General features: G+C 43.8%; 2 protein-coding genes and 2 pseudogenes across 2 annotated transcripts; 2 read left to right on the plus strand and 2 right to left on the minus strand.

The window, feature by feature from the left end:
• Positions 1-6619: 6619 nt before the first annotated feature.
• Positions 6620-7855, plus strand: LOC139645900 (trace amine-associated receptor 13c-like). Its single transcript, XM_071521772.1, has 2 exons — positions 6620-6795; positions 7036-7855. Exons 1-2 carry the CDS (start codon positions 6620-6622, stop codon positions 7853-7855), a joined length of 996 nt encoding a protein of 331 aa, XP_071377873.1.
• A 27574-nt stretch (positions 7856-35429) lies between these two features.
• On the minus strand, positions 35430-36270 carry LOC139645905 (trace amine-associated receptor 13c-like; annotated as a pseudogene).
• A 13125-nt stretch (positions 36271-49395) lies between these two features.
• Positions 49396-51634, minus strand: LOC139645904 (uncharacterized; annotated as a pseudogene).
• A 1249-nt stretch (positions 51635-52883) lies between these two features.
• Positions 52884-57606, plus strand: LOC139645903 (trace amine-associated receptor 13c-like; the record flags this gene model as incomplete). The annotated part of the gene is made up of 3 exons (XM_071521774.1): positions 52884-53059; positions 53295-54091; positions 57596-57606. Coding segments are annotated over exons 1-3 (984 nt in total), but the record flags the coding sequence as incomplete, so codon positions are not given.
• Positions 57607-58091: the final 485 nt, after the last annotated feature.

The following is a 58091-nucleotide window of genomic DNA, read 5'->3' on the forward strand; positions in this document are numbered from 1 at the left end:
TGACCTACTGATCGCACCAGATGTTCAAACTAGCTCTGTTTCTGTTAAGAAAAGGTATATAAACGAGAGCACTAGTGTTCAGTTTATGGATACAATAACTATGTTACCAACTATGACTGCAGAGACAGTTGATGTACTTCTGGATAACTTTAACTTGAAAATTTTGCATGTCATGGATGTTGTTGCACCGGTAAGGATCAAGAGCAAACAGAAGGCACCATGGAGAAATACCATGATGGTAAAAGCCCTGAAAAGAGAATGCAGGAAAGCCGAAAGTAAGTGGAGAAAAACCAAACTTCAAATCCACTACGACCTACGTATATAAACAAAGCCTTTGTAGTTTTAACTATGAGTTACGCAGGGCTAGACAGCTACATCTTTCTAAGATGATTAACAGGAACATCAATAATAGTCACACTCTATTTGCCATGGTTGACAAGCTCACAAACCCCCCTAAACAGATAGCCCCAGAACTCCTTTCCACAGAGAAATGTAATGAATTTGCTTGCTTTTTTAATGACAAAATCAAAACTGACTATCAACGCCACACAGTCAGACAATAAAACTATGCCATCTCTACGACCACACAGAAATAATATGACTATTATGTCACAATTTAATACTATTGACCAAAAAACCCTGGAAGAAACAGTTCAGCATCTTAAATCATCGACATGTTGTCTCGACACACTGCCGTCTGACTTCTTTAAAACTATTTTTAACTCAGTAAAAATTCATTTGCAGCAAATAGTTAATGGCTCACTGCTATCAGGCACCTTCCCAAGCTCACTAAAAATAGCTGCCATTAAGCCACTCTTAAAAAAGAGAATTCTGGATACCTCTGTGTTAAACAACTATAGACCTGTCTCAAATCTTCCGTTTATAGCTAAGATCATTGAGAAAGTAGTTTTTAACCAACTCAGCAATTTTTTAAACTCAAATGGTCTTTTTGACAAATTCCAATCAGGCTTCCGACGTCACCACAGTACTGAAACAGCTGTCATAAAAGTGTTAAATGACATACGGCTGAATACTGATTCAGGTAAAGTTCTGGTTCTGGTTTACTGAATACTGATTCAGGTAAAGTTCTAGTTCTGGTTTTATTAGATCTCAGTGCGGCATTTGATACTGTAGATCACAGAATATTGCTGGACAGGTTGGAAAATTGGGTTGGACTTTCCGGAGCAGTCCTTAACTGGTTCAGGTCCTATTTAGAAGGCCGGAGTGGCTATGACATGTGGAATCCCCCAGGGATCAGTTCTCGGACCTCTTTTGTTTAATCTTTGCATGCTACCTTTGGGTCAAATTTTACAGAACAACAACACTGATTACCATAATTACTCTGATGATACCCAGATATATCTGGCTCTCTCACCAGATGACATCAGCCCAATAGACTCTCTGTGTCATTGTTTAGATGAGATAAATAATTGGATGAGCCAAAATTTTCTTCAATTAAATAAGGACAAAACAGAGATTATTGTGTTTGGTAACAAAGAGAAGAGAATCAATATTAGTAAACAGCACAACTCTCTGGCTCTAAAAAACAAAGAGCAAGTCAGAAATCTTGGTGTTCTAATAGACTCAGATCTCACTTTTACCAGCCATATCAAAGCAATCACTAAAACAGCCTTCTATCATCTTAAAAATATAGCCAGAATCAAGGGTTTGGTGTTCCAAAAAGACCAAGAGAAGCTCATCCATGCTTTTATTTCCAGTAGGGTAGACTATTGTAATGGCCTCTTAACTGGTCTCCCTAAAAAGTCCATTAAACAGCTGCAGCTCATTCAGAATGCTGCTGCTAGAGTTTTATCCAGGACCAGGAGAACAGAGCACATTACTCCAGTTCTAAAATCTTTACACTGGCTTCCACTTTGTTACAGAATAGATTTTAAAGTGCTGCTACTAGTCTACAAATCACTGAATGGTCTGGGCCCAGAATACATCTCTGATATGCTTAAGGAATATAAACCGAGTAGGGCTCTTAGATCCATGGACTCAGGTCAGCTAGTACAGCCCAGAGCCCAAACTAAACATGGTGAAGCAGCATTTAGCTGTTATGCTGCATGTAAGTGGAACAAGCTGCCAGAAGATCTTAGATGTGCCCCAAATGTAGCAATTTTTAAATCCAGGTTAAAAACACTTCTGTTTTCATGTGCCTACGACTGAGGGATAGTATGTACTTCGTATTTTCTTTTTATTACTTATCTTTTAATTATTACTCTCTTTTTAACTGCTATTTTATGTACTTTGAAGGGATAGTATGTACTTTGTATTTTCTTTTTATTTCTTATTTTTTAATTATATTACTCTCTTTTAACTACTATTTTATGTACTTTGTACTTTCTTTTTATTATATATGGATGTTCCTTTTGCTTTTTATGTATGTAAAGCACACTGAATTGCCCCTGTGTACGAAATGTGCTATATAAATAAATTTGCTTGCTTGCTTCCCCTGGGCCACATTATTCGCGGCTTGTAAATTAGCCATATTTCCTACCATTGTTACGCTGACCACACAGTTGTACATGACCACAACAATTTAATTTCACTGCAAGATTGCCTAACTGCTATAAAGGTCTGGATGGCTCACAACTTCCTCCAGCTGAAATGATACAACTGATAAAACAGAGGTACTTATCGACCCTGACCACAAATCCAGCTCAATCAGGCAGCTGCTTGGTCCTTTAGCCAGCAATGTCAGGCCATCTTCTAGAAACATGGGAGTAATGTTCGATTCTCATTTGAAATTTGACAAACATCTCAACTGCTGCAAGAGTTTTCACCAGACACCATGTCGCTCTCACATCACTCCTCTATCGGTCTCTCTGCATTGGCTACCTGTTAAATATCAAATTGATTTTAATATTCTTTTAATTACCTACAAGTCTCTGCATGGTCTGGCTCCTAGTTATATCAGTGACCTGCTGATCTCACTAACACCAACAAGTCCTCTTAGATCTTCCAACCAAGGTCTCCTTGCTATCCCAAGGACCAAATTCAAATCCAGAGGTGACTGTGCATTTTCTGTCGTGGCCCCTAAACTCTGGAACAACCTCCCCATTTCAGTAAGAAATGCTACCTCAGTTGAAAGTTTCAAACAATGTCTTAAAACTCATTTTTTGCTGAGGCCTTTGCTGAGGACTGTCGTATGATTTTACTGATGATTTTTATTTATTGCGGCGTCCCTGTGTTAAGTGACTCAGCATTTGCCAGTTTGTGTTGGCCATTGACAATTCAGTCATTCAGACTTCTTTGTAAGTCAGTGTTCTCAGGTAGTTAAGCTGTTGCCCCTCCACTGCCTACCTGACTGCTGATGCATGTCTTCCATTGCTGAACTCCTGTAATTGTGACTGCTTAATAGGGCTGGGCGATATATCGATATTATATCGATATCGTGATATGAGACTAGATATCGTCTTAGATTTTCTTCTTAGATCTTAGATTTTGGATATCGTAATATCGTGATATGGCATAAGTGTTGTCTTTTTTTTTAAAGGCTGCATTACAGTAAAGTGATGTCATTTTCTGAACTTACCAGACTGTTCTAGGTGTTCTATTATTTGCCTTTACCCACTTAGTCATTATATCCACATTACTGATGATTATTTATCAAAAATCTCATTGTGTAAATATTTTGTGAAAGCACCAATAGTCATCCCTACAATATTGTCGCAATATCGATATTGAGGTATTTGGTAAAAAATATTGTGATATTTGATTTTGTCCATATCGCCCAGCCCTACTTACAACTGAACATTTAGCCCACTTCGTAGAAAATACCGAGATATATATTGTATATCGCCATTCAGCCTAAAAATACCAAGATATGATTTTTGGTCCATATCGCCCAGCCCTACTACTTAATACTGGTCTACTCACAATTCTTGTGAGCCCATATAGTATATCTCAAATTCAAGCAAGCTTGGGATTCTGTCCTAGCCTGATATTCAGACTGAATGGCCATTTCGTTCCCACTCCATTATTCAGCCTGAGATTGCCTCCATGTTAGCCTTTTCTGTGTGTGGGGGGGTCGATTTTCCCCCAACCAATCACTAGTGACTGATGCATCCAACTTTACCAAGAAAGTTGGTCGTTTTTGACATAGAGTCTTTGCAAAGACAATATGTTGGTGATAAGGGGTGATTTCAACAAACATTATTCTGCCGAAACGGCAATGAAAAACCGTTGCCCACAAAGGCGCTGATTAGCCTGATCGTTTTCCGAGGTAGAACACGCCATTGAATAGAGCAACACTAGATTCTCTGAATCGCTTGACCAAATCTGAAGAGCGGGCGGGTCGCAATTCAGGAGTCTGGAACCAGGCTAATTCTGTCCATCAGATGAGATTGATACTCTCTGACAGCACCATTCTTTAATTCTCAGTGACTGCGTTTACATGGACTTGAGTATCCCGGTTATGAACGGGTTTTTGAAGTATCCCGTTTCTGTGTTTGCGTATGTAAACATCATATCGCGATTTCAGAAACCTGGATAAGCCCTTATCCTGGTTTTGAGAAACCCGATTATGCTAGCTGGAGTACCCCGAAAGAAACCGCAATACTGTTGCATGTATACATCTTATCCCAGTTTCTGACCGCTGCCGACTACCTGCGCAGGCGCGGCTTCAGCCAAGTGACGTAACAGAAAAACACAAGCAATGGCGGCAACGAGAGCATCTCACTTCTGGAGCGATGAGGAAACGGAGTTTTGTCTTTCGGTGATGAAAGAATTAAATATACTTGGCAGTTTAGATGTGAGAAAGCATGGAAAGGCTGACCTATTCAAGTCTGTAGTATACAGACTACAGGACGCCGGTTTCCCAACACATACAGTGGAGCAAGTCAGGTCATGGTGGAAAATACTAAAGAAACATTACTAAGTGGCCAAACATCAAAACAAAAGAAGCGGCTCTGATCCAGCAACTTTCAAATGTTACAAAATTTTGGACGAGATGCTTGGTCACCGTCAGTAATCTGTAGGGCTGCCCCCTAATAGTTGACCAAATGTTAGTCGATGAGAAGAGTCTTCGACCAAGTTTTCATTGGTCAGTTAGTCACAGGAAAAAAAAAAAAAAGAAGGAAATATCCGACCGCGAGGTCCGACAGACAAATTAGGTTAACTATAATTTAAACAAACATTCCAAATAATATTTATAATGAAATGAATCTACTCTGAGGCAAATTTATCTTTCTTTATCTGTCCATTGTTCACACTAAATCTTCCAACGTTTCTCAAACAAACAGAAGCACGTGGCTAATTATTATGCAGAATGACATCATCTGCATAATAATTAGCCACGTGCTTCTCTGGGTGCAAAGGAGGAAGATGGCTGTCGGACCTCGCAGTCGGATATTTACTCTAACAATCCTTTTTCCCTGGTTGGAATTATGCAGCGTTCCATGCAGCAGTGATATTACGATGGTAGTGAGGGCTTAATCCCCTAAGAAGAACAAGCTGCTCACGTTTTCTTCATGGACGCACATGGTCTGATGTTTGGAGCAGCCGAGTGGTGTAGTTGGTAAGTTACCGAACATCAGTTCCGACACAGTATACACAGATGCTCCTAATCAACCAGGGGAAAGAGGGTGTGAAACATTAGGAGGCAGGGCCAACTGATTGCAGGCCATGAATCTTTCTAACTGCAGGGAGAGTGTGTATTTTCGGAGCAATGGCCGTTTGTTTTCGGGATAACGGATAAATGGGCTTTCGGTCCAGTGGGACATTTTTCGGACTATTGGGGTTTCGGTTTAATGGGCCGTCGGAACAATGGCATATAGCCTAACGTTAGTCACCTAGCATGGCCACTCTATGTTCAGTCTCCTTGCTGGTTGTTCCGACATGTTCAGAATCATTACCGCTTTTGCTGTTAGCATTGTCGTTAACAGGCGGCTCGCTGTGTGTGTGCTTGTAAAATGTATATTTTAAAGGCTCATTATTACGGTTTTGTATTTCTCTGTAATGTAGCACAGGGTTAACAATGTTAATTATAATTCTTTCTCAGCCCTGGAACTCAAAGCATTTTCTGATGCCCCCAAAAATATATATTTAAATAATTAAATTAATATCATAAACGTGCAACGACTAGTCGACTAATGGCTTGAACTAACGACTACTATTAGGAAAATCTTTGGTCGGGGCAGCCCTAGTAATCAGTAGCTGGGATACTAGTATTTATCATGTATACGGGGATATGAATAACCAGATTTCTCTGTGTTCCATGTAAACGCCATATCCCGAATATGATCAAAAATGAGCCTCATAACTGGGATACTCAAGTCCATGTAAACGTCAGTGTTCTCCTCCTTCCACACAAACCTTAACTGGCCCTGGCATATCAATGTTGAACGTACTGTAACAGACACACCTAAGCTACATTACCACCATGAATGCTGAAATTGCAGAAGGGAAAGCAGAGAGGTGATGAAGTGATGTGAAAAAGAGAGAGAGAGAAGAGAGTGATGAAAATGGAGATGAGAGGATGATGCAGAAAGTGAGAGCAAGAGGAGGGAAGGGAGGGGAGGGGAGGAAGAAAAGAGATAAATCAGCTGTGTGATAGAGAGCTTTGGTCAGAAAGCTGCCAGACCATAGCAGCTTCTCCTCTCCTCATCTCTCTCTGATGATGGAGAACCTGGAAGGAGGTGAACTCTGCTTTCCACAGCTCCTCAACACTTCCTGCAGGAAGCCAATACGTCCTCGCTTCGAAGTCATGCTCCTCTACATTCTGCTGTCCTCCATCTCTCTCCTCGCTATGACTCTCAATCTACTGGCCATCATCTCCATTTCCCACTTCAGGTAACGATATACTTCTCATCATAGACTCAATATTTTTATATTACTAAATATTAACACTTATACTTCTAAGAAGAGATGATTTTGGGCTAATTCATAGATGTGATGTCACACTTAGGCCTTTGATGAATACATTCAGGAAATAATAACGCTTTACATCTGTTACATCCTGCATTGGTAACTAATGGTAACACTATTTTTGAGACTGCCATTACTACTTTCAATGAAATTCTCCCACTCCAGGCAGCTCCACACCCCCACCAACCTCCTCCTCCTCTCCTTGGCTGTCTCAGACCTCCATGTGGGCCTCCTGTTGATGCCGGTTGAAATCCTCCTCATAGGGGCCTGCTGGTTTCTGGGGGACTTCATGTGTGCTCTCTTTCACTATGCTTCCTTTATTGTTACCTCTGCCTCAGTTGGAAACATGGTGCTCATATCAGTCGACCGCTATGTGGCTATTTGTGACCCTCTGCGTTACCCCACCAAAATCACTAAGACAAGAGTTAAAATCTGTGTTTGTCTGTGTTGGGTCTTTTCTGCTCTCTACAACTGTTTGATACTCAGGGATTTCCTGAGACAACCAAACAGGTATAATTCCTGCTATGGAGAGTGTGTGGTTGTCATGAACTACATCACAGGAGCTATTGACTTTCTTTTTACCTTTACTGCTCCCATTACTGTCATCATAGTTCTGTATATGAGAGTATTTGTGGTGGCTGTGTCTCAGGCTCGTGCCATGCGATCACACACTGTGGCTGTCACACTCCAGCGTTCAGTGACTGTAACAGCTAAGAAATCTGAGAGGAAAGCAGCCAGGACTCTTGGTATTGTCATTGTTGTGTTTCTAATATGTTTCTGTCCATATTACTATCCCTCTCTTGCGGGCCAGGACAACTCAAGCAGTGCTTCATATTCAACCTTTGGGGCCTGGCTGCTTTATTGTAATTCCTGTCTAAACCCTGTGATCTATGCCTTTTTCTACCCCTGGTTTCGAAAAGCTATTAAACTCATTGTTACACTTCAGATACTGCAGCCTGACTCCTGTGAGGCTAACATACTGTAGAGAGGCTGTGGAGAGACTGAAACCAGACTTGTTCTATGAAGAGATTAATGTAGTTTTTGTGTTTTTGTGGTTTGTTTGTTTTATTCAAAAGGCCAAAAGCATGGACACATTAAAAACATGGTTCTGTTCTATTATTGTATCTTGTGTTTGTGATTGAAAACTTTAGAAATCATGTCTATAGACAACTATGTTTCTCTCTGTTATTAGTAACTAGAATATAACCTGTCATCCTTCCATAATAATAATAATAATGATAATAATAATAGTAATAATAAATTACTATTATCATTATCATTATCATTATTATTATTAAAGCAGAACAAGCTCGGATCTAGGACAGGAAACAGCAGTCGGTCAGTAAGAGTTTAGAATCTTTGTTTCTGTGTTAGATTTGGACTTAGGCTGTTGTCAGGCTTTGTTGTGGCTGAGCACTTCCTGGTTTCACTCTCTGGGTGCATTCCATTTGGTAACCATTTCTCCTCGTCTCCTCGCCTCGCGTCTCTTCCTCGACTCCTCGGTCAAAGGTCACGGAGGAAACGAGGAGAAGATGCGAGGAGGCGAGTGAACCTGGCTTGTCAATTGGAACATCCTCACACCGCCATATTGAACTGACGTGTCAAGCGTTGCGTTGAGGCTCCTCCCACACAGGATGACAGCTGTCTAAATTATTCTAAGGCTCGTGTTTTATCCACATAAAAACGTTTAACAAAGTTCAGATTAATGTTTAATTCATCTAAATTATGCCAGCCTCTAGTGAGCCTTGTCTACCTCATGAAGGTAGAACACTTCAAAAAAAATCCCTAATGCCTAAAAAGCGTTTCTGTTTCTGTTTTTATTCAGTTTTTTTGTTATTCTGTCTGCTGTATGCTACATTTGAATTTTGTGAAGCACTTTGCAGCACTGATAAGAAAGGTGCTATACAAATTGTCCAACTTTTATCCTTTATGCGACTTGGATTAGACAACGATCATGTGGGCTGTTTGACACTCACTGACAATGAACCAAAGTGCTTTCTTTTTATTCCTAAATAAATAAATACAATTCCCAAATAACCATAGATCTAGCTGTAAGAGCAAAATATGCGATTTAAAACAAGGAAATGCTGTTAATGTTTAGTAAGAATTTATTCTCCAGAAAATAAATTCCATGGCAACACACACAAACACAATTCATAAGCATGATGAACACTGAATGAGAGACACATCAAACAAACGCAGCAAACCAGCTGGTGATCCAGAGAAGACACAGAAGTGATTCCAGCAGTGATTCCGGCCTTTATGATGAAAATATGTCCTGTCATGGCAACGGTCATTGCCAAGGTTATGAATATGGTGAGAATGGAAACAGAGGTAGGCTACGCCTAAAAGGCAGAGAAATTTTTATTTATTTTTTTTACATTAAAAAAAATAAATTAAATTGTCTCTAATATAAATCGCTCCGTCTGCTGCTCAGCCCGTGCGTCCTCGGTCACTTCCCGGAGAAACCCCAGCAGCGCTCCCTCTCCTCTTCGCCTCTTGGCTGCCGGGGGAACCGAGGAAGCCGCGGAGGTCACACATGGGAGCGGGCAGCAGCATCTGATGGCCCCGGTTGCTCATCAGGGGGACTGGGATCGGGGCTGGATGGGGAGCGCACAGCGGCTGACTCCGGCTGCTGGTCCACACGAGTCTATTAAAGCGGGAGGGAGCGCCGATGGCCTCCCGCCGGTAGTCTCATGCATGAGGGAGAACCGGGGCCAGGCCGCAGCCGTTTGCTCCCCGTCCTCAGACCCAGAGCCCAGTGCTGCTGACTTGAGGTCCTATTAGAAAGAGATGTGCATGGTAAAAGAGTCGCATGTGTGCATTTATAGGCTATTTCTATATGTCCTAATGAACGGATTTCATTCAGGCTTATTAGATCATGGAATGTCATTCATATTAATGATAAATAACTATAAAATAAAATTCACGTTACTTGCCCCCACTCACCCTCTCTATGCGCTGGAGGATCAGCTGGCGCGTCTCCTCTGTCCCTATAATCACATTCAAGCCTTAAGATCATTTCCTGATGCCTATTTGGGAGAAGTTTGACATCCTACAACTACAACAGATCTGTCAGTATATGAACCTTTAACGTATAACCCTTCATTAACAAATGTTCGTCTAACATTTAAAACCTCTGCTATTTCTGTTTGAAGAATATATAACAAGTTGGGGCTACTTACACCTGTGGATTTTTTTTTCTGCCAATGTCCGCACGTTTTCGGATGGTATGGAGGCGGGCTTATATCCGCACGTGCCAATGGTTAATTGCCTTCACTCATTATTTCCGCATCGAGGATACACCTGAGTATCCTCCGACCACGCCTTATTGGAGGACGGAGGCGAGGATACTTGAAGGATCCTTCATGCATCTTTTAACCAATTGGAACATCCTTAATGATGGCGGCTCATTTTTGGATGCCGGGTCACCGAGGAGACGAGGCCGCGAGGACGGAGGAGAGGATGCATTTTGGCCAAATGGAATGCACCCTCTGAGTTTCAATAGGTGGGTCAGCTGACGCGGGTCACGCCCTCTATCTGTTGCTTTGTAGTGGAAATCTGAATGGGGCGGGTTCAGCCCTGCTAACGAGCTGTGATTGGGCACAGCCGTGGCATTTCCTGGTATTTAAACTAGTAAGCTGCGCTGTAGCATCAGCGGAAGCGTCAGCCCTTGTATGTCAGTCCTTCTTGTGTGAAGACCTAATTGGGTAAAGACCTTCGAGTCTACCTGTGCGAGTCCACTGAGCAAGGACACAGATAATCTACTCTTATTTTACTCTCTTGGCCTCCCTTCGCACTCACCATGTGCTATCAATATATCCCTGTCATCCACGGCAACCGCAAAAAACGCATTGGTCATAAAAGACAGCGCAATCCTGAGAATCACTACTCTCTCAGAAAAGCCTCAGCTACTTCCTCTGCTTTTTCCTTTGGCTTATGGAATTGTCAGTCTGCTGTAAATAAAACAGAATTTATCCAAGCACTTGCAAACCTATCCGACATTCAGGTCCTAGCCCTGACCGAAACCTGGATCCGTCCAGAGAACACAGCCACACCAGCTGCGCTTTCAGCTGACTCCACTTTCTCCCACACACCCCATTCCGTTGGGCGTGGAGGTGGCACAGGGGCCCTTATTTCCAAAGACTGGAAATTCACTAAACTTTCTCCTCTAAGCAATAACTCATCCTTTGAATACCATGCAATCATGGTTACCGCTCCCGTAAAACTATTTGTGGTTATCATATATCGCCCACCAGGGCTACTGGGGAACTTTGTTGTTGAACTGGACATGCTACTCTCAGCTATTCCTGAAGATGGCACCCCACTGACGGCTGACTTCCTTACACTACTGTCCTCATTTGACCTCAAACTGGTCTCCACCACTCCCACACACAAAGCGGGCAATACACTCGATCTGATTTTGACTCGAAACTGTTCCACGGCAAATCTGACTGTCACTCCCCTACATCTGTCAGACCACTTCTTTGTTCAATTCATGGTTTCCTTGCCGGAACATCCTCACGTTCTGCCGCAAATGGTCTCCTTCAGACGGAACCTCCGGTCCCTCACACCGGCTCGGCTCTCCGATGAGGTCACGGCTACCATGCCCCCTCATAATGAGTTCTCCTCACTCCATGTCAATGAGGCTACAGACACACTCTGCTCCTCACTAGCTGTCTCTCTAGACAATCTCTGCCCACTCTCATCTAAACCTGCTCGTAAAACCCCCACTAGCCCATGGCTCACCGGTGTCATCAAAGAGCAACGGGCGGGGCTCAGAGCAGCGGAGAGAAAATGGCGCAAATCCAGTGATCCCACTGACCTCACTGACTATCAAACTCTCTTATCGGCATTCTCCTCCCATCTAAAAAATGCCAAGACCACTTACTATCAGGATAAAATCAGCAGCGCCAAGGACGCTCGCAAATTATTTTCAGCTTTTAACTCACTCCTCAAACCTCCACCACCTCCACCCTCAAGTTTGCTCACGGCTGACCTCTCTGCATCCTTCTTTACTGATAAGGTTTCTACCATCAGTAATCAGTTCTCTGAGCCTGACCAACTCAGTCTGCTGCCACCAGCTAACAGGGCCTCACTCCTGTCCTTTTCCCATCTCACTGAAGAGCAAGTCTCCAAACTACTACTTGACTCTCGCCCCACTACCTGTCCGTTGGACCCCATACCCTCCAACCTCCTGCAGGCCATCTCTCCCACACTTATTCCTGCAGTCACGCACATCATCAACTCCTCACTCTCAGCGGGTGTGTTCCCCACTGCTTTTAAGCAAGCCCGGGTTACCCCGCTACTAAAGAAACCTACACTCAACCCATCTCAGGTTGATAATTACAGGCCGGTTTCACTACTCACCTTTCTTTCCAAAACACTTGAGCGGGCGGTCTTTAATCAAGTCTCTGAATTCCTTTCTGAGAACCGCCTGTATGATCCCAACCAGTCTGGCTTCAAACACGGACACTCTACCGAGACTGCGCTCTTGTCTGTAGTAGAAACACTGCGATCAGCTAGAGCTGCCGGTCAGTCCTCTGTCCTACTGCTACTTGACCTATCGGCCGCCTTTGACACGGTGAACCACCAAATCCTCCTCTCCACACTCGCTGAGCTCGACTTCTCAGGATCTACCCTCTGCTGGTTTGAGTCCTACCTCTCAGGGAGATCCTTCAGAGTGTCTTGGAGAGGGGAAGTGTCTAAATCCCACTACTTGTCCACAGCGGTACCTCAAGGGTCAGTGCTTGGACCCCTTCTCTTTTCATTATACACCACCTCATTGGGTGCAGTGATCCGCTCACATGGCTTCTCTTATCATTCATATGCTGACGATACCCAGCGCCTCCTGTCGTTCCCGCCAGACGACCCCACAGTCTCGGCGCGGATATCGGCATGCCTCGCCGACATCTCGGCTTGGATGAAGGAACGCCACCTTCAGCTTAACTTGTCAAAGACTGAGCTCCTTGTCATCCCAGCCAGTCCCTCTATACAACAACAAATCAGTATCCAGCTCGAATCAACTGAGCTCATACCCACAAAGTCTGCCAGAAACTTGGGTGTCATGATTGATGACCAGCTAACCTTCAAGGAGCATGTGACTTCTGTTGCTCGGTCATGCCGATTTGCTCTATACAATATCAGGAAGATCAGACCCTACCTGTCTGAGCATGCAGCACAACTCCTGGTACAGGCTCTTGTAATATCACGCCTTGACTACTGCAACTCCTTACTGGCAGGGCTCCCGGCCTGTACTTTCAAACCTCTGCAGATGATCCAGAACGCGGCGGTGCGTCTGGTCTTCAACCAGCCCAAAAGAGCACATGTCACTCCGCTATTCATATCCCTCCACTGGCTCCCAGTTGCTGCCCGCATCAAGTTCAAGTCCTTGATGCTCGCCTACAAAACAATAACCAAAACGGCTCCGACCTACCTGAACTCCCTCATTCAGGTCTACGCTCCCTCCCGCTCACTACGCTCTGCCATGGAGCGGCGCCTGGTGCTGCCACCTCAGCAAGGCCCTAAGTCTCTAGCCAGACTCTTCTCTTCTGTGGTTCCCCGGTGGTGGAACGAGTTGCCAAACTCCATTCGATCCGCAGAATCCCTCTCTATCCTTAAGAAAAGGCTAAAGACCCAGCTCTTTAGCGAATACCTCCTTTCATAAAAAAAAAAAAAAAATTGATGCACTCTATGCATTACCTCATAGCACTGCCTTGTAGCACTCCCTCGTAGCACCTATGTCCTGTTGGACCAGAACTTAGCTTGTTGCACTGTCTCGTAGCACCTTTGTCCTGTTGGACCAGAACTTAGCTCTATAGCACTTACTCTCGTTGTTCTCTCCTATCTAGAAACTTGCTTGTGTTGTATGCAAATCTCATGTGTAAGTCGCTTTGGATAAAAGCGTCTGCCAAATGTGAAATTGTAATTGTAATTGTATTATTATTATACTTAATTTGTGTAGCACTTTTCAAAACAAAGTTACAAAGTACTTTAAAGAAACAAGGTAAAATCAACATCAACTCAAGCAGAGAAACAGGGAAAAAGAAATACAACATCATAAAAGAGTTGAAAGGAGGCCGAGAGGAGAGATGAAACAAAATAAAACGGGAGTTAGAAACTGGACAAATAAGACAGGAGGAATAAAAGAGATAAAATATATAAGAGATAAAACATGAAAAACAGGAGAAATAAAAGATAGAACAGGGTAAAACGGGATGATGTGGCATTTAGCTGATGCTCTCATCAGTGTGTTGCTCAAGGACATTTGGACACGTGGCTGTTGATGGACACACAATGGCTGTTTCCAGGATTGAACCTTTGACTTGTTGATGACAAGATGGGCCCTCTAACCCTTCATGTATATAATAATCAGCTCTGACACACACACACACACACACACACAGGGAAGTAAATCTGTAGTAGTGATTAGTAGCTATTAAAGTAGCTATTAAACTGATTGTTACACTTCAGATACTGCAGCCTAACTCCTGTAAGACCAACATACTTTAGAGAGAGGCTGTAGAGTGATTTAAATTTGTTGACTCAATAAAGGCAGCAAAAGAAATTTAGACACCTGTGCATTTGGTGTCAATACAACAATCCCTCTACAACCACCATCAGTCCAAAGTTCAAAAGATAAACAAATCATTCATTCTTTCATCCTAGGCTGGTTAAAACACTTGAATCATTTTACCAAGAACGGGAATGTTTCTATTACCAGATTTCTTGATTTTAGTCAGACAAAAAGTGAAGGTATTTATTTGGTAAAATAATCACTGAAAGTCAATTTGATTTGACAAAAGTCCTCAATGTACCTGCGTGCAATGTACTCTGCTTGATGCGCTAGTGGACATGTTTAATTGTTTTCTCTCCCTCTCTCTCTCTCTCTCTCTTTCTCTCTCTGAGGGCAGACCCAATTAGAGGTCTTCACGGGTCACCCGGACCCTAGGATGTTTTATTATGGTCAATCGGGTCCAGGTCAGGTCCCATTCTATTACCGAGGGTCCCGGGTCTGTTTATCATTATGTGTAATACCCGAGTGGATCCGAGAAGACCCGTAATCAGCGCTGATCACTTGACGAGACGAGAAACGCATGGAAGCGCTGTGTAACTTGCATGATGATTAGGCTGACCATTAGGATCAGATTAGCGAAAATAAGGTGTAAAAAATGGTGAGCAGTGCCAGCGATTTGGAGCAGAGGAAAGGCGCGAGATGGATACCTTCTTCACTGAGGTGAAAAATAAGCTAAAATAAAATGAATATAAAGAGGTCAAACCTAGTGGCACCTCTTCTGTTGAAGGCTATTGTAGCCTATTGTAGGCTACGTAGCTAATAAAATAGACAATAAAAAAAATAGGCAGACCTGTAATATCTTGGGCAAAAACAGGTCGGATCCAATCGGATCTCGGAACAAATTTCCCGGGTCCATTAGGGTTCGGGTCCATCATTTTGGACCCGTGAAGACCTCTAGACCCAATCAAACCAAAACCCCCCCGTAAATCATTGCCTTCCCACTCTCTCCCTCCAGTCCCTCCTCTCTCTCTGGCTCACCAAAGCTCTCCATCATACAGCTGATTTATCTCTTCCCTTCATTTCCTTCTCTCTCTCTCCCTCTCTCTTTCTCTCTCTCTCTCTGCAATAATTTTCAGACAGGAATGAGTGCTCCAGTGTCTTACTTCAGTTAGTCTATATCACATGACCAGAGGTTACCCTTAAATTGTATCTTAGATAAGACAGACGCAGGGCTAACATATACACAGATACTGAGAATAAAGGCAATGATTTTAATATGCAATGTAAATTTAAAAACAGGTTAAAAGTGACTAAAATCTGCAACACAGCATAGTTAATATGGACAAACAACCAAAGAGATCTTTCTCTTACGAGTTCCTCAAATAGAAAAAGTTCCCCTGGCGATGCTGTTCAATAGTCACCATCTCATCAGTGGTGTCCCGGTGGCCTATTATACTAAATCCGTCCTCAGGCCAGTGGTGTGGTGACTATAGCTTTCTGATCTCGTTCAGGTGGGACTACAGCTGATCTCCGTCAGCAGCTCGGTGCTAGAGCAACAGTAGCAATTACTGAATTGAAAACAGTACTCAACGTGCACACACACATACACGGAACTGAGGAAGAATTACTTACTAATGACATACTTTCGTATGTCATTAGCGTAGGTTAAGTACCTGCTGCCTCACACAGCAGTCTAGGAAGGCACCTATTTGATCACTCGTCATTCCAGCGGTTGCTTGTACAGGAGTCAGAGACAAACTAATAAGATTTTTACCATACATTAACTGATTTTTCACTTTTAAAAAATACTGAACTCTATCTGATGGCTTTGCTCTTTAATTGGCGATTTGTAGCGGCCAATACTATCTAGTGTAGCTAGTATTTCACCATTCACAGGTCATTCCTGAACAACGGTCCTTCAAGCCTGATTATGGGCTACTTCAGAGATGTCAGCAGATTGTGAGTCAGCACCTCTTCTTCCGCCTATTGATGAGGAGAGACCATTGACAGAGGAGCAGAGTGGAGCACCTGTCTACTCTGCTGAGATTGACAAACTTGTACAAGCAGGGTTTGCTACCAAGCTCCAGCCTTGTCCAGTTGTGGTACCTCCCTCATCACTTGGTGTACCACAACGGCAAACCAAGACCACTTGTTCAAATATCAAGGGATGTCTCTCAGTGAACAGCTCCTGCCAGGACCCGCACTGGGCCCATCTCTACTGGGATTCCTCTTGCGATTCAAACCTGACTCTGTGCCTTCAGTAGGCCCATCACAATTGAAGGGCATTACCTTCTGCAGCTTGGCGACAGCGGTGACAGACTGTACTATCCCTGATGCTGCTCAGTTCAATTCATGGAAGGAGTTAGTGGAAGCGACTCGACAGGGAGGTCATGGGGTGGCCGCAATTACTGTTAACCCCACTGCCATTAATCATCGGGAGGGAGATGCCCTACTGCTAAGAGAATGCCAAGTCCAGAGCTTCCCTGAAGAGGTGGCCACTCTCAAGGCACAGCAGGCTGTGTCAAACCACAGTCGGTTGTCCAGTCTCGCTCCAGAGTGGGACCCAGTTACTGATATCATCCGAATGGGTGGGAGACTGCGCAAATAGCAAAAAGCCAGCTCAGAGGAGGTCCATCCTATCCTCCTCAACCTGCGGCACCCAGCATCAAAGCTACTGATACTTGTCTTTAATCAAGTCTCTGAATTCCTTTCTGAGAACAACCTGTATGATCCTAACCAGTCTGGCTTCAAACGTGGACACTCTACCGAGACTGCACTCTTGTCTGTGGTGGAAACACTGCGATCAGGTAGAGCTGCCGGTCAGTCCTCTGTTCTAATGTTGCTTGACCTATCGGCTGCCTTTGACACGCTTAACCACCAAATCCTCCTCTCCACACTCGCTGAGCTTGGCTTCTCAGGTTCTGCCCTCCGCTGGTTTGAGTCCTACCTCTCAGGGAGATCCTTTAGAGTGTCTTGGAGAGGGGGAAGTATCTAAATCCCACTGCTTGTCCACAGGGGTACCTCAAGGGTCAGTGCTGGGACCCCTTCTCTTTTCAATATACACCACCTCACTTGGTGCAGTCATCCACTCACATGGCTTCTCATACCATTCATATACTGACAATACCCAGCTCCTCCTATCGTTCCTGCCAGACAACCCCACAGTCTCGGCACAGATATCGGCATGCCTCGCCGATATCTCGGCATGGATGAAGGAACACCACCTTCAGCTTAACCTATCAAAGACTGAGCTCCCTGTCATCCCTGCCAGTCCCTCTGTACAACAACAGATCAGTATCCAGCTCGAATCAGCTCAGCTCATTCCCACAAAGTCTGCCAGAAACTTGGGTGTCATGATTGATGACCAACTAACCTTTAAGGAGCATGTGGCTTCTGTTGCTCGGCCATGCCGATTTGCCCTGTACTACATCAGGAAGATCAGACCCTACCTGTCTGAACATGCAGCACAACTCGTAGTACAGGCGCAACCCCTTACTGGCAGGGCTCCCGGGATGTACGCTCAAACCTCTGCAGTCGCTCCCAAATGGGAAATTGTAATTGTAATTGTACTGATTAAAGAGTTTGATGAACGTCTGTTACACCCTGGCAGGGCTGTTTCTAGCTTTTTGGGGGCCTTAGCAAAATCTTGTTTGCCCCCACCCCACACCCCCCACCCTCTATTTCAAGCACTCATGAATCCACATAAAATTTGCATCGACACAAATTCCATATGCATATAAATCAGACCAAATGCTGCATTTGTCACATAAAAAACTTATTTTAATTTCAGGAACTTAGTTGGATTGTTAAGACATCAAAATCAAAACAGAACAACTGAACAAATACAATGTTTTTTGTTTTTTTTCAAAAACAGAATGCTTTGAATAAATTATAAACTTATGAACAAGAATAAACATTAAGTACCATAAAATGACCCTAGCATCAGGATAAAAGTGCAAATGACAAATAACATTCCAATAATATGTTATGCAAAATTATTTCACAAATCAGACAAGAGGTACTTGCATCTGGTGTTTGTGGGTCTGCTGAGGAAGATGATGATGGACCTGGTGTCCCCTCATAGCAGAGAATTATGGCTGTGTTGAGGCTGGCCCTCCAAAGTATTTCAGAAGTGCTCCTGCAGAGACATACAGTTTCTAAAGATTTATTTTTAGGCATTTTATGCTTTATTGATAGAGACAGTGTTAGAGAGAGACAGGAAGGTATGGGAGAGAGAGAGGGGAGGACATGCAGCAAATGACCGCGGACCGGATTCAAATCCGGGTCGTTGCAGGAAGAACTGAGCCTTATGGTACACGCTCTACTTGGTGAGGCACCGGGGCACCCCGACATACAGTTTCTAGGTGAATGAACATATTTTATCATAATTATTACTCATATTGTAATACAACTGAAATCCAAAACATGTTAAGTTAGTAAAATTACATTAGTGACTAGTAACTGGAGGAATAGTGACTAGTCACTAAAGAATAAGCACTAATGCCTAATTTTAGTAACTAGTGCATTTTAAGGATTAAATGTTAAAATGGCCTGCCATGGTTACTGTAGTTTAACCCCTTAAGTTTCCCCTTAAGTAGCTTTAAAAGTAAATTTTTCCATACTGTAGGACGATGTTATACTGTATACTGTATCTGCTCATTCCAACGCATCATTGAAGTCGTTGAACTGCTTATACTGAGTAACATATTCAAACCCAAGATGCCATTTTTTTATGGCTGCGCCATTACATCAAATGGAAAAATCCAGATGTCTTGTGCATCATTTTATACATATTTCCCTGTAATTCAGCAAGACATATTTGTTATATTTGTACGGTGACCAGACGTCCTGGTTTGTCCGGGATTGTCCCCGTTTCAAGATGGGTGTCCCGAGTCCCAACAAATATCTGTAAAACACTAAAATGTCCCGGTTTTCAACATTGACTACCAAATTGTCCCCGTTTTCACCACAATTAAAATAATAATAATAATATTATGCTTGTTTTCAGTACTTACATAGACGTTTATCACGTTCTGCCCTGCTCATTATTACCTAACCCAATCAAAACCATATGCGCCACATAAACTATGTTTTGGTGGATTTTTGGAGACAAAACATCTTTTCGTTTGCTGAGGCGCTGTCCATGGTGTTGAAAGGTGCAGTCACTAGGTGTGTATAAGCAGGGTTTAAAGTGGGCCGGAACAATCTGGAACAGCGTTCCGGCACCTTCGATTAATAAGTAAATAAATCTGATTGGCAGTTTCATACATAATAATGTCAAGCGAGTTCACAGGGCTGCCAACTCTCACGCATTGACCGTGAGACTCACGCAATTGACTTTTATCACACGCTCTCATGCCACAAGTCCATTTTCTCACGCAGTGAAAAACAAATTCATAAACATCGCGGTGCGAAGACAGAGCAGCACAGCACAACAGCAGCACGTGCAGCAGAGAGTTATTCAGACCACCTGAATAGCGAGAAATATACACAAATCTGTTATATTGTAATTTATTACCATGCATGCTGCTCAGAGTAATCTCAGCCAGCGGCTCTTCTACGTCTCTCCCTCTCCTCTTGCGCCGTGCGCACCAGGCAGGAGTGAGAGTGAGTTGCTATGGTTATGGGGACACTCTGTGTCTGTTGCTCTGAAACATCAATAGTAGGTTTTTAGGTTAGTATGCCTATGCAAAATCATGAATGTAAGCACCTCAATGCTGAAATCTAGTAATATAACATGATTTTACATTTTTGGTTAATATTATACAGGGTTGCTGTTTCTTGACTTAATCCAAGAGGTTAGGTGGTGTAGAAATGCAGGGAATTTGTTTTAAAGAGTAACTAAACCTCAAAACCACTTTTTATGGTATTTGGGTATTTAGTAGTGTTGTTGATGGATTCAGGTACAAATTCTAACCCTAACCCTCTACTGGTTGAAACCCGGCTATTACAATTGAATTTCGCTATTGGCTGTTGCTATTGTCTATTTTTTTCTGACCCCCCCCCCCCCCCCCACCAATTATGTATTTTACACATAATAATCCCATGAGGGATTATCATGAGGGTAGAAATTTAAGTAAATAATCCCCCCTCCCATCAACAACCACCACCATAACTAAATTGTCAACCTGTGGGAAACACAATGCGAGCTGTTTAGATGATTATATACATGCCGAATTTACCAGAACATATTTACACATATTTTCATATGCGTTTTTTGCCGATAAGTAATGCAGAAACAAATTGCCAGATGTATGAATGGACCTTTGCCTACCGTTCTCCCCTCACAGTGCGCAGAGGCGTTAGCCGTGAGTCAATACCTGACAATAATAATTCTGACCATAAAGCTGGTATGCACATGTGGTCAGATGAGGTTCAATAATACCATGATACGTTAGCTAGCCTAGCCAGCTCTGAAAACAAAATACGTGTTAGGGTTAGCTAGATAGCTAGGTCTAGATAGCTGGCTCGCATTATAGGTAGTAAAAACATGTTATAAGTTTAATTAATGCCTTACCTCTGCTCTGTTTTCTTTATCATTTCCATAGTATCTGTGAGATATTGAATAGTAATCTGTCCAAAGGCCATCAACAACGTAGTACGTCAAAATGTGAGAATCTGGTGATGACTTTGAAATTGGTTTGCTTGTAAGGCAAAGAGCTCTCAGAAGAAAAGTTGCTTTTTGATCTATCTAGCATACAATAAATGCATTTTATTTTAGCCATTGTGAGCTTATAATGGACAGTATATGTTTTAGATCAACACATGATGACGCTTGGTTACCAAAAGTGGCCATTTATATTCGAGGAGAAAAAAAATACGGTGGCGCAACAGGGGGCCCCCTAGCAGTCGCGGGGGCCCTACACAGCTGCGTAGTCCACGTATAGCAAGAAATACCTTTGCACCCAGGTGAGTGTATGCAGATATCCGCAGGCAGTACTGGATTCTACGAGGTCACCAGGCTGTCAAGCATCACCAGTTCAACTGTCCAGCCTGTCAACAATGGAGGGCTTATGGTCCCATGGATCCCATGGATGGCAGATCTGCCGCCAGCACGCCTCAGACTTCTCTTTTCAACCTCCTGTTTGACAGGTGTTTATTGCTTTGGGCCTTATCTGGTCAAGATTGGCAGGAGGAACGAGAAGTGCTGGGGTGTGATATTTAAATGTCTCACCACTCATGCCGTCCATATCGAACTCCTCAACTCCATTCCTTCCTGCTCGCCCTTCACCGGTTTATTGCCAGAAGAGGCTGGCCAAAGGAGATATTGTCAGATTGTGGCACCAACTTTCGTGGTGTGGAGTGAGAGCTAAGAGAGGCCTTTGAGGCTCTTGGGCCATTACTGAAAGCACAGCCGATTACCAGATCCTGTTCAAGTTCAACCCACCAAACGCCCCCCACTTTGGTGGAGTCTGGGAGAGGCAGGTCTGCTCCATCAAGAATGCTCTCCGGATAGCAGCACGACGGCAAACCGTCTCCGAAGATGTCCTGCACACAGTTCAAGAAGTTTATGCCCCAGCTGTCACTGGATGGTGCAGATGGCGCCACTGCCAGAACCTTGTTGACCAGTTCTGGATCCACTTGGTTGCAACTACTTGCCTACCCTTCAGCCACGTCACCAAGACTGTGACAAGCCAAGACGGATGTGTCTGGACAGCCGAAGTCCGCATCAAGGACAAAGTCTACACTAGACCAGTTGCCCGCCTTATCCAACTCCCTGCCCTTGTAGAGGATACTAAGGACACTTGAAGAATTCTTGAGATTGCACATTTGCTGCTCAAATGTGGGGGCGGTCTGTTGAGAATTCTCCAAGTTCTACAGCCAGTATGGCAATTACTGTATATAGTTAATGGTTATGTTAGTTCTATACATCATTAGCGTAGGTTAAGTACCTGCTGTCTCATGCAGCAGTCAGATGCACCCCATCTGATCACTCGTCATTCCAGTGGTTGGTTGTACAGGAGTCAGAGACGATAAAAAAATACGATTGTTACTGTACATCAACCGATTTTTCACCAGTATCTTATCTATCTGATGACTGTGCTATTTAATTGGAGATCTATAGCAATCAATACTATCTAGTCAGTATTTCATCATTCACAGGTCATTCCAGAACAGGTTGAGAACATTATATCAAAGCAAGTGGGTGCCAAATCAGGATCTTGTGTGGAGGCTTCAGTTGGCTTCAGTTGGCTTCAGTTGCTAGTTGCTAGTTGAGAGCGTTATGTCATTCCTCTGGTCTCTGCCGTCGGTTGTAGCCTAGTTGAGTGGTGCCCCTGTTCGGTGTGGTCAGGTTCAGTCATTCGGATCTGCCAGAGCACGCCCGTACTCTGCAGGTGAGTCCGCTTTTCTTGATTAGCTCGTCGTGTCCGTGGATTGGGCACGGAGCAGCCTTGCGTGAGACCTTGTCCACACTAAGCCAGGTAAATTTGAAAACGCATCTTTATTTTGTTTATTTCGGTTTTGGCCTTCCATCCACACTAAAACAGTGTTTTCGACCACCGAAAACCAAGCTTTCTGAAAACGTTCTCCAAAGTGGATAAATTTGAAAATGCCCATTTCGTGTTGTAGTGTGGATGGGGAAGACGAAGCTTTTCCAAAACGCTGACGTGGGATCATGTGATCTCACTCAGGCGGTAGTCAAACAGTCTATATTCTCCGTGGCTTTGGTGGTCTTGTAGTTATTTGTTACTTTCAAAAGCAGCTCAACTTTGTCGTCTGTCCAGACAAAGAAGTCTAGCTTGCTTTTATCCATCTTTTGTCGTGATTTGGACATCTTGTTGGTGCTTAAGGCTCTGCTACTGCAGCCATGACAACACTTCCGTAATCAGTGGTAACCATGGTGGGAATGACATATAGGTCATGGGTCGGAGGCTTGCGCATGCCCAATAAGGTACATTTCACCGTCTTCCTATATTTTTTGCATATTAGTGTGGACGGGAAACTTTTAGAAAATGGCATGGAAATGCTAGTGTAGACGGAAACGCAAATGACACGAAAATGCTGTTTTCAAATGTACCCGGCTTAGTGTGGACAAGGCATGAGGTGCAGCTATCCTTAATTGCCAATCAGCAACTTCAGACTGTGATTAGTCTCAAAAACAAAAAGCACAACGTGCAAAAAACAAAAACAATAACCCAAGAAAACAGGAATAGCCAAAACAAGCAATAGAGTAGGGCTAAAGAGTAACCCAAAAGTACTTGAATGTGGCACAGCAATCAAAATATACACAGCAATCAAAACATGCACAGCACTAATATATCACTACAAATTATAATAGCATACCCACAGAATCAGTTCTCAAGCCTCACAGTGTCATTCTTTTTTTTTTTTTTAAACTTGCCAGGAGTGTGTCAGACATACAGTATATTTGGGACTCTCTCTCTCTCGTCTGGTTTGTTTTTCCTCTGGTTACGTTTCTTATATTGTATGTAAGGGTAATACTTTTTTGTTTGTGTGTGTCAATTGTACTTGTAATTATTTCTAATTTATATGTAGGATTGAGGGGAAAAGTAAAAAAAAAAACAGAATTAAAAAGACAGACAGAAGAATACAGAAGAAGATACAATGACACTGGTTATTGTTTGTCACACACGGATAAAATTAGATACAAGGTGTGCAATTTAATGAATAAACATTAAATTAATCTGTGGAAACCATGGTCTTTAACCTGTCAGCCTTCCAGTGTTCATGATTTGCCAATGACATCTTAACCTTTTAGCTGTTGTTCTTATCAAGGATGACTTCAGTCAGGGGTTCAGTGTCTCTGTTGCCCTGCCTTGGTATTGATGCACCTTAATGCTTTAAGAGAGAGTTCATATTAATACCACTCATGTGTTATGTGAAGACAAGTATGTTTACAAAGAAATATTTGCTAATAAATTACCTCATTAGCATAACTGGTTATGTTGAATGTATTATGGTCGCAACTCAAATGGCTCTTGTTTTTATATTATTTTTTGTAACCCAGGTGATATTGGGTAACCGCAAGTAAAAACAAATAATTTATAATTTACTTCAAAAACCCACCAACAATAAGATTAGTCACAAAGAAAATTAAAATAAACATTTTAATCTGAAAATAATCTAAATATTTTAGAGAGAAGCTAATGTCAGTCAAATTGATTCAGCCAATAACCAAATAACACTACGATCAGTCCCGCCCTCTCGCATGCTTGCCACTTGCCGGACAGTCTTTTCTCCTGTGGATGCAGACTGAACGAGACCACTGACAAACAGATATTCATATGAAGTCCATAAACCAACTTAATTCCTAAAATATCAAGACAAATCAAGCCTACAAAACTTATGCAACAAAACTCAGCTCCCTCATGCTGCTGCTGAGAGGCACACATACGTATCAATTTGTACAACTTTGTCATGTGTTTTTTTTATTCATAGATGGTGAGCTCAAACTGACGACCCTTTGACTGAGTTGATTTTATTCACTGTCAGTTCACTCCGAAGTGGTAGGACACTCTCTTCTACACACACACACCAACATTTGGTGCACTACCTGTGCCACTGGACTCTTTTACACACACACACACGCTAAATTAAACTGGACTCTCCCCCTAAACATACACACCTCAAATCATCGGTGCATTACGTATGCCACTGGACCTTCCTCCTATACACATACAGTTCAATTTGGTGTTAATGCCATTTGATGTGTATGCTGTATCAATATAAGTATTTGACTAGTTATGTGGCTCTGATACTTGATCTTGGATATTTCCCTTGCCTTTGACATATAACTCCCTTCTCTGTGAGTTTGGAAACTGTGTGTATGGACTGGGTAAGCTGCAAATGAATTGCCCTTCTTGGGATCAATAAAGTTGTCTGAATCTGAATCTGTATCTGTATCTGAATCTGAATCTGAATCTGAATCTGAATCTGAATCTAAATTACTGGTGCATGAACTGTGCCAATGGGACTCTCCCCCTAAACATACAAAACATACATATATACAAATCATCGGTGCATTACGTATGTCACTGGACTTTCCTCCTATACATATACAGTTCAATTTGGTGTTAATGCCATTTCAGTCAGGAACACTTTAGTCACAGATGAAACCATTAGCTGCAACTAATGGTAATACAATTATATTTGGCGGATATGGCCCTGCTCGAGCAGCTCCCTGCTTACCCGGCAAGCATGCTGAAGGTATAGCAGGGGCGCCATGCAAATCCCCCCATGGGAGTGGACAGAGCAGAGCCAGAGCAGCAACACTCAGTAGTGACATTTAAGAGCCACCGTGGCTCGATTGCATAACTATAACAGGTGGAGGCTGGGGAGGTGGAGGTAAAGCTTTACCAAGCAGCAGAGTGTGCAGCAGTTGTGAAGCAGGAATCAGTGTAGGAGGAGGCCATTTAAATAGACCGCCTTGTTATGAGAATGGATTATGATTGGTGTGTGGTGATCAGCTGGTAGATGACTAGCAATGCGTGACGTCCGTGCCCTGCCTGAACTAACGCGATGCTTCATTTCAGTCAGGAACACTTTAGTCACAGATGAAACCATTAGCTGCAACTAATGGTAATACAGTTATATTTGGCGGATATGGCCCTGCTCGAGCAGCTCCCTGCTTACCCGGCAAGCATGCTGAAGGTATAGCAGGGGCGCCATGCAAATCCCCCAAACCACAGAACCATATGCCAAACATAACTGGTGCAGCCGATTCTTAGTAAGTTACCAGCTGATCAATAATGAAAGATCAATGTGTAGCAACAAGCTTGTTGCAGACCTCAAGCAGTGGCACCAGACGAGCCTACATGAAAGGATGCAAGCATGCATCCTGATAGGTCATTCTACTGTTATGTGTAATATCTATGTGTAGCAGCAAGCCTGCTGCAGACCTCAGCTATCACGTATTGCTTCTTGGGAGGGATGCAAGCATGCATCCCGTGTGAGGTCATACTACCTAAATCAGAGCAGTGAAACCCAGTCAACCACCTTATGCAGCATCTCTTATGTCATATGCAATTTATTGACAGCATTAGTATCAATTAGGCTATATGCACTCATGGCTTTGAGCTGAGACAATATCAAGAGTGCAGTCGAATATAAGGGAGAGATTCTTTAAGGAGCGCAAAAAATCCCCCAAAACAAAATTGCTTCTCACTAAAATGAGCTGCATTGAACTATTGCAGACCCATGTAAAGCAACAAGCAATTGTAGTACAAGCTTACAATCCCAGCTAAGCAGCAGCATGTCAGCATTATGCTTAAATACACAGCAACACTGAATCGAAAATGGAGCTCGCCCAGCCAGCCATAATGATGCATGCTTGCACCATAATAAGAGCGAATATTCAATGCAAATACTCAGCTTAGGTGAAGTGGAGCAATGGGAACTACAACTCCCAGCATCCTTATCGGCGCCATGACGTCATTGTTTGCGGTGAAATCCCACGGGAATGCCCTGGTCCGCGGTGGGGTCTAATGGCCGCTGACGCTGGCAGGAAAAGACCGGTTTCCAAGCTTGAAGCGGACATTCACGACCGAGTGAGAGCTGATATTATGACCGGCCGTCGGCTCGAAGTAATCAGAGTTCGGACTGTCGCTCCTTTGCGAGTGTCGCGGCAGGATGAGTCGCGCAAACGCCATTCTTTCCTTGACAATACCTTCTTGAAGCGGTATTACAAGACTGTATTTTGCGAGATGGAAGCTCCGACAGCGGGTTTGGAGGCCGATGGTGCTGCCTCCTGAGATTCTTCATCTGACTAAAGTGAGACATCTTGAGCCCGAGAAATCAGCGCGACCAGCGGCAACTTGTAGCAGGTAGGAGCAGCAGCATGACCAGTAACAGCAGCAGTAGCATAAAGCTTTACCAAGCAGCAGAGTGTGCAGCAGTTGTGAAGCAGGAATCAGTGTAGGAGGAGGCCATTTAAATAGACCGCCTTGTTATGAGAATGGATTATGATTGGTGTGTGTGGTGATCAGCTGGTAGATGACTAGCAACGTGTGACATCCGTGCCCTGCCTGAACTAACGCGATGCTTCATTTGATGTTTATGCTGTATCAATATAAGTATTTGACTAGTTATGTGGCTTTGATACTTGATCTTGGATATTTCCTATTGATACCTGTGAACAAGCTATACCTAACCACAGGTCAGATTAAGGGTGCACCCACAGTTAGAATTGCAGGTTTAGGCCTAACTGAACCATTATGTGACTGAGTATGGTATTCATTCTGAAGTACCCTTTTGTGCACAACTGATATTGTCTGATATCAGTATTGCAAGACTTTTGTTTTTAAGTGTTTTTGTTTTATGTTTCAAATATTCACTACAGCCAGCAAATATTTTTCTAAACACCCTGTGTTGTGTGATTATTAAGCTCCCAGTATTTACTGCTCTATGGTCAAACCTAATCTTTCTGATACACAAGCCCATTATTTAATCATTAGACAATGCAGCTGCATGTGTTACATAATGTACCACAATACATTATTTATATATATAACATATACATTTAGTTTATTGTTAATTTCTATCAATTCTATATTATTTACATTTTTTACATTATTTTACATTACATTTTCATCTTATGTCGCACGCACGCACGCATGCACGCGCACACGCATGCATGCACACACGCACACACACACACACACACACACACACAAACTCTGCCTGACTTACCAATACCTATGAGACTGGATTTGCTTCCAAGCACTGAACAAAACAAACATCCAGTTATGCTTAATGGCTGTGTAGTGTGTCTCTCTACCAAAGGAGTCTGTTCACACCTCTGCTAATAGTGTGAGATGATGACAATCTCAGAGGTATCACTCCAATCAGAGGTGTTAAGAAAAACACACAAGTTCAAACAAACACATGATGTAGCCTCCTCGCTTCAACACATGATGCAACTATGGCTTAAGAAACCAACAATTAAACAAAGTGCCTGGTAAATTAATTTGATATAGTTACAATTAGTGACAATCACAACTTTGGACATTTTTGAGTGTCTGCTAAGAGTTCAATGTTGGTGCTTGTTTGCACTAAGCAGGGTCAAGTATCATGCCAATGTAAACCCTGTAACTTCAAGACCTTGGAATTGTAACCTCATACTTTGATGGCTGGATTGTACAGAAGAGGCATTATCTCTTTGTTGAACTTGTTCTTCAAGCTCCAATAATGTATATATAATAATGTCATATCCTTAAGAAAATACGACTAACAATGGGCACATACATCTGTGATGTAGTAAGTGTTCAATAACGAAAACAAAAAACAACAACAATGATCCATAATTTGAGGATCTACAGTCCTTCAGAAGGGGCCTGGTGATCTAAAGCCCTGTCCATACATATATGGAGATTTTTGAAAATGTAATATTTTCTCTGTGTTTTGGCCTCCCGTCCACACGAAAACAGCCAAATTAACCAAATGAAGCAAGGGCGAGTGGCTGTTCAGACGTTCCCTCGAAAATGAGGCAATTAAAGTGCTGGCTTAAAATCGAGAGTTACCCAGCAGGCACTGCGGTACCACGCTGCTCGTTCACGCTGCTCGTGCTGGAGTGTGGCTGCTGCTACCTGTTGCCTCTCTACTGGCGAAGCCTTGGTTGCTTTGGGTACCTGTAACTGTGGTTGCCTACTTGTCCCCCAGCATCTGATTAGGCCGGTTGGCTAGTCGCTGAGCACTCGGTGGATAGCGGCTCAGGGGGAAGTTTCAACTTTCCATTTGGGTTGCAGACTGTAGCTGTTGTGCTCCGTGACTTTCCGCCGGTCAGCTGGTCACTCGGTGGCTGACAACATTGAGGGTAAGCTTTCACTTGTCTTCTGTGTTGTCGACCTATAGTAGTGCTGTTTGCCATGGCTCCATAAATCGGTACCGCGATGCTACCCAGGCTGGTCCTTCGGAAGTAGGGAGCTCTTACCAGCTCTGCTTGATGCTTGTGTGTACATGTGCGTGTTGGGTTTGCTCTTATTTGCGCAGCTTTTATTTAAATAAAACATCTAATAACTACTAAAAGTGGCAGCTATTTTCTTTTTATCCATACTATACCACACTTCCCTATTTCCTGGGTTGTTTTTGTCTTTCGGTCCTCTGATTGGTCGCCGCCAGCTGTCTACACAGGCAGCACGAAACACCTGGAATGTAGTTTTGTACCTGGAACGGTAGCCTATTACTTTCCACAGAAGTATTTACTTATTGTCTTTTCTCCTGGCTCTCATTGGATTTAACATTTGGATTACTTTTGACTCAATTGGTTTCTACTGAACGAATATCTTTTTCTTTAATGTGAACGCTGTGTGATTTTGATTACTATTATTTTATATTATTTGTATTATTTTTACCGTTTTATCGATTTGTGTACCCTGGATTTGGTCAGATTGTATTCTTTTTTTTTTCTTTTTCTTTTTTTTCTAAATAAAAATGCCTCCGCTGTCTGCCGACTGTCTGAGCTGTCTCTCCCTGAGACAAAAAATTACAGAACTGGAGGGTAGGATTACCTTGCTACATCAAATTAAGGAGGATGAACAGCTTTTAGACTCCCTTGCTGCTGCTGCTGCTGAATCCCCCGATGTGGCCCAGAAGAATGGCTTGGTTGGGCAAAATGAAACTACTGTTCCCTGGCCAGGCAAGACTATTGGGGGCACTGAGGATGACCCTTGGACACATCTTGATGCTAAACCGAAACACCTGGCCTACTCCACACCCCTCATCCAGGAGTCTTGGACTCGTGTCCGGAGTAGAAATGGGAAGGGCAGGTGTTCCCTTTGGGCCCCTCCAGTGGACGACTTGCAGCTCTCCAACAGGTTCCAGGCTTTGGATGGGCTTGTGTCAGCTGAACCCCCTCAACCCTCAATTAAGCCCTCTAAGCCCACTTCCTGCCCTACATCCCCTTGCATACAATCCTCCTGCCCTCCACCTCCATCTTCCCATGCTGCAGCTCCTTCTTCCCGACCTCCCCCAGTTGCTGTGGAGCTCATTAGTAGGACTGCCTCGCCTGTTGGCTCGCCTCCACCCTGTCTGCACTCAAGGTCTCATCCCCGTGGATCCAGTAGGCCTACTCCCCCTCCCCCTAAAAGTGGCCCTCCCTCTGTTCTCATAATTGGGTCATCTATGGTCCGTCACGTCATCCTCCCCAAGGCAGAAACTTTCTGCTACCCAGGTGCTAAGGTCCGAGACATTGACGCCAAAGTACCATTGGTACTCTGTGAGCACCCCTCAGCATCGGCAGTAATTGTGCACGATGGTTCAAATGACATTAACCTCAAGCAATCTGAGCAGCTGAAAAATGACTTCAGAACTCTCATTGACACTCTGCTGGTTTCAGGGAGACAGTGCATCATCTCTGGACCAATGCCCTCCCCCCGGTATGGTGATATGAAATTCAGTCGCATCCGTCAACTCCACATATGGCTGAAGGGTTATTGCAGTTCTTTGGGAATTCCATTTGTTGACAATTTCTCCGCATTTTGGAACAGGCCGGAGTTATTCAGACAGGATGGTACTCATCCCAATAGAGCTGGCTATCGTCTTTTAGCCTTGAACATGGATCTTGCACTGCGTTCTGGTAAATCCTTCTGTACCTGACGGCGTACATGTCCGACCCATAATAGTGATGCTATAAATTCACCTGTATCTTGTATTCCTGTAGTACTTAATCATAGGCTTTTGAGACATTTTTCTGGTGCAGTAGTGAGCAGGAACCATAGGAACCTAATTGCGGTGCGGACTACATGCTTAACCCATAGTGTACAGCATAATCCCACTGTCAAACCAGTTTCCATAGATAATCTAAGTCAAGGAAAGGTCTTGGTTTGCTACATTTGAACATTAGAAGTTTGTATCAGTATCAGAAACTTGATCATGTAAACATTTTGGTATCTCAGGCTGATCCTGATATTCTTATCCTCTCGGAAACTTGGCTTAAAAAGAATGTCCTTGATTCAGATATTGCTCTAAATGGGTACAGCATATACAGAATCGATAGAGCCGGTAGAGGGGGTGGTGTAGCCATCTATGTAAAATCCAGGTACACTGTTGCTGTGCTCAAGTCTGTCTCAGTCCCCAAATATTTTGAATTAATTGCACTGAAGCTGGACCTGGGCCATAAACTTTCTATAACAGTAGTGGGGATCTATAGGCCCCCTTCTGCTGTAGCTGATTCGTTACATTTGTTGGCTGAGCTGCTTTCTCCTTTTGCCAAAATAGAGTTGTTAATCATTGGAGATTTTAATTTGGACTGGTTGACAGATATATCGAATGGTCTAAAGGATATTTGTGGTCATTTTAATTTAACACAATTTATCTCTGAGCCAACTAGACCAAACCTTAAAAATCCATCAAAATCCACCCTCTTTAATCTTATTTTGACCAATAGACCAGATAAATATACTGCCAGTGGTGTATTTCATCTCGGCATCAGTGACCACTGCCCCGTTGCCTGCATCAGATATGAGAGGCTGGAGAAATCTATGCCACAAATTTTAGTCAGGAGAAATTTTAATGAACAAGCCTTTTTACATTATCTTTATCTTAGTGATCTATCTTATATTTTTTACATACCTGAAGTTGACTTTACACTTGACTTCTTCATCAGTTCCTTTAATTCTCTGGTTGATAAACATGCTCCATTTAAAAAACTTAGAGTAAAAGACAGGTCCAATCAATGGTTTTCTGAAGAGTTATCTTCATTGTTCCAGTCAAGACACAAGGCATGGGCCCTGGCTAGACTTTCAGGTGACCCCTCCCACTGGTTGGCCTTCAGACAGCTAAGAAACAAATGCACTTCCTTAGTGAGAAAAGCCAAATCAAACTACTATGTAAATTTACTTGGTAGTGCTCACACAAACCCAAAAAAGTTCTGGAAGATTATAAACTCCTCCAGAAAACATAATTCCAGTGCCTTCCCCACTCATCTTATTTCTGGTAATTGTGTTTTAACTGATGAAAAGGAAATAAGCACAACCTTTAATAAGCATTTTGCTGCAGCAGGCCACATCTCTGATAATTTGTGCATGAAAAATGCTGCCACTGTAGTTGATGAGGGGCTCTCTCCTATGACTATAGACAGCTCTTCATCTGCCATAGATGAGTCCTCTCACTTTACCCTTCAGTGAAGTATTAGATGCTCTATTTACAATAGATACAAAGAAATCAGTTGGTGAGGACAGTCTGGATCCCTTCTTTCTGAAGGTCTCTGCCCCCCTGATTACAGAATATATTGCCCATATTTTTAATCTATCTATTTTATCTGGTATAATACCCAGAGTCTGGAAAATGGCTCATGTTTTACCTCTGCATAAAGGTCACGATAAAAGTGATCCGAATAACTATCGCCCAATCTCTAAATTGTCCTGTCTTGCCAAAATCTTGGAATCCCTGGTGAACAAACAACTTAAAGCATTTCTTAACAGTCACTCTGTTCTTAGATCTTATCTTAGCTACCTCCTTAGTTTTAAATTACGTTGTATCTGCCCTGGATGAAAATCAACACTGTGCCGCACTCTTTGTTGATTTATCTAAAGCATTTGACACTGTTGACCATTTCCTGCTTTTACAAAAACTGTCTTACATCTTACATTTTTTGTTTGTTTATTTAGTTGTTTATTTATTCATTTATTCATTAATTTCCTCTTTCGTGTTATTTGTGATTTTCTGTACTTGTAATCTCGGCACCACTGGAAAAGAGGGTCTCAACCCTCAGTGTGTCTTCCGAGAACTAAATAAAGGTCGATTGATTGATTGAACTACCGCGGAGAGCATGGTGGAGACAACTTGTATAGCTCTAAATTAAATGGCTACAATTCAAATTACTGTAGGTTAATATTTAATTATAAGAAAGAGTTTAAATAAAATAGATGTGCATTTTGTTTGAAAACAATAATGTTTGACAACTATGAAATTATAAAAAGGAAAACATGGTTAAACCAATCGGAAAATATAAAAACAACATAAAAACAAAACTGTACAAAAGAGCAACTTCTCAGGTAGAAACAGACATTTTACAATTTCACCATTCATTTATGTTGATGGCTGATTATTATTTATTTTTTTCAATGATTTATTTATCCAGTCATGCCCATCGTGGCTCTGAAACAAACACTAACAATATTGAGAAAATGTGTGTTGCTCAATCTGTGTAATGCACCAATGATGCAACACATGCACAAGTCTTCTTTTTATGGTCTATGGGCAGCGTTGCATATCTCCAATAAAATTGAAAACATATGCTGCAACTATGGCAACAGCTGGCTGGTGACGTGCCATGTCAATAGGAAGCGATGATAGAGGGAAGTGCGTCCCAGAGCTGCTGCTGCAACTCCTTCACCCTCTGGCCTCGGTTCCTCCTGTGAGTGGCCCTTCTGATACAACACTAACACTTCTGAGCGTGAAGGAGTGTTTAGGGGGCGTAATGGGACAGGGGGTCAGTGTCTTGCACCCTAATGTTCTTCTGTGGTGTTTGACATAGAGTTTTATGACACATTATCGTCACCTACTGGCCTGGCATGCTTATGTGAGCGTTTTAAATCTGTTTTGCCTTCTCGTGCGGAGAGATTTTCTAAAGCACCATTGGTGTGGACGTGAATTTTTTTTTTAAACGGAGGGGGAAAAAATGCGTTCATAAATATCCATATACGTATGGACAGGGCCTAAGTGCCCTGCAAATCAATTATTTTATCTGCTTTTCTCTACATGATGTTGTTTCCAAAGGATGCTATCTCCCTTACATGTTCCTTACTTTTATCAGAAGAATCTAGACTCATAAAACTTTGTCCATCACTCCTCCCAGTATTTAACCCTCCTATTATGTTCAAATTAACGTCTTTTATGTTTGGGGTCAAATTGACCCCAGCAATTTAAGTTACCCAAGTTTAGGTCTCAGTTGTTTTGTGTCTCTCTACTGACCATCTTAATAGCCCTGGAAATAAAACATGAATCCCCTCACCCTATCCTTTTACGTCAAATATTCATATTATGCAACTATCAAAAAATACGCAAATCACCATAAAGTCTCATTGTTTTACCTAAAATGGAAAAAAATATGTTTTGGGGTTTGAAGGGCTTTATATTGCTTTTAAGTACTTATTTATGGTTTCCATAACATTTGGAAAGAAACACATTGTTTATTACCAAGGATAGTAACATTTATTATGTTCAGGGTTAGAGTTAGGTTTGGAAAAAAACACCAGTAAAAAGTAGTCACCAGAATTGTCTACTGAGAGAAAATGAACTGGACAGTCTTTTCTGACACATTCTCCTTTAGATCACATTAAATCACTACTACAGATTTACTTCCCTGTGTGTGTGTGTGTGTGTGTGTGTGTGTGTGTGTCAAAATTATCCCTTCTGATATGAAGCTGATTATTATATACATGAAGGGTCGAGGACCCGTCTTATCATCAACAAGTCAAAGGTTCGAACCTGGAAACAGCCATTGTGTGTCCAACAACAGCCACATGTCCAAATGTCCTTGAGCAACACACTGATGAGAGCATCAGCTAAATGCCACATCATCCCATTTTACCCTGTTCTATCTTTTATTTCTCCTGTTTTTCATGTGTTATCTCTTATCTATTTTATCTCTTTTATTCCTCCTGTCTTATTTGTCCTGTTTGTAACTTGTTTTATTTTGTTTCATCTCTCCTCTCGGCCTCCTTTCAACTCTTTTATGATGTTGTTGTATTTCTTTTTCCCTGTTTCTCTGCTTGAGTTGATGTTGATTTTACCTTGTTTCTTTAAAGTACTTTGTAACTTTGTTTTGAAAAGTGCTATACAAATTAAGTTTATTATTATCATTATTATTATCATTATTATTATTATTATTATTATTATCATTATTATTATTATTATCATCATGATCAATGGAAGGATGACAGGTTACTGATAACAGAGGGAAACATAGTTGTCTATAGACATGATTTCTAAAGTTTTCAATCACACGAGATACAATAATAGAACATGACCATGTTGTTAATGTGTCCATGCTTTTGGCCTTTTGAATAAAACAAACAACAAAAACACAAAAAACTACATTAATCTCTTCATAGAAAAAGTCTGGTTTCAGCACACAGCCTCTCTACAGTATGTTGGCCTCACAGGAGTCAGGCTGCAGTATCTGAAGTGTAACAATCAGTTTAATAGATTTTCTAAACCAGGGATAGAAAAAGGCATAGATCACAGGGTTTAAACAGGAGTTACAATAGAACAGAGAGATCACAAAGGCTTCAGACGTAATACTGGTCAAGGTGTCCTGACCTGCAAGAGAGAGACAGTAATATGGACAGAAACATATTAGAAACACAACTACGGCAATACCAAGAGTCCTGGCTGCTTTCCTCTCAGATTTCTTAGCAGTTACAGTCACTGAACGCTGGAGTGTGACAGCCACAGTGTGGGATCGCATGGCACGAGCCTGAGACACAGCCACCACAAATACTCTCATATACAGAACTATGATGACACTAATGGGAGCAGTAAAGTTAAAAACAAGGTCAACAACTCCTGCAATGTAGTTCATAACAATCACACACTCTCCAACACAGGAATTATACCTGCCTGGTTGTCTCAGTAAATCCTTTAGAAGGACAATGATATAGAAAGCAGGACAGACCCAACATAGAAAAACACAGATTTTAACTCTTCTCTGAGTGACTTTGGTGGGGTAACACAGAGGGTCACAAATAGCCACATAGCGGTCGACTGATATGAGCATCATGTTTCCTACTGAGGCAGAGATGATGATAAAGGACAGAAAGAACACACATGAAGTCCCCCAGAAACCAGCAGCTAACTATGAAGAGGATTTCAGCTGGTATCACGAGAAGGCCAGTGAGGAAGTCTGAGACAGCCAGGGAGAGGAGGAGGAGGTTGGTGGGGGTGTGGAGCTGACTGAAGTGAAACAGGAGCATTATATTCATTAATAGTATTCATTTGTAGCATAAGTAGTATATCTCATCACTAGACATGGCAGATATCAAGCATTATGAAAATAGAAAAGCATTATTTAGCAACTTTTTTATTCTCATCAAATCCATAAGTCATTTGTTTTTCTAAGTCTGAATGGTATTGATAAAATCTTTGGCCAAAAAGAAAAGTCTGTAGGTGTAGAATGTAGTTGATTGAGGTGCTGTGACTTTCTCTTTCCACACTCAGTGAAAGAGGTATAATGTTGTGACCCCTTGTGATTTGGGATGCAATTGAACATCATATGACTCCATGCAAGGGTTGCACAATTAATTGTGTGTAATCATACATTCTGAAGGAATTCAAGTTGCACAACTTGCTTTAATCACCAAACGTTTTCAGCTTCATGGCCTTCATCAGGGAGGATTTTGTTGTAATTATACATTGCAATTTTAGTCACCACAATCTGACCAAAGCTCTCTATCATACCGCTGATTTATTTCTCTCTTCCTTCCTTCCTCTCGCTCTCTCTCCCTCACTTCATCTTTTTTCTCTCTTCCCTTGCTCTCTCTCCCTCCCTTCATCTCTTTTTTCTCTCTTCCCTTTTTGTCCCTCCCTTCCTCCATCCCTCACTATCTGCATCATCCTCTTCATCTCCATCATCATTGTTGCACACGTTGAAGGACGACAGGATGATTCAGGTGCCACATATTTTAATGAAAAGATTCTGCAAGCAAGAAATTAAATGTTCTTTCAGATGACGTAGCCACAAGCTGTTTGGACTGCTTTCTGTGCTTTCATTCACACTGGCGCAGCTTGCTTCTATGCAAATACACTGATATTCAGTAATACATTATTATAAATCAATAAGTGATTTCTACAGTATTATATTCATCAGTTCCACTATTCCAACAATACTATCCCTGTACTCACATCATGACATAAAATAAAATAAATAAATAAAAGTGTCTTTAAAAGCAATAATAATCAAAATATGAGCATTTTGTTATATGATCCTAGTTTATTCAGCTTTGTTGCCTATCAAGTGGTCCTGTACCATTTACAGAGAGGAAAAACAGGGCATACTTTATGAGAAGAGCAGAAAGAAATTAACCTAATGTAACATTTATTATTGATTGCAATGGAAGAAAAATAAGAATTACAGCACCTAAAGCATTTATCAGAGATAACAAGAGCAGCAGTGTACATAGCATAGAGATAAGAGCAAGAACTATACAGACTAGAGAAAAAAGCCTGCCTCCAGCCACTAACCCTGCAATTGCCGCATATTGCAGATTACAGATTTCTGGAGTAGGCTACAATCAGACAGCCTCACCATTCAAATGCTAAAATATTTGCTTGCCAGTAGAGCTGGAGCAATAAAAGAATTTGTTTCTTCTAATCCACATGGTTCTTATTGATTTAATCAAAATGTTTCAATCCCATACATTTATCAGTACACAGGATATGATGTTAATATCCCTTGTGCCCAATTCAGTTTAACAGAATGATATACTACCATACCAATGAGTACCATAGAAAATCAGGCTACACCGTCAGCACCATAAAACAGGCAGCAACATTTACCAGCTACCTATACTCAAGCTTCAGAGTGAGTGAGTGTAGGCAAATCATTGGGGTTATCAAGTGGGCACCCTCCTTCACCGATGTTTTGTTGAATTCAGCCCACGACACCTCAGGACGGCTCAACAGTGTATTCCAGCGTCCCAGAAACACCCCCCTCTTTGCCCAGACTCAGCAGACCCAAGTCCACTACACTAATGTCGCTGTCACCTGCACCTTGTTATCAACAACACTACTTTACAATACACACTACCATCATTATCCCTTTCTGTTCAGAACATTGAGTTACACACTAGATCTAAACCCTACCAAATCATACACTATGAAAGTAGCAGTCCTGGATAGACACTACATCGTTCATGAACGAGAATCATGTGGAGCAACCCACTCTTCCCTCTCTCACCACGCACAATGGCCAACTGAATCAAATGAATGAAAGAGTCAGTTGAAGTCAGTCACTCATAAAAATACGACTCTTATAAAAGAGCCGAACGTTTCATCACTAATTCACACTGGCGCAGCTTGCTTCTATGCCAAGGCTTACCTTAGACCACATTTAACCAGAAGGCGGTGCTAAAGCAAACCAAAACATTAGACCAACTGCCAGGAGGGCAGAGCACTCCCCGCCTGGCGTCTGTGATGCCACTATTAAATATTTACACCATCTTACACATTAACTTAACCTTCAGTCCTCTTTAGGCAAACGAAGAATGACTTCCGAGACAGGTCTCAGCTTAGGACTTCCTTGAGCTGTGGTCTTTACTTCGACCTTGCGCACCTTTCCATCCTGGCTTGGAAAGGTGGATGTTACCAGTGCCATGGGCCACTCGTTCCTTGCAGCTTGGCTGTCTTTCAACAGCACTACATCACCTTCCTGTAGGTTGCAGCGATCCTCGACCCACTTGCAGCAACTCTGCAGTGTCGGGAGGTACTCGTGTCTCCATCGGGTCCAGAACGTGCTGGCAAGGGCTTGCACCTGTCTCCATTGGCTTCGGTGGAGGTCCTTGTCTAAGAAATCTCCAGGTGGAGGGGGAGCACCAACCTTTTGTGTAAGCAGCATTGCAGGTGTCAAGATGAAGGGGACATCTGGATCGGAAGAGACTGGAACAAGTGGTCTGGCGCTGATTATAGCAGAAACTTCGGACGTGAGTGTGCACAGGACTGGGGTTGAACTCCCAGGAACAGCCCTGCTCACTCGGGTATCTCTGGGTACTGGATCCTTGTTGCTGCTTGGTCAGTCCGAGCTCATTGCTAGCGCCAACAAAATTTGTTCCACAATCTGACCTCAGTTGCTTTGCAGGTCCACAGATTGCAAAGAACCGCCTCAGAGCATTGATGCAACTGGAGGTGTCCATGGACTCGATTACCTCAATATGCACTGCTCTAGTGGTCATGCAGGTAAACAGTATTGCCCAACGCTTGCTCTCAGCACGCCCACCTCTTGCGCGCCTTGCAGTGACTTTCCAAGGCCCAAAGACATCCAATCCCACGTAGGTGAATGGGGGAGATGTGCTGAGGCGTTCAGGTGGCAAGTCTGCCATGGTTTGTACCTCCATCTTGCCACGGAGCTTCCGACAGGTGATGCACTTGTGTACGACTGAGCTGATAAGCCTTTTGCATCTGATGATCCACAGGCCAGAAGATCTGATGGCCCCTTCGGCGAAATGGCGGCCTTGATGTTTCACCTGCATGTGGTGGTGGCATACTAGCAGAGTAGAGAAGTGGCTGTCTTTAGGTAGAACTAGGGGGTTCTTCTCAGCATGTTCCAGTGGTGCATGTTTGAGTCTGCCTCCAATTCTCATGAGGCCTTCTTCAAGCACAGGACTGAGTTTGAAGAGTGGGCTGCTCTTGGGCAGGGTTTTGCCATCAGCGAGGGCAGAGAATTCCACTGGGAAAGCTTCTTTTTGGACTGCATTTATGATGACGTCCATAGCTTGAGAAAGCTCGTCAGGAGTGCGGGGTTGTTTGCACCAATGCCACCCTATACATCCTTTGGCATAGTCTGTAGACTTGTGAGAACGAGCTACATGGATGAGGAAGGCAACAGCTCTCAATAGTGAGTCCCACGTAGAGAAGCGATTGAACCGGTCCGTGGTGAGTTTTTGCCTTTGAACTTGTGTGTGGAAGCTTGACACCTCAGGCCGCACTTCTACGTCAAATTCAGGACTGATGAGTTCAAAGGACTCAGGTTTCTCTTGCAGGACCTCATATGGTCTATGAAGGAAAGCTGGTCTGCTGAGCCATGTCGTTTTTGTAAGGTGGGATGCAGGGACAGCCCTTGACGCATGATCAGCTGGATTGTGCTCTGTTGGTACGTAGAACCACTGCTCTGGCTTGGTCGACTGACGTATCCGCTGGACTCTATTGTACACATACACATAGAATCGCTTTACCTCATTATGTATGTACCCGAGGACTACCTTTCTATCACAGTAAAACTTTACTGCATCCATCTTGAGGTCGATCTCATCAAGGATGAGCTCTGCCATTTCTACTGCAGCACACTCAGGAGCTAGCTTGGCTTTCCCTAGAATGAAGCCGACATTGCTGTTTCCATCTTTGTCGATGGCCCTGAGGTAAGCCACCGCACCAATAGCCTTGGTGGAGGCATCGTAAAACACACACAGTTTCATGTGTCTTGCCTTGGAGAGGGAATCTCGTGTGTAGGTGCGTGGGATATGCAGCCGCTTCAACTCCTGGAGTGAGTCTCGCCAGACTACCCATTCACTCCGTTTCTCCTCTGGGAGTGGAGCAACCCAATCAGATGTGTCACTGGTGAGTTCCCACAGTAGAGCTCTTCATTGTACAGTGACTGGAGAGGCCAGACCAAGGGGATCGAAGACACTGTTTACGGTGGACAGGACCCCGTGCCGTGTGAATGGCTTCTCACCCACTAACACTCCGACGGTATCTCCCAGCACAACCCAAGACTCTGCTGTATAGGTGTGGTCTCTCTGCTGAGGCCCAAATCCTTTATGCCTTGAGCATGATCCTCTGGTGGTAAAGCCTTCATTACAGCTGGGCTGTTGGTAATGATCATGTGGAGGCAGAGGTTTGACTCAGCGAGAGATGCTTGGGTCCTCTGGAGAAAACTGATAGCCTCTGTGTCAGTGGGCAGGGACACAAGCCCGTCGTCCATGTAGAAGTGTCTTTCTACAAACTGTCGTGTGTCTGTACCATGTTCATGTGAACACTCTTTGGCAGCTAGCCTAAGCCCATAGATGGCAATGGAAGACGAAGGGCTATTGCCCAAAACATGGACCTTCATCCGGTACTCGATAAGAACCATAAGAACCTCAGGAAGTTGCGGTGGTCCTCTCTGACAAGAAAGCAGTGGAACATTTTTTGGATGTCTGCCATGATTGCCACTTGCTCCTTTCGGAAATGGATAAGGACTCCCAACAGGCTGTTATTGAGATCAGGGCCCATCAACAGCACATTGTTGAGGGAGATGCCACCTTCCTGCGCACTAGAATCGAACACCACCCTGATTTGGTCAGGTTTTTGAGGGTGGTAGACACCAAATGTTGGCAGGTACCAACACTCCTCGTCTTCCATCAGAGGGGGGGCTGGCTCGGCGTGATCGTCCTCAAAAATCTTTCCCATAAAGGCTATGAACTGTTGTTTCATCACAGGTTTCCTGTCGAGGGTTCGACAGTGAGGTAAGGCGAGTGAGTGCTTGCTTGCGGTTGTTCGGGAGTCGTCTTCGTGGCACCTTGAAGGGCAGTGGAGCAACCCAGTTGTTTTTCTCATCCCTGTACACCTCTGAGTCCATAATCTTTAAAAAGGCAGTGTCTTCAATGGATAGAGCGAGCTTGCTGTCGTTTTCGGTTGTTTGGAAAACGCTGCGACCCAGGTCTCTGCAACTCTCTCCAGGTTGGATTTGTCTGTGCTGATGAGACTATCCCGTCGCTCCCCGCCGTGACACACTCTCTCTTTCAGGTCCATGAAGCTGTTGCAGGGTGTCAAGTAGGAAGGGCGTCCGTTCTCTAACACGTGGGTCTTGAAGGTGCGCACGCTAGGCTTGTGGCCGTTCCCAAGGCATACTTCCCCAACCCCAACCCAGCCCAAATCCAACCTCTGAGTGAAGGGGACATTGTGTGGTCCGTTAACCTGCTGTCTCACCTTATGTACTCTTACAATGTCTCTCCCTAACAAAAGAAGGATTTGGGCATATGGATCAAGCTCCAGGATGTGACCTGCCAAAGATTTCAGATGAGGATGGAAGAGAGCTACCCTTGGAGTTGGTATGTTGGTGGGAATTTGATTGCACTCAATCAGTGGTGGTAATGCGAGGGTAGCTCCTCCATTCACCGGCTCAATCTTCCGCCTTTCTGCCAGACATGTCGACGACTCCAGCACATGTTCTTGACATCAAATAGCTCGAAGAATTCTGGCCTTGCCAATGAGCAGTTGCTCTGGTCATCGAGTACGGCGTACGTATTGATCGCCTTGTCACGCTGCCCCTGGGGAAACACTCAAACCAGACAGAGCAGGACATTGCTGGCTGCCCTTCACCACAAATCTCAGTGCAGTGTGAGGTGACAGTAGGTGCAGACGTAAGATCTTCTCCCTCCTCGCTGTGCTCTGGTGCTGGAGTTGGAACTTTAGGTGCCTGAGGTGCTGGACCAGGATGCATAGCCGTGATATGGCGATCACTCTCACACTCGCTGCATTTCACAGAGACTTTACAGTCCTTGGCTAAATGGGAGACTGATGCACAACACCTGTAGCATATCCCATTTTCACGGAGGAAGGCCTTTCTCTCGTCCAGTGGTTTCGTTCTGAATCCACGGCACTTCCTTAATGGGTGAGGTTTGTGATGGATTGGACAGTTCTTTCCTGGATTCTCAACTTGCTTCGGAGAGATGTTTGAAATTATTACTATTAAACAACATAGAAATTAATTCCCAGCAGAAATATCTCAAATATTAAACTCAATCTCACCACGACTGAGGCTCAGTGGACTGACTTCATTTCAGGCTATAGTCTACTTTCTAACTCCGGTGCCGGTGAATGTGCGACCTGTTGAGAGTGACACCGGTGAATCTTCCTCCACGTGCTCCACGTGCACACTCCACCTGCACGTGGAGTGTGCATGCATACATAAGGTGTGCAGATAAGTTTGCTCAAGTGCATCTCCATACACAAGTGAGGCTTAACTGTGGTTGAAGTTCAAAATGTGTATGTGTGTGTGTGTGTGCGTGCTGCCATTGAAGGCGGTCCTGAGCGGCATCTTCCCAGGTGACAGGGTTGATGTTGAAGGACTTGAGGTCTTGCTTGCAGGCATCCTTATAGCGTAGCTGTAGGCAGCCAGTTGGCCTCTTGCCAGATGACAGTTCTGCATAGAGAATGTCCTTCGGGATTCATCCGTCGTCCATCCGCCGGACATGGCCCAGCCAGCGGAGATGTCGCTGCCTCAGAAGAGAGTACATACTGGGAAGCTGTGCTCTCTCCAGGACTGCTGTATGTGTGATCCTGTCCCTCCAGGTGATGCCCAGTATGCGCCTCAGGCAGCGCAGGTGGAAGCTATTTAGCCTCCGCTCTTGATGTGAGTATGGGGTCCAAGCTTCACTGCCATACAGGAGTGTGCTGATGACACAGGTTCTGTACACCTGTACCTTCGTGTGGGCTGTGAGTTTGCCATTATCCCATACTCTAGCTGCGAGCTTCCCAAAAGTAGAGGCTGCTTTTCTGATGCGGCTGCTGAGTTCAGCGTCAAGTGACAGGTTGTTGGTGGACCCAAGGTAAATGAAAATGCTTACAGCTTCCAGTGTGTAGTTGTTGATGGTGATGGAGGGGGGGTTTTCAGTGCCCTGTCCCATCGTCTTGGTTTTGTTCAGGCTGATGGTCAGGCTGAAGTCGTTCAGTTGATGTTCCGAAGGCTTGCTGCAGGAGGAGGGAAAAGAATATCCCAAACAAGGTGGGCGCCAACACACATCCCTGCTTGACACCACAACAGATTTTGAATGGGTCTGAGGTGGACCCATCAAACTGGATGGTGCCTTGCATGTCGGTGTGGAAGGACTGGAGGATGTGGAGGAGTTTTGGGGGGCAACCTATCCGTTCAACCATCTGGATGAGGCCGCTCCTGCTCACAAGGTTGAAAGCTTTCCTAAGGTCAATGAAGGCCATGTAGAGTGGTTTTCTCTGCTCTCTGCACTTCTCCTGCAGCTGTTCTCTCAGAGAGAAGATCATGTCCACAGTAGATCTTCCTGCTCTGAACCCTGCCTGTGACTCTGGGTAATGCTTCTCTGCGAGGACCTGGAGTCTGTTCAGTGCAACTCTTGCAAAGAGTTTACTGGTGATGCTGAGTAGAGAGATGCCACGGTAGTTGTTACAGTCGCTCCTGTCTCCCTTGTACAGAGTGACGATATTAGCATCTCTCATGTCCTGTGGGACAGCACTTTCCCTCCAGCACAGGCAGAGGAGCTTGTGGAGTTTGTGAAGAAGAGCAGGCTTCCCAAACTTTAGGACTTTGGCTGTGATCCCATCACTGCCTGGTGCTTTTCCGCAGGTTAAGCTGTTGATTGCTTTGCTTAGCTCCTCAGTTGTTGGTTCCATGTCAAGCTCTTCCATTACGGGTTGACGCTCTACATGACCGAGTGCTGGATCAGAGACAGTGTTGTCACTGGCATAAAGCTCAGAGTAGTGTTCTACCCAGCGGTCTAGTTGTTTGGAGCGGTCAGCGATGGTTTCTCCTGAGGCTGATTTCAGCAGAGCAGTTGTGTGAGGTGATGATCCAAGTGCCTTTTTGATGCCATCATACATCCGTTTGATGTTGCCTGTGTCAGCAGCTGATTGGATGTTGCTGCAAAGCTGTAGCCAGTACTTGTTGGCACAGCATAGTGAGGCTTGCTGGAGTTTCTTCCTTGAAGTTCTGAGGGCATGTAGGGTCTTGTCATTTGGAGTGCATTTGTAGTTGGTGAGGGCAATACGTTTTTCTTCCAGGATCGGTGCCAATTCCATTGAATTGGCTTCAAACCAGTCGTTGGACCTTCTCACCTTTTTGCCAAAAGCTGTCAAGGCCATGCTGTGGATGGTGTCCCGTAAGCCGTCCCAATACTGCTGGGCAGAGCAAGATTGGGGTAGGTGGGGGAGGGATTCCTCTAGGGCACAGAGGAAGGCTGCAGCTTTGGTTGGATCAGCTGTTTTGCTGCTGTCAATGCGAGGGGCTCCTTTTGGTTTGGCTCTGTGCTTATTTTTTGTCTGTAGCTTGACTCTACAGCACATGAAGGAGTGGTCTGTGTCACAGTCTGCGCTGTGAAAACTGTGGGTTTGGAGGATGCCTCTGAGATCAGAACGTCATGTTAGGATCAGGTCCAGCTGGTGCCAGTGACCAGACTGTGGGTGTCTCCAGGAGACTTTGTGACGGGGTTTAATCTGAAAGTATGAGTTGGTAATGCATAGGTTGTGGTATGTGCAGAACTCAAGGAGACGCTGACCATTCTCATTCATTTTACCAATGCCATGGTGTCTCAAGCAAGACAGCCAGGAGTCACGATCTGCGGCAATTGTTGAATTGAAGTCACCAAGCAAGTAAAGCTGTTCTTGTTTGGGGATGTTTCTTACAGTCGCCTCAAGCTCATCATAAAACTTGTCCTTTATTTCTTGAGAGGAGCTAAGTGTTGGGGCGTACACACTCACCAGGTGGACAGGTCCCATGGTTGTGTTCAGGCAGAGGGCTAAGATTCTCTCTGAGCCGCCTGTGGGTGGTACTATTGCTCCCAGCAGAGTGTTCCTGATAGCAAAACCCACTCCATATTCCCTGGTTTCCTCAGGGGGCTTCCCCTGCCAGAAAAAGGTGTAGTCCTTTTCCCTTAGTGAGCCTGATGAGTGGAGTCGGGTTTCCTGAAGGGTCGTGATGTAGATTTGTCGCTTCTGAAGTTCGCTGTTTATGACTGCAGTCTGGCACCCATCACTACACCATCTCTACACCAATTGAGAAAGGGCTTAAAACCGGTAACTGCTCACCTCCCGTGTTGTGCCTCCACTGCACAGTGAAGCTGGAGTTTCCTCTCCAGGGCACAAGAAGCCTGGGCAAAGTGTGTGGATGCCCTGTGTTGCCCAGGCAGCAGGGCTCCCCTCTCGGCGTCCCTGGCGTTATCCAAAGGAACGGTGAACCGATACATTTGGCGTCAGTTCAGCTTCAGGAGTTGCCAGAACAATGCTTCAGAACATTGAACTGCCTGACGGAGTCCAGGCCGTGTTTTCTGTCAGGGTTTGCTCCCTTAGACTTTTCCGTTCCAGAGGATACCCACAAGGCAGTGGGGGTGCTATTTGACCCATAGGTGGCAGTGGTTGGGGGACGCCAGGGCGTATCCACTCACCGGTGGCCTGCGCGTCCCGCCTCTGGGGCCCACTGCTGCTCCGAGATCCCCTTGCAGTTCAGCAGTTCAGGGGATCGCATGATACCCAGTTACCATGTGTTGCCACGGGGAGGCACTGCAGGAGTCTTGGTGGTGGAGAGGCTATGTACTGGCAGGGGGAGACTTACGCACTCGGCTCCCCTCTTCACTCCTCAAGGTTAAGGAGCTAGCCAGTGGCAGGCACAAAAAGCAGGTCGCTGAAAGCAGAAGTGTGAGCTACTGCAAAGCAGAAGTACAAGCTACTGCAAAGCAGAAGTGCAGGCTACTGCAAAGCTACTGTTCTAGGCAACTGCACTCTTCGCTTCACACACGCCCTGTGTCTTCCAACACCAACACACAGAACACGTATTATACTAGGGTGTGAAAGCCAAGAGGAGGCCTGGTTTGCACTAGGTCTACCTAGTCTTGTTAACATAAAATTGGAATCTATTCAGATATGAGAGTAACCTGTTGTAATGCTATGGACCACCAGAAGGGGTCATACATAAGATGTTTTGCAAGATAGCTGAAGTAAATTGCAGGTCCCTCTAATTTGCCTCCAGACTAGTTCATGTTTTCTCCTCATAGTGGGGCGGCATAGCTCAAAATATCATAACAATTGTTCAGAATCAGTAAAAACAGTTCTCGTAGTATTATTTGTCAGATGGTGGATACTAGAGAAAACATTGTTTTTTTTATTTAGAAAAGTACAAAGTGTAGAATGTTGACATCTTACAGTAGACCTAGTAGTAGTAGTAGCAGTAGTAGAGTATTAATACTAGTACAAGTACTATAGTACCAGAAGAGTAGTACTAGTTGTTCTAGTAGAATTTATTAGTTGTTCTTTCTGACTAATGTACTGAATCTGTGGTGTTTGTATTATTGCAGGTCACATAATAATCAAGATGGTGGAGGTGGTGGTGACTAATTGACTATGTCAAAAAGGTTTCTGCTAAAAGACACAGGGTGTCCAACACCCTCGACATCTTCTAAATCACAGCCTGTAAACAAGATAAACTGGGCACTGTGTGTCATCTGCCAACAAGACCGTAATGAGACGCTGATCGACCCAATGCTGACGAAGAGGAAGGATGCTGGGAGCGCATACACATCGTTAGCTGAAAGTCTCCTGAAAATGAATGAACTAAATTAACTACCCAGAAATATAGAGATAGAGAAACTAGATGAAGGTGAGGGGCTTGAAGCTGCTCTGGTTGTCAACAAAGCTCGGTGACATCAATCGTGCAGGCTGGCCTTCAACAGCTCTGAAGAACTCTAGCAGTACAGGTGATGATGACACCATTGCAGGCCCAAGTAAACGCACCAGGGGACGTACTTCTAGCACTGAGAAACCAGCACAGGAAGCACTCTGTTTTTTCTGTTGCAAGCCAGCTGGCACTGATGGTTTACATGAGGTAGCAATGTTTCAGCTAGACAACCGAGTTCGGACATGTGCAGAGCACTTAGAGGACACAGAACTGCTGGCTTAGTGCAGGAGATATGGTTGCACTTGAATCCAAATATCACAATAAATGCTTGGTGGGCCTCTACAACCGTGCCAGAAAACACAAAACTCAAGAAATGCGGGGAACCGATGAGGAAAAAGTGCTATCAGGAATCACTTTTGCTGAAGTTGTCATGTACATTGAAGAAGCACGCCTTGATGACAGCACTGCACCAGTCTTCAAGCTGGCTGATCTGGCTCAACTGTACAGGTCGAGGATGGAGAAGCTTGGCATTAAGCTCGATGCTAGAGTGAACACTACAAGATTGAAGGAAAGACTTGGCTCAGATCCCAGACCTGCAAGCTCAGACCCAGGGGTGGGATGTCCTTCTCGCATTCTCTGATGACATTGGTGCAGCCCTGACCAAGGCATGTGAATGGGACAGTGACAATGATGCCGTGCACCTGGGCCGTGCTGCGAACATTGTGCGTCGCCACATGTTTGATGAGCTGAAACCCTTCACTGGGTTCCAAGAAGGCTGCCAAAGAGACTCTGTGCCGAACCTACTGCTGGCACTGGTAAACATGGTCCTTGAAGGTCCAAGCATCAGACACCAGAGTGAATATCCAGCGACATCAGCAGCCCTAACCATCGCACAACTGCTAAAGTTTAACAGCGTCAACACAGGCAGCTTGAAGGACCCACAACATCTGCCAACGTCAGACACAGCACTGCTCAGAAAACACCGGTACCGATGTATATAGGCCTGATGGTCCATGCCCAAACCAGGAAGAGGGAACTTGTGGACCGGCTTTCACATGTGGGTGTCAGTATCACGTATGACTGTGTGCTTCGTCTGTCAGCCCAGCTAGGAGAAACTGTTATCCAGCAGTTCCACAAGGAACAGGTGGTCTGCCGTCCTAAGATGCATGGTGACATCTTCACAACTGCTGCAGTTGATAATATTGACCATAACCCTAGCTCAACTACCTCAAAGGAGTCCTTCCATGGCACAGGTATCTCACTCCTTCAACGCTCTGCCTTTGCAGGTCAAGGAGTTGACCGCAGCATTGTGATTGTTGGAGGTTCTGCAGACCAAAAGACAGTGGGCCATTTGCCAAGCTACTACACAGAAGTTCCACTGGTTGTCAGTAGCACCACGAAGGCACCTGTACCACCTAGCACCGTGGCATCTCTGAGCAGGGAAACTCTGACCAGAACATCAAGGAAGAGTACTGCTGGCTAGAAAATGTGCGGAAGATTCTTGCACTTGCATCTGATGATGAAGAGAACTCTGTGAATCAGAGTGTGGACAACATGTCCTGGGTTGCATACCATGCATGTCACCAGCCTGCTGGAAGAAAAGTCATCTGCCCAAGTGCCCTACTCACCCCTGTTCCACGAGAGTGCCCACACGGTGGCAATGATCAAACACTCGATGGACGTAGTCAGAAAGGCTGTTCAACATCTGAATGCTGGGCGGACACCATTAGTAACGTTTGATCAACCCTTGTCTGCCATTGCCAAGCAGATCCAGTGGAAGTGGCCAGAGATGTATGGGGAAGACAAGTTTGTTGTGATATTTGGTCGGTCTTACAGACACCGCCGGAGTGCCCTCTGGTGGTGGATGGTAGCTGGCCCTGAGGTTGTAGCGCTGATTGAGGACTTTGAAGATGCACACCAGCTCATGAGAAGACGAGATGAGGTGCTCCACCATGACCAGACAGCAAGTGTGCAGAAAGCATTTAGGAAAGATGTCTGCTCACTCGTCAATGTAATGGAAGAACTGGGCAACCCATTTGAAGAGGAGAGCGAAGACCTGCTTGTCATTGACAGCAAAGAGATTGTGAATCCATCGGCAGTGGAGACTGTTAAGAAGGCACAGAAGATTGGCCAACAACAGTTTCAAGCATTCACAAAGGAATGTCTTGTGAGGCTTCTCCCCTGCTCGAACAAAGGCGATGGTGCACTTTGTTGGGTGTTGCTGCTTGCTGTAGCTGATGCCAGTGCAGATGGTGTCTGCTACTGCCCGCAGAACTTTGTCATGGCGCCAACGATACCGCCCCTCTCCCAAGGCCTTTGGACAGCAGCTGAGGATGTGCTCCAAGGATCCCCTTTTCTGGCAGAGTTGGCAAGCAGGTCAGTCCACCAGGCCCCAGCTGAACAGGTTGGAAGGGCTCGTGAGGACATCATACACTGACTGGACCTAGAACTTGAATCGCTGTGGTTCCGCCTTCCAGAGTTCTGCCCAGGTGATCTTTCGGCCGGTTGTATGCTCCCACTTGGTCCAGGCCCCCTGCTTGCACATGCCCACCATTCTGCTGTAGCGAGCTTCCTCCACCTCTGCACGTACCTCCTCCTGGATTAGCTTTCACCTCTCCTTTCCTCTGGCTTTACCGTAGCAAGGTCTTGAATTGCTCCCAAGCCCGGTCCGACCAGTTGCCACAGTGCCCATCAGGATGCTGTGCCACAACCTTGCCTCAGCCCGCTCAACTGCCTCCTGCGCGCGTTACTTCCTTCCTGTTCTGACCACGATGCCCGCTGAGGAGACCTTGGTGTCAGTGGAATCTTAGTAGAGCAGGACTTCTCTGGCTCGGGTGACCTTGAACTCCTCTGCCAGACTGCTGAAAGGAAGCTGCAGCTTGGTGTTATGGCAGGCCCAGCCACCTGCGCAGGAACTGGCTGATCTTCTTTTTGAAGCCCTCCACGATGGTGATTGGGACTTCGTAGATTAGCAGTGGCCAGAGGCAGGATTCCATGTTGATATATCCAGGCCTTGAATTTTCCAGGAAGCCCTGACTTGTCCACTGTGGAGAGCCAAGTGTTGAGGTCATCCCTGGTTGCTTGGCGTGCTGCTGTGTCCTTCAGATTGCTGTCAAAGATCTTACCTAGGCTCTTGACTGGCTTTTTTGTCACAGATGGAATTAGGGTGTCTCCCAAAGAGAAGCGGAACTGGTCAGTTACTCTTCCTTTCCTGAGGACCAGAAATCTGGATTTTGCAGGCTTGAAGCTCATTCTTGCCCATGTAATGAGTCGTTCAAGTCCTTGAAGGAGCCACCTGCATCCAGGCACTGATGTTGTCGTTACCGTTAGGTCATCCATGAACGCTCTGATCGGGGGTTGTCGGGTGCCAGATTTGGACCGGGGGACCTCTGCACTCCACTTCCGCAGACTTCACAAGCATATTCATGGCCAGCGCAAACAGGGACACAGAAATTGTGCAGCCAGTGATGCCTTTTCTAGCTGATGCCACGCTGATGTCGAAGTCCCAGAGGACACCCTCAGACTAAAGTTGTTGTAATAGTCAAGGATGAGGTTTCGGATCTTCTCTGGGACGTGGTATCTGGTCAGGGCCGATTCTACCAGCTTGTGCGGGATCGATCTGTAGGCATTAGCAAGGTCCAGCCACAGCACTGCCAAGTCTCCCCTGCTTTCTCGCGCCTCTCTGATCAGTTGGGTTACCACACCTGTGTGTTCTATGCATCCTGGAACACCTGAGACTCCTCCCTTCTGCACCGAGGTGTCTATGTAGGAGTTCTTCAAGAGAAATCCCATTAGGCGATTGGCAACGATCTTGAAGAACGTCTTACATTCCACACTGAGAAGTGAGATCGTCCTGAATTGCTCGACGTTGCTTGTGTTCTCCTCCCTAGGAATCCACACACCTTCTGCATAGCTCCACTGCTAGTTAATGGCTTCGGAACCAACTTCTCTTCACTCATCACAGCATTTATTCACCAACCCACCATTCATCGCCCTGGCCGACTATTCCCGGGAGCCTGCTGCCTCGACTGAACCGGAATAACGCGACAGGAGGTAACACCGGGATTTCCCGGAGCTCACACAGCTGTCCTACTCTGACGAGAGGTATCACTCTGTTTCCAATTTGGGAGCTCAAATACTGCAGAATGGTGAAAACCAAGAAAGTCTCGACTAGAGAACTTTGGTACATTGACCCAGACCGACAGGACTGTGGAGCTGACTATGGGGTTGGGTTGCATTGTATATTGAATTGTTGTTTGGTTGAGATTGGCACTGTATATTGATTTGTTGTTTGGTTGAGATTTGCACGGTCATTATCTGTACAATACACTGTGGGGAGCATTGAATTTTGCTGTGTTGTGTGTTTTTTTGGCTTGCTACTGTATTTTGGGTGTACTGGCAGTTTAAGGGGTTGATACCTGTACCAGGTCCTTTGTAGGGTTTTGCTGGCTGTACACTTACACTTATATTTTGTCAGACTGAAACTCTGACTGGCCCCCCGGCTTAACTGCCAGCGACCGCTACAAGTACATTTACTGAACATTGTTACATGGCCTATGTTAATACGTACTCGCTACTGCTACGGTTTAATCCAGTTATCACTATAACATGTAGAGACAATCTCATCATTTTGTTGCATTTTCTTTCATTTATTATTGCTTTACATTGTAATAAAACATATTTTTCACTTTAACTTGTATGTAAATAATATTTGTGGTGCTGAAAACATGGAAAAAGCAGCTTGGGGGTGGCCAAAGTGTTCTATGCCAGTAACTGCTGGCAGCCATTGTCATCAGAATGCCAATCTGCAATGGCCCAATATCCAGATTTCTTCTACATACTGTATATTAAGCTATATATGTACCAAATTTGGCGCTTTTATCACAAAATGAACAATAGGTTAGCTATGCCACCCCACTATCACTAAAACTCTCTCATAAACAAAAGTGGAAAGAGAAATTCAAGCCACCTCAATCAACCACATTCTACACCTGCACTTTTTTTTCCTTCTGACATTGATTGTTTCTCCCAACCCAACCAGCAGAGCTCTATTTCACAGAGTAGAGGCTTTCTGTTGGCTACATAAGATTTTTTATTATTATTATTATTTTTTTTTTTTGGGGGGGGGGGTGAAGGGAGGAGAGTGAAAAGAGGTGTAGAGAGGGTGGAAGGAAGGATTGGGAAGGGAAGCGGAGAGAGGAAAGGAGACGAGGTGCAAGAAGAGATGTGAGGACAGCAGAGACAGTGATGACGATGGAGATGAAGAGGATGATGCAGATAGTGAGGGAGGGAGGAAGAGAGGGACAAAAAGGGAAGAGAGAGAAAAAGAGATGAAGGGAGGGAGAGAGAGCAAGAAGAAGGAAGGGATAAGGGGAAGAGAGAGATAAAGGAAGAGGGGAAGAGAGAGATAAATCAGCTGTATGATAGAGAGCTTTGGTCAGAAAGCTGCCAGACCTCAGCAGCTTCTCCTCTCCTCCTCTCTCTCTGATGATGGAGACCCTGGAAGGAGGTGAACTCTGCTTTCCACAGCTCCTCAACACTTCCTGCAGGAAGCAGAAGCGTCCTCACTCTGAGGCCATGCTCCTCTACATTCTGCTGTCCTCCATCTCTCTGCTCACTGTGGTTCTCAACCTGCTGGTCATCATCTCCATCTCCCACTACAGGCAGAGATATACTTCTCAGCATAGCATAAAATGTTTTAAAGACTAACAAGAATACATTTTGGGCTTTTGGGCTACAACACAGATGTTGTCACATTTAGGCCTTTGATAAGTATAATCAGAGTTTTTGATGATGCTTTTGTGTATTAATAATGCTTTGCATCTGCTGTATCTCAACAAAGTATGACACTAATTTTGAGACTGCCTCAACTACTCTAATGATTTTCTCTCACTCCAGGCAGCTCCACACCCCCACCAACCTCCTCCTCCTCTCCCTGGCTGTCTCAGACTTCATCGTTGGTCTCCTGATGCCAGGTCAAATCCTCCAAATAGGGGCCTGCTGGTTACTTGGGGACTTCATGTGTGCTCTCTTTTACTATGCTTCCTTTATTGTGACCTCTTCTTCAGTTGGAAACATGGTGCTCATATCAGTCGACCGCTATGTGGCTATTTGTGACCCTCTGCGTTACCCCACCAAAATCACTCAGAGAAGAGTTCAAATCTGTGTCTGTCTGTGTTGGGTCTGTTCTGTTTTCTATACCATTCTGATACTACAGGATTTCCAGAGACAACCAGGCAGGTATAATTCCTGCTATGGAGAGTGTATGGTTGTCATTACTTACATTGCAGGAGTTTTTGACCTTGTTTTTAACGTTACTGCTCCCATTACTGTCATCATAGTTCTGTATATGAGAGTATTTGTGGTGGCTGTGTCTCAGGCTCGTGCCATGCGATCCCACACTGTGGCTGTCACACTCCAGCGTTCAGTGACTGTAACTGCTAAGAAATCTGAGAGGAAAGCAGCCAGGACTCTTGGTATTGTCGTAGTTGTGTTTCTAATATGTTTCTGTCCATATTACTATCCCTCTCTTGCAGGCCAGGATACCTCTAGCAGTACTTCATATTCAACCACTACTATCTGGCTGCTGTTTTCTAATTCCTGTTTAAACCCTGTGATCTATGCCTTTTTCTATCCCTGGTTTAGAAAAGCTATTAAACACATTGTTACACTTCAGATACTGCAGCCTGACTCCTGTGAGGCCAACATACCGTAGAGAGGCTGTGGAGTGACCGAAATGAGACCTTTTCTATGAAGAGTGAACTGTATGTGTTCATGTTGTTTTTATGTCAATGAATTCACAAGGCCAAACATAGATTTGAACAGGCTAATGGTATAACTTTATTCTACATTTGCTGCTTATTTTCAACTCACAAGCACTACAAAGTATATTTTGGTAAAACACACACAAAATTTCAGGGGAGAGAAAGTTGGTTCAAAGGTTTCAGCCTAACCCTTACAAAACTGACAGGCTTGCAGCATTTGTCACAAAATGTTGCCACGAGTTTACCATAATTCGCCAGTAGTGGTGAAGCTGCTGGCAAACGTCCGGCAACAATGGCATTGTTTGCCTGTTAGTGGTCAACAGTTGGCCAATAGTTTTCCACAAAAGTTTGTCACTGATCAAATTCTGACAGCAATGGCTTGTATTTTTCTATATGAAATATAAGAATTCTGAGAATTTTCAAATAATTGTTTCAGGCGTCATTTTTCCTGCCAAAAACAAACACTGCAACTTTAATTTAATCCACCAATATAATATCTCTCTCTCTCTCTCTCTCTCTCTCTCTCTCTCTCTCTCTCTCTCTCTCTTTCAACATTATGACAATGTATATCTACTGTATGTTAGTCAATTGGTTTAATAAAAAAAACAAAAACAATAAATACCAAAAAAAAACAACCCAGAAACATATGTGGACACACATGGAGAATAGTCTTCTTCATAGTTTTTGCACTTCTGTCTTTGATAGCTGTACAGGTGTTCCTCCACTAGATTGCATCAATTTTAAGGTGGAAGCAGCGGTGAAGGGGCTCGCGCTGCACTTTCCAGTTGTAAATTCTTTACTTGTTAGGCTGGGAACACACTAGTAGACTTTTGAAATCCTAACCAATTTTGAAAACATATGGCATCACACACATAATGATGGATTTCACAGATAGTTTTTTCTCTCAACTGTAACTATGCTAAATAAATGAGATTATCCTGCTGACTCCTGAAACGTCTGATGTCAGGCCCTCTAATCTCGTGGGAACTTGCACCATCCAACGTGAATCAATATGTATTAATATGCACTGCAAAAAAAAACATAAACTGTACACTTCCCAGAGAGAATTGGAGATGAGTAGGCTTCATCAGAAACAAGCACGTAATTCATAATAAACTGCAACCAGCTTGCTGCTTTGAGAAGGCGTGGCGGTCATGTCATATTTTTTCATTTCAGTCTGTGGCTTCAATCAGAAAACGCAACACCTGGCACAATAAAAAAAAGTTACTTTATGCTATATATTCATTTATAGGCACAGAGCTGACAAGACAGGTAACAAATGAGGCTACAGAACTATCAAACCCAGAGAAAAAAAGGTGTGCTGGGCTAAAATACAGCCTAAAAACACCAAGCAAAAAAATCACTGTTATATTCCTGTTACTATAGGGACTTAGCGTGTCTATGATACTTAATAGTGAGTTTATAGTGAGTAGGTATCATCATTCATGCATTGTTTTCGATCGGTAAATTTCAGCACAATAAATAAAGACATCACATATGAAGCGAAGCCTGTGAAGCTAGTTCAGGCAGACAACTCGAGTCGCACTGCAGTCATGTGATACACACACTACTCATGCAACTCTAATCAAGCACCCCTCTCTCAATAGCTGTGTGTGTGGTGTCAAGTATGGAACACTTAAAGTGCCAGATCAATAAATAAATGAATAAAAGAATAAATAAATAAATGTGGAAATATAAAACAGAATAGAAAAAACAATTGGGAAATATATACAGAAAAAGATTGATAAAACTGCTTTAATTGCTTTATTTTTTTTCCACATTTATTTCTTTATTCATTTTTATATTTATTTTCACATTTATTTGTTCATTTATTTCCACATTTATTTTTTTATTCATTTTTATATTTATTTTCACATGTATTTGTTCATTTATAATTATATATATTTCTTTATTTATTTCCATATATTTTTTTAAATTTATCTATTTATTTATTTCCATATAAATTTATTTATTTATTTCCATATATATTTTTACATTTATTTCTTCATTTATTTCCGTATGTATTTCCCTATTGCCTTTGCCTTTTCCTTACGAGCCCAAACTGTCAATCAACTTGTTTTGGCCTGCCCACTAAGTCAAGTCTGAGCAGCCGATGACTGATACTATCTTTGTGTCGATATGCTGCGTTCACTACAACTGGGAACTGGGATACTCCAAACTTCCGAATAGTAAAATGAATAGTCCTCCAACGCCTGATTACTAGTCAGAAACTGAGGAGTCTTCTCTGAGGTACGAGTTCCCCAACATGTATTTCTGTGACGTCACTTAAACGTGGGCTAAATCATTATGGCAGCGTTAATAGTGAATGGCATGCAAGTATATTATGAATGGTAGGAAGTTGGGAAGTTTCGCAGTTCCCACTTTCATGAACGCAGCATTACCTTTTCACCGCCAAGTAGCCTACAATGGCAGAATTAGACCAAGACCTGAGAAGGGAAATTCGTCAAGACATTTTAACTCTTGCTCAGTTGGTGGAGGAAAATGGTGAATCAGAATTGATTTTGACGAGGGTTGAAGATGCGATGGAGAGTCTTGGCCAAATATCGGCCTTGACAAATACAGAAGTCGTATGGCACAATCTACAGGAAGTAGCCATACGACTCAGAGAGGGATCTGATGAGAGGACATCGGCAACTGGATGACGTCCACTGGAAGTTCCTCTGGACGTAATGGAGTCCTACATTCTGCAGGGTTTACCAGCTGCTCAAATTGCTGACTTGTTTGGAGTGTCAACGCGAACCATAAGAAGGAGAATGGCACATCATGGATTGAGGTAAATGTGTTGTAGTTACTATCCGTTGAAGGAATCTGATAGTCTGATAGGTAAACAAATTAAGTGGATACAATAGTAATCACTAATGGCGCAAAATAATTAAAAGCTGTTTCACACCGGATTCTACCCACTGAGCAAAAGATGTGATTTCAACGTCGCGTCTATGCTTTAGCTCTCATATAGCCCAAGATCATTACGGCTATGTATAGACCTATTTTAGACCAAACAGTAAATACATTATTACAATGAATAAACATCTGTAAATACCAAAAATATGCACCAGAGAAGTCCTGTAGACTAGCCGACAAGATAATTATCTGAGCACAAGAAGTAATTTCAATATTGCGTCTATGCGTAGCTCTCATATAGTCCAGGATCATTTTGTCTATGTATAGACATCTAATAAAATTTCACTTTTCATCCCCATTTAAACTTAATTTAGCCTAGATGGCTATGGCCATTTAGACGTGTTTTAAATGTCTAATCAATGTAAAACTGCTCAGTGGGAAGTGTTTCAATTTCGCACCGACAGAAAAAAAAAATCCTGTTTATTATCTGAACATGACAGGCTCTTTCAATCATCGTGAATTTACTGAATGGAATCCTTGGAGTGCGCAGCGCTCAGCTCACGTTTCCTACAGCCTACCTTACAGTGTTATATATTGTTAAATCATAGGAAATAACCAGTATGGATAACATTTGCTAAATGTGAAATATTTGTAGATATATAATGAGCTCTGTCCATTAAATCCTTTTGGAGACGTGCTTTACGCACGGATGTCCCATTCAAATACAGAAGCACAATATTGCGCAATTAATCTTTCAGTTTATCCACAGATAGAATATCTCACGTTTCATGTCCAGGAGCTCTGTCTCATCACACTGTTGTTCTAAAGGTATGTAAGTAATCATATGTGTGAAAATACTTTACATGGAGTTTTGATCGCGCTGAGTTGGTCAGTGGAAGAAAGGAGGAGAAGGAGAGGGAGAGACTTCATCTGTCTACCAACGCCCTGTAGCCCGTCATACTGGTGTAATTTGCGGGTATGTTGCAGGGAGAAAATTGAAAAAATGTATTTTGGTAGGCCTACAATACTCGTTTTTAATCAACCCTGAGCAACGACTTGCAGTGTGTTT

Source organism: Centroberyx affinis, unplaced genomic scaffold (genome assembly GCF_046629955.1).
Source record: "Centroberyx affinis isolate AG114_WGS23_722 - 3 ecotype Tasmania unplaced genomic scaffold, CSIRO-AGI_Caff_v1 ptg000919l_1, whole genome shotgun sequence".
In the NCBI taxonomy this organism is placed as follows: domain Eukaryota; kingdom Metazoa; phylum Chordata; class Actinopteri; order Beryciformes; family Berycidae; genus Centroberyx; species Centroberyx affinis.

Bases quoted from the DNA above. Each gene is read 5' to 3' on its own strand.
- LOC139645900 (XM_071521772.1), top strand. From the start codon at position 6,620: ATGATGGAGAACCTGGAAGGAGGTGAACTCTGCTTTCCACAGCTCCTC. The intron at 6,796-7,035 runs GTAACGATATAC...CTCCCACTCCAG, and splicing joins ATCTCCATTTCCCACTTCAG to GCAGCTCCACACCCCCACCA.